This window comes from Rana temporaria, chromosome 2 (assembly GCF_905171775.1).
Source record: "Rana temporaria chromosome 2, aRanTem1.1, whole genome shotgun sequence".
Classification (NCBI taxonomy): Eukaryota; Metazoa; Chordata; class Amphibia; order Anura; family Ranidae; genus Rana; species Rana temporaria.
The window spans coordinates 538509349-538581437 of NC_053490.1; the positions used below are offsets into that span (position 1 = coordinate 538509349).

At 48.8% G+C, this 72089-nt stretch overlaps 1 protein-coding gene across 1 annotated transcript; it reads right to left on the reverse strand.

The window, feature by feature from the left end:
- Window positions 1-16229: 16229 nt before the first annotated feature.
- On the reverse strand, window positions 16230-38081 carry TENT5C (terminal nucleotidyltransferase 5C). Its single transcript, XM_040339227.1, has 2 exons — window positions 37996-38081; window positions 16230-18115 (listed from the first exon to the last, which is right to left on the reverse strand). Exon 2 carries the CDS (start codon window positions 18088-18090, stop codon window positions 16912-16914), a length of 1179 nt encoding a protein of 392 aa, XP_040195161.1. The 5' UTR covers window positions 18091-18115; window positions 37996-38081; the 3' UTR covers window positions 16230-16911.
- Between the last annotated feature and the right edge of the window lie 34008 nt (window positions 38082-72089).

Below are 72089 nucleotides of genomic sequence, written 5' to 3' on the forward strand. Positions count from 1 at the left end.
CAGCAGCAGCCCATTGTGTAGACTCGGCTTGGGATCCAAAGGAGCTGGGTCAGGAAGAACCATTGGGCACCCCTTACGAAGCCCTCATGGTACAATCTGTTATTACGGACAACAGGGAACACCATTGTCAGCTGGTCATGGGCGACAGCCCTGAGCCGGAGGGGCCCTGGAGGGAGCTGGGCAGAAAGAGGCACCGCCGGCCACCCTTCAAGAAGAAGAGGTCCTGGAAGCCGTATAACAAGCTGACCTGGGAGGAGAAGAAGCGACTGGAGGAGAGGGAGTCGCAGCGGGCGTCCCAGATGCGTGCCGAGATGTTCGCCAAGGGCCCACCGGTGGCCCCTTACACCACCACCCAGTTCCTGATGATGAAGGACCACGTGGAGAGCCTGCAGGACATGAGCAAGCAGGAGCTGATCCGTGAGTACATAGAGCTGGAGGAGTGCATAAGCCGCATGGAGGAGGAGAACAACCACCTGAGGGCACAGCAGCATGAACTGGAGATGGAGCTGGAGAAGCTCCAAGAGGAGAACCGGCGGCTGCGGAGGGAGCAGGGGGTGGCTGACCTTATGGGGCTCTGATTCCCCTCCCCCCCCCCCCGGACTCTGAGCACCAGTGCTACAGCATTTCAACAAATATAACTTTTTCTTTTTATGAATCTCCTGGGATTGTCACTTCAGAGCCATAACCTGCCCCCTCCCATAGCGGGACACCTAGACGGCGGCGCACAGACCCATTCGCTGTCTTCACACTGACTTCTGGTGACTTTGCAGATCGCACAAAGACTTGGGGACTGACCGGCGTGTGATCTGACGACCCGGTGACATACCTGAGTCTGAAGCAGTTGCCAAGGGAGGTCAGTCATGCCAAACGGAGTTAACCTCTGACTAATAGCTCTGAACCCGTCAACCCTACTGGACCAGGGAAGGTCCAACCGGGTTTGCCGGAGCAGGGAGCAAAAGGGGGGCCATTGTGATACATTTGCCTATATGTCTCAGTTTACTGCTCCCTGCTAGCCAGGTTATTGATGTGCTAATGTCCCCTCACTATTTCTAAAGGTTAATTGATCTATTGTGTTGTGTGAAGGAGAGCTGGGTTTAAGTGGCTTGTGTTAATTATTCTGATTGCTTCATTGTGGTAATTATCTCTCTATATGCGGGGTCGAGCGGTCTGGTTGATGTATTCAGTACAGCTAGTGCTCAGCGTCATTGATGTCATTGTCTAAAGAAAATGTGTTTCAGCATCGGCCCCGTCGTGTCTACCTAGTCATCTGTATGGAAGCCCCAGTGTGAGGGGGGCGGAGATTTGTCATTGTAACAGTTTTGGAAATGACATATAAGCTGTGTGTTATAACATTAAAGTCTGTGTTGTTCAAGCAGTAAGCTGGTCTCATGTGTGGCTTTCTGGGCGATTCCAGGGATATCCCTCCTCGTGGAATATTGGGGTGATTTTCGTTATGGGAAGAAGGGAACGTTGACGGGGATATCATACCGATACCGTCACAAGGTCCTAATACCAAAATTCTGGAAGACCAACAGAAGCCAGTGTTGGTTTCCTTGGTCAATGTTCAAAAAGAGGTCACAATAAAAAAAATCCTGGAAGAGCAACAGAAGCCAGTTTTGGTTTCCTTGGTCAATGTTCAATAAAAGGTCCCAATATCAAAATCCTGGAGGACAAACAGAAGCAGTGTTGGTTTCCTTGGTCAATGTTCAAAAAGAGGTCACAATAAAACAATTCCTGGAAGAGCAACAGAGGCCAGTTTTGGTTTCCTTGGTCAATGTTCAATAAAAGGTCCCAATATCAAAATCCTGGAAGAGCAACAGAAGCCAGTGTTGGTTTCCTTGGTCAATGTTCAAAAAGAGGTCCCAATACCAAAATCCTGGAAGACCAAAAGAAGCCAGTGCTGGTTTCTTTGGTCAATGTTCAATAAATGGTCTCAATACCAAAATCCTGGAAGACCAATAGAAGCCAGTCTCGGTTTCCTTGGTCAATGTTCAATAAGTGGTCTCAATACCAAAATCCTGAAAGACCAATAGAAGCCAGTGTTCGAAGCGAATGGAGCTGTTTTTTTTTCCTGTTTTTCAGGTCGGGGTGGCAGTGGGTGTTGTGTTTGATGCTGGATCTGCATCCGGGGACAACGGTTTTTGTTTTTTTTAATAAAGGAAATGTTCAGAAGAGGTCCCAATGTCATCATTCTGGAAAGATCAATCGAAGCTAATTTGGAAATATATGCCCCCTACCGAGGACTGAAGGGCTAGTATCAGAATTGCAGACAATGTTCACGAGCTAGCTCAGTGCCAAAACCCTAGAAAGGCCAATGGAAGCCAGTGTTGGAATATCTGCCCCCCCTCCCGCTCCCCAGGGCAGAAGGGCAATTATCAGGGCTTTGGTCAATGTTTAAAGAGCAGCTGTCCTATCACCATAATGCTGGGAAGACTAATGGAAGAAGATATAGACAAGTCAAGGTGTAGATGCAACATTTTGGGGAGGCAGATGTCCCCTTTTTTTAGGGCCTTACGTGTGTTGGCATTCGTTTTGAATGGCACCCCAATGCACCAAAGCGCACCACAATACATGATGTGTGTGTGATTGGAACTAGATAAACTGGCCTTTTTTAATATATATATATTTTTTTATTTCTGTCTGTGACCCCATTGGGGAGCTTTTTACCCATTTCCTCTCTCTGTGACTCGTATTTGTGAATAGAGGTTAAATTCATCATCTGAACGTTGCTCATTTCCTGTCCTAGGAGATCAAACAAGCAATGCAGAAGAACTGCAAGTCTCAGCGAAGAGCAGGGCATGCTGAAGGATGTAGTTCTGCTGCCGGAGAACTGAGAGGTTGGTAGAGTTCTAACCCACTTGAATAAACACAGTCATGTCTTGGCAGCTGTTGTGTGTTGCCAAACGAGCCCGATACAGCCTGACCTGCCCGGCACTGAGCCTGTGACCTGGTCAGAAAAAGACAGATACACAGCGCCACTGCCAGCTCTCAATTCACACTCAGCAACCCAATACAATTGTACACGTGAAGGCGGGCCACTGTCATGCCAAGGTTCACTTCAATTGTGGAAACCCATAGGGAAGTGCAATAGCATGCATGTATTACAGTGGGCATATCAGGTGCTCAGACCCAGAAGCTCAGCACAGGGATGGTGGGAACGCCTCATAATGGGCACAGCGGGTGTACAGACCTGGGAACTCAGCACAGGGATGGTGGGAACCCCTCATAATGGGTACAGCAGGTGTACAGACCCAGGAACTCAGCACAGGGATGGTGGGAACCCCTCATAATGGGCACAGCAGGTGTACAAACCTGGGAACTTAGCACAGGGATGGTGGGAACCCCTCATAATGGGCACAGCAGGTGTACAAACCTGGGAACTTAGCACAGGGATGGTGGGAACCCCTCATAATGGGCACAGCAGGTGTACAAACCTGGGAACTTAGCACAGGGATGGTGGGAACCCCTCATAATGGGCACAGCAGGTGTACAAACCTTGGAACTCAGCACAGGGCTGGTGGGAACCCCTCATAATGGGCACAGCAGGTGTACAGACCCAGGAACTCAGCACAGGGATGGTGGAACCCCTCATAATGGGCACAGGAGGTGTACAGACCCGGGAACTCAGCACAGGGATGGTGGGAACCCCTCATAATGGGCACAGCAGGTGTACATACCCAGGAACTCTGCACAGGGATGGTAAGAACTTCTCACAATGGGTACAGAAGGTGTGAACACCGGGGAACCCAGCACAGAGATGGTGGGAAGCCCCCATAATGGGCACAGCAGGTGTACATACCCGGGAACTCAGCACAGGGATGGTGGAACCCCTCATAATGGGCACAGGAGGTGTACATACCCAGGAACTCAGCACATGGATGGTGGGAACCCCTCATAATGGGAACAGCAGGTGTACATACCCAGGAACTCAGCACAGGGATGGTAGGAACTTCTCACAATGGGTACAGAAGGTGTAAACACCGGGGAACCCAGCACAGAGATGGTGGGAAGCCCTCATAATGGGCACAGCAAATATACAGACCAAGGAACACAGCACAGGGATGGCGGGAACCCCTCATAATGGACAAAGCAAGTTAGCAGACCCGGAAACCCCTCATAATGGGCACAGCAGGGGTACAGACTCGAGAACTCAGGGATGGTAGGAACTCCTCATAATGAGCACAGCAGATGAGAAAACCTGGGAACTCATTGCAGGGATGGTGGGAATCTTTTTCTAATGGGCACAGCAGGTGTAAAGACCAAGTAACCCGGCACAGGGATGATGGAAACCCCTCATAATGGGCACAGCAAGTATACAGACCCGGGAACCCAGCACAGGGATGGTGGAAACTCCTCATAATGGGCACAGCAGGTGTACAGACCCAGGAACCCAGCACAGGGATGGTGGAAACTCCTCATAATGGGCACAGCAGGTGTACAGACCTGGGAACCAAGCACAGGGATGGTGCAAACTCCTCATAATGGGCACAGTAGATGCACAGACCTGGGAACCGAGCACAGGGATGGTGGAAACTCCTCATAATGGGCACAGCAGGTGTACAGACCTGGGAACCGAGCACAGGAATGGGCACAGCAGGTGTGTTGGGGTGTTTAACGCTCCAGCGTCCACTGCTAAAAAAGCACTTCTGGACTGAACCTTGAAGGTTATCTTATTATTCATCCTGGATGAGAGGTCCAGCTGCCAGGATGAACAGAAGCCTCTGGGTGACCTTCGCCCTGTGCCGCAGAGATTAGGGCTGTTGTTTGTGGACTCTGCAGAAGTTTCCACACAGCCTGCCACCGCTCAGACCTTGGCACTGCAAGAGCTGAGCAATTAACCTATTTATTGTTTACAGGCCGCAGGACCGAGCCAGCGACGATCTTCCAGGCAATGCGGATCATGCAGGAATCCGTCACCTAGACCAACAGAAGACAATGTCAGCTTCATAGCGACTGCAGAGAAGACATTTGGTTATGTCATTCTGTTACTTAAAGCTGAACTCTGATCTTCTCTTCAGGGCTGGCAAGAGCTACAGAGGAAGAGGACTAATGGGTACTTATTTCAGATTATTGAAAAAATAAGCAAACAGCGTGCCCAAGCAATGGGGAAAGTAAATATATTTTTTTGGATATCTCTAGAGGGATCACCAGCAGGAGGAAGGAGGTCCTGATCCCTCTTTATAGATCTTTATATCACTAGAGGGGTCACCAGCAGGAGGAAGGAGGTCCTGATTCCTCTATATGGATCTTTATATCACTAGAGGGGTCACCAGCAGGAGAAGGAGGTCCTGATTCCTCTATATAGATCTTTATATCACTAGAGGGGTCACCAGCAGGAGGAAGGAGGTCCTGATTCCTCTATATAGATCTTTATATCACTAGAGGGATCACCAGAAGGAGGAAGGAGGTCCTGATCCCTCTATATAGATCTTTATATCACTAGAGGGGTCTTCATCAGGAGGAAGGAGGTCTTGATTCCTCTATATAGATCTTTATATCACTAGAGGGGTCACCAGCAGGAGGAAGGGGGTCCTCATTCCTTTTTATAGATCTTTATATCACTAGAGGGGTCACCAGCAGGGGGAAGGAGGCCCAAATCCCTCTATATAGATCTTTATATCACTAGAGGGGTCACCAGCAGGGGGAAGGAGGTCCCGATCCCTCTATATAGATCTTTATATCACTAGAGGGGTCACCAGGAGGAGGAAGGAGGTCCTGATTCCTCTATATAGATCTTTATATCACTAGAGGGGTCACCAGCAGGAGGAAGACGGTCCTGATTCCTCTATATAGATCTTTATATCACTAGAGGGGTCACCAGCAGGGGGAAGGAGGCCCTGATCCCTCTATATAGTTCTTTATATCACTAGAGGGGTCACCAGCAGGGGGAAGGAGGTCCCGATCCCTCTATATAGATCTTTATATCACTAGAGGGGTCACCAGCAGGGGGAAGGAGGTTCTGATTCCTCTATATAGATCTTTATATCAATGGAGATATCTCCAGCAGGAGGAAGGAGGTCCTGATTCCTCTATATAGATCTCATCACTAGAGGGATCACCAGCAGGAGGAAGGAGGTCCTGATTCCTCTATATAGATCTCATCACTAGAGGGGTCACCAGCAGGAGGAAGGAGGTCCTGATTCCTCTATATAGATCTTTATATCACTAGAGGGGTCTTCATCAGGAGGAAGGAGGCCCTGATCCCTCTATATAGATCTTTATATCACTAGAGGGGTCACCAGCAGGAGGAAGGGGGTCCTGATTCCTCTATATAGATCTTTATATCACTAGAGGGATCACCAGCAGGAGGAAGGAGGTCCTGATCCCTCTATATAGATCTTTATATCACTAGAGGGATCACCAGCAGGAGGAAGGAGGTCCTGATTCCTCTATATAGATCTTTATATCACTAGAGGGGTCACCAGCAGGAGGAAGGGGGTCCTGATTCCTCTATATAGATCTTTATATCACTAGAGGGATCACCAGCAGGAGGAAGGAGGTCCTGATCCCTCTATATAGATCTTTATATCACTAGAGGGGTCACCAGCAGGGGGAAGGAGGTCCCGATCCCTCTATATAGATCCTTATATCACTAGAGGGATCACCAGCAGGAGGAAGGAGGTCCTGATTCCTCTATATAGATCTTTATATCACTAGAAGGATCACCAGCAGGAGGAAGGGGGTCCTCATTCCTTTTTATAGATCTTTATACCACTTGAGGGGTCACCAGCAGAAGGAAGGAGGTCCTGATTCCTCTATATCAAGGGTGTCAAACTCAACTTGACCACATCGGCATTATGGTTGACCTCAAGGGTGAGGTTGTAGCTGTAAAACTAGATGTTCTTGTATTTGACATGTGCTCTATATAGATATTTATGTCACTAGAGGGAACACCGTTAGAAAGTCCCCATTCCTCTATAAAGGCCCCATCTCCGGCCTACGGAATTTGGAATCTTGCAGATCTGCAGCTCAATGTTTATTTTTCCACAAGTCTACAGATTAAGCAGCCAACTTAGAAAAACACCTCTCACTCCAATACAGGCCAGGAGTTATGAGGCCAGCAGAACCGCACTCCCATTATTCATTAAAGGGAACCCCTATTGAGATATATAGGGTGCTACCCCCCAAAAAGAGTAGTGCCATCGTTTGATAGCAACATTACAATGATGGAGGTATGCCAACAGCCAGGAATGAGATCCTACAGGATTTCCTTGGAGATGTTCATCCCTGGCTTTACCACCCTTACATGCATGTAACCATTGAGACGTCTAGACTTCTGCCAGATCAATGGGTGAGTGTGTGAAGGATATGAACGATACTCCCAGTGCAGGGACCTCCAGACAATTGCACCACCTAAACTCCCATCCTCATTACCTCTAATGATCTGTTAAAGGGTCTGGCCAGTAGAAGTGGCGCAAAATGTTACACACCCATTAGGTATAGAGGCCTGGATTCAAGAAGCAATTGCGCCTGTGTAACCATAAGTTACACAGCGCAATTGCTTACTTGCCCCGGCGTAACGAATGCTCCTGATTCAGGAACCTTGTTACGCCGACTGCAGCCTAAGATATGCGCGGCATAAGGCTCTTATGCCCGCATATCTTAGGCTGCATTCTTGCGATGGCCGCTAGGTGGCGTTCCCGTTGTGCTCAGCGTATAGTATGCAAATTGCATACTAACGCCGATTCACAACGTTGCGCGAGCCCTGCGTACGGAGTTTACGTTGTTTCCGTACGGCGGTTTTCGCGTAAGGCTGCCCCTGCTATTAGCAGGCGCAGCCAATGTTACGTATATCCGTCGTTCCCGCGTCGCGAAATTTGAAATTTACGTACTTTGCTTAGTGATTTGTGAATGGCGCTGGACGCCATTCACGTTCACTTTGAAGCAAATGACGTCCTTGCGACGTCATTTGCCGCAATGCACGTCGGGAAAGTTTCCCGACGGAGCATGCGCTCTACGATCGGCGCGGGAACGTGCCTAATTTAAATGATTCCCGCCCCCTACGGGATCATTTAAATTGCGCGCGCTTACGCCGGGCATTTTGCCGGCGCGCCCGCGCAATTTACGGAGCTACTGCTCTGTGAATCAAGGGCAGCGCAGTAAATTTGCGGGGGCGCAGGGCAAAAACGTTGCCCTGCGCCTCCGTAAAATATGCGCAATTCTACCTGAATCCAGCCCAGAGATTCTAGAAATGCCTTCTGTTTTTGCAAATTTTACACTCCATTGAAGCAGAAGAGTTCCACCCTAGGGGGTCAAGACCTCCAAAATGTTATATGGAGCTTCTGAGTCCCGTCCACACCTCTACCCCCCCCCCATGACTGGGCGTCCCATCAGTGAGGCAGATGAGTCAACCATGCTGTCAAGGGTATTTCCCCCAATGGGTTTTTTGGGCAGCTCAATTAATGGATTATAGACAAGGGGCTAGATTCAGAGAGAATTTACGCCGGCGTATCTATAGATATACGCCGCGTAAATTCAAATCTGCGCCGGCGTATCTTCTTTCTGTATTCCCCCCTCTATGACAAGGTTAAGGGGGAGCGTCCTGGCCAGGAAGAGGCACAATCAATCCCTGCTCCCTTGCTTGTGATTGGAGAAATCATAAATCCCACCTCTTGTACAGCCAGCGTTGGAACAAGGTAAAACGGCCCAGGGCTGGTGCAAGGATTTTTGACACCCTAGGCGAAACCTAATTTTGCCACCCTCATTGGCCCCACCCCTGACTCCACCTCCTTTACCCTACCCATGTGACAGGAGGCAGCGCTATACAGGAAGCATCGGCTTCCTCTAGCGCTGGTTTCAGTTCTGAGATGCGCCTCTAATTACACCACCGGTCGGACGGAGCAGCTGCCTGGGACTGAGTTTGTTACATGCTGCAGCCTGCCGAGAATGCGGAGGGAAACCAGTGTCTGGGCGCCCCTAGTGGTAGAACCGGCCCTGAACGGGCCTCGGCTGACCAACACTGTCAGTGACTAAAGTGGCGATGGGGCAGCCTTTTTTGGTGTGTGTGTGTGGGGGGGGGGGGGGGGGGGGGGGGGCTGATCAGCGCTTCTGGGTAAAGTGTGTACCCACCGCCCCAGCTGATTTTTTTAGGAACGGGGGTGTCCCTGAATGGCAGTTTGAAAATGTGGTCACCCTAAGGAGACGAGGCTAGAGAATGAAAAGTCCCAGAACATCCTGCAGGGCAAGTATCTCCATTTTGAATGGGGTAAAAAGTTAGACCCTCAGTCAAGTTGTTTTATGCTCATATATTAGAAGATCCATCTTTACATTTTAAAGCGGAGTTCCGGCCACAATTTCACTTTTTAAATATAAATACCCCTGTAATACACAAGCTTAATGTATTCTAGTAAAGTTAGTCTGTAAACTAAGGTCCGTTTTGTTAGGTTGTTACAGCATTTAGACACTTTATAAAATAGAAATTGACTGGGGCCATCTTAAGTGTGGGCATCATGAAGCCAGACTGTATGACTTCCTGGATTTCAGCCTTGCAGACCTCGCACATGCTCAGTTCTGCACAAGCAGTGTTAGATCAGGTTTCAGCACCTGTGCTGTCCAAGTCACATGATTCTTTGAGACTGGGGAGTGCACAGACTCCTGGAAAGTTACACCCACTACATTCCCAGGAGTCTGTGCGGTGTAGGTTAGGAAGCATTAAGCACCTAGGTGCAGGAAGTGGGAAGATTAACTATTCTGCCTAGCAACAACACTTTGAAGGCATCTAAAAAAAATAAAAAAAAATAAAAAATTCCGTAAAGGACTAATGACATTTTTTTTTAAAACTACTGATGTAATGTTATATTTATGGGTGGAACTCCACTTTAAGTAGTGTTAGAACATGGATACGACTTTTCCCAGCAGCCCCTGCATATTAAACATGTAGAAACCTTGCAAAAAGATCTGAACAAATTAATGGGGTTGGGCAACTACATGGCTAATGAGGTTCAATGTAGAGAAATGTAAAATAATGCCTTTGGGTGGCAAAAATACAAATGCAATTTATACACTGCGGGGGGGGGGGGCGGGCCTCTGGGGGAATCTAGAGAGGAAAAGGACCTGGGGGTCCTAGTAGATAGCAGAAGCTTGGCATTGCATGTCATTCCTGAGCCTAAGAAAGCAAACAGAATATTGGCTTTAAAAAAGGTGATTAACTCCAGAGATAAAATAATTCTCCCGCTCTACAAGACTCTGGTCCGGCCGCACCTGGAGTATGCCGTCCAGTTCTGGGCAGGAAGGATGTACTGAGTACAAAGAAGGGCAACAAAGCTAATAAAGGGTCTGGAGGATATCAGTTATGAGGAAAGGTTGCGAGCACTGAACTTATTCTCTCTGGAGAAGACAATTTCAACGTACAAATATCGTACTGGTGACCCCAATAGGGAGAAAACCTTTTTGCGGAAGGGAGTTTAACAAGACACGTGGCTATGCTTTAAAAGAAAGAGGTTAAACTACATAGAGGGTTCTTTACTGTAAGAACAGCAAGGATGTGGAATTCCCTTCCACAGGCGGTGGTCTCAGCAGGGGGGGGGGCATTGATTGTTTCAAGAAACTATTAGATACACACGTGACTGACCGCAACATAAAAGGGATATGCAACGCAATACTGACATATAATAACACATGGGTCGGACTTGTGTCTTTTTCAACCTCACCTACTATGTAACCCTGTGCTAAGGGATGCAAGATGAGCTCATTAGTCTTCTACTTCTCCTTTCACTGCTTGGGAGGGATAGGACCTGCAGTTATGGACATGTCAGGGCTCCTGGCTCTGTGGCAGAGCTAGGCAAGTCAAGAAGGGATGGCCAGCACAACAAAGTTTGTCTAGTTAAATGCCAGGTCCCATATATTCAAGTCATCTTTGTTTTCTGGAGGTCAGCCATTAAGAACTCTATACAACACCCGACCCCACACACCCCCTTCTTATCATGGGGCATTGCCGACTTACCAGGCAAATGCTACTTGACCAGTGATGGCTTCAATCAATCCAGATTAGTCTCTGGATCTGCAATAACCAACAAATACTCAGGCAGCTAGCATTTCCAGAAGTTCAGGAATGGCAACATGTTAAAAATGCCATTTGGTTACCCTTACTCCCTTTTGGAAAAGGCCAATTTCCTGGCCATCATGCCAATTCTTTAGCAGCATTCACCCAGAATTCATGACTTTCATTAGGTATGCCATTGGAGTCAGAAAACTGAGACGGGTTGCATTTCCAGGTGGTCAGAAATGGCAGCCCCTTAGGTCAGGGGTGTCCAAACTTTTTTTTTAAAGGGGGGCCAGATTTGATGAAGTGAACATGCGTGAGGGCCTGACATTTTTTGAACCATAAAAAAAAATTGTCTAAGCGTGTTCCTCCGAGCAACTAATACACTGCCCAACAAGAGTTTTCTTACCTTTGTGGCTGAGTGTGCGTAAAGCGATGAGCTCGGGAATGCACCCACCATTGCCAGGAATGCACCCACGAGCGCCAAAGATTATCTACAGGAGAATCTCCTGTTTCCACAGTGGCCTCTTTTATAGAAAGTCCCGCCTCCTTTGTCGTCCAATGGCAGCGCCGAAGACGGGACTTCCCATTACAGAGGCCGGCCGTAAACAGGAAATTCTCCTGTGTATACAGCGCTCTTCCCGCCTCCTTCCTGTCCCAAGGCATATACATCTTTGAGGCCCCTGGGAGATTGTCAGCAGCCACAAAAGATATGTCCAAACAACCAGGCGGGCCGTTCAAAACTAACTGCCCGCGGGCCGGACTTTGGACTTGCCTGCCTTAGGTTATACCAGGTGTGCTTTAAAAGTAGCAGAGACAGCATTCAGCCAAGGGACATTGGGGGAGATTTACTAAACATTAGAGCGTGCAAAATATGGTGCAGCTCTAGATAGAAACCCAATCAGCTTCCAGGTTGTGTCAAAGCTTAAACAAGCTGAAGTTAAGCCGATTGGCTACCATGCACCAGATTCTGCCCTCTCCCGTTTCAGTAGAGCAACCCCATCGATTGGTTGTTGTTGCAGTAGCGTTGGTTGTCAGCGCCCGGGGCAGGGCAAGAGATTTGCACCCCCTAACCCACGGATTTACAGTATTCTCCGAGTCCCTTCCACTAGTACTGACCAACCAGATTCCTAAACCGGCCTACCTGACCACTATACTAACCTACCCGATTCTTACACTGCACTACAGTGGCATAGTGTGGGGGGTGCAAGGGGGGCCACCGCCCCTGGCGCAAAATTTAGAGGGGAACCGTCACGTGTGTGGATAGGAGGGAGCACCAACAGATGGAACATATGCACAATGTCACCACTCCAGACTTTACCAGTAATTATCAAGCACGCTCTCCTCTTCCCTACAGCCACCTCTGTCTCACAGTGGATCATGTGACCAGACGGGAGCTAGCTGAAAATGGGCAAGTCAAGGAGGCGCAAATTACTTGCCTCGTCCCAGGCACCGACATCCCACGCTACGCCACTGATGGAGAGGATGCCTTTTGAGTCGCCTGCCCTCCTTCCCCCCCCCAGTCTTTGCACAGTCACAATCCCTGAGATCATGGATGTCTTCAGTGTTCATTTACTCACTGCCGTGTCACCACAACTTCCTCCTCATAGCGAAGTGGAAGAGTTCACAATCTCCTAGACTGCACAGCGCAGGCGAAGAGCTGCAGGTAACCTGCTGCGCCCCTCTAAATTTTTCTGCCAGGGCAACTTCCCCCTGGCCCCACCCCCACGCTACACCACTAGGTTGTTGGGCTTTACCCAATCCAGTCCTTGTGAAAGCATAACCAGCCATACACATATGAAAACCCTTAGATGCAACAGCGCTCCCTCTCCAGGCAGATATACTGAATGATCTTTCACAGCCCTGGAACCAGCATCAAACTTCACAAGTATGCAGGTTGGAATTTTAAACAATCAGTAAAGCAAACAAGTCAAGACACAAGGAGATTTTTTTTTTTTGTCAAGGTTTATTTTTCAAATGTGCAGCACTGTAAAAATCAGTTCCAGAATATTCCTGAGCAGTTCTAAAGAAAAGGCTTTGGCAATGATACAGTTTGTGTGCAAATGGTGGCAAAATAAATTGTGCAGGGCAGCCAGTGCCTGCAGGGTCCTTAGTAGTGGGGGGAAGGGCGGGGTGGTCGTCAACAAGCAGACCCTGCAGCGTCTATAGTGGGATGGACTCAGGTGGCCAGCCCCTGCAAGGGTTGGCCTCCTGGTACCGCCATTGGTAGAGTCTATAGTGGAGGTGGTACCAGGAGGCCAGAGTCTGCAATGGGAGGGTACACAGAATCTATAGAAGGTATGTCCTCCCCAGTTAGGAGTCACAGCATAGAAAATCCTGAGCTGAGCAAGGGTCAACCTTGGGGGCCTCTTGTGAACACAAAGCAGAAACGTCTGGCTTGCCACATTTACTACAAGTCATGAGATTTTGGGTTGTATTCACACATGCAGCCCCTGTGTGACCTTTATATAATTAGTAAATCAATGAAGACCCGTATAACACATTGCAGTATTCAATGCACCCTCATTTGTTAATGTAGCAGGGCTGCTGGGACACGTCAAGGCTGACCACATACAATTTTCCCTTTAGATTTGACCTCCATATTATATTTTTTGTACATCTAAAACACTTTTCAAATTGTATGCAATCAGGTCGGCCTCTGCACTAGATAGCTAAAGGTAAAAAAAAAAAAAAAAAAAAAAAAAGTGATAATGTATGGCCAGTTTAAAGCGGAGGTTCACCCTAAAACAATTATATACCATTACATCCAGCATACTTCCGACATCTACAGTATGCCGTTTTTTTTGCTGTACATACCGTTTTATTGTTATTTCCCCCCCCCCCCCCCCCGGCTTCCAAGTTCTGGCTTCTGCGGGAATTCCTATTCAGAAGTTAGATGATTGACATCTGGTGAAAAACTTCCCCTGGCGCATAAGGCGCGTCCCCAGTTTTCCCATAACTAGCCGACCTGTGAGTCGGCTCTATACGGCGCCTGCCGTGTAGAGCCGACTGCGCAGGCGCCATATAGAGCCGACTCGCAGGTCGGCTAGTTACGGAAAACTGGTGACGCGCCTTATGCGCCAGGGGAAGTTTTTTCACCAGACGTCAATCATCTAACCTCTGATTAGGAACGCCCACTCCCGCGGGAGCCAGAACCCGGAAGCCAGGGGGGAATAAAATGGTATGTACGGCAAAAAAAAAAAAAAACTGTAGATCAGGGATATGCAATTAGCGGACCTCCAGCTGTTGCAAAACTACAAGTCCCATCATGCTTCTGACTCTGGTGTCATGCTTGTGGCTGTCAAGTCTTGCTATGCCTCATGGGAATTTGTAGTTCTGCAACAGCTGGAGGTCCGCTAATTGCATATCCCCGCTGTAGATGTTGGAAGTAACGGTATATAGATGTTTAGGGTGAACCTCCGCTTTAAGGCACAATTAGTCCTCAGCTTCTGTGAAACGGAGTGTCCAGTTTACTGGCCTCCCAGGAAGCATGGGAGCCATCATTGCCAACAAGGTACAAGTTCAAGGGCCATTGTCCCAGTCCTTCGTTACTGACCACCAAGCATACAGGTTCAGGAGTTCATGCTTGCTTAGGGTCAGCGACTCCCTTGAAAGCCCCCAAGCCAATGATGGCTCCAATATTTCGATGGGTCTTTTGGGTGGAACGGGCCATCAACTTATCTTCCAAGGACTCAACTGATGAGATGTAGTTAGGATTTCAAGCAAATCGAGGTCTCGCTTCTGCAGTTTTTTTTTTAAAGGTTTAATGGTTTTCAGCAGCAAACAGAAAAAATGAGCAGAAGGTATCAAGACAGAGGTGCTAGAAAGGAGGCGGCCAACCACCTACATCCACTAGAGTTGAAAAATTTCGATGAAGATTTGAGGTCAAATGACAAGGTGGTTGAAGTGATCAGTGACCAAATCTGCCTCGCACCAAGTGGTTAACAAACATTAAATTTAAAGCAGGAATGTTCAAAAAAATAAAATTTATATTTTTTAAAGTTTAAAGCGGAGGTTCACCCATAGAGAACACTTTTTCCCCTTAGTTGGATGCTCGTTTTGTCTAGGGGAATCGGCTAGTTGTTTTAAAATATGAGCTGTACTTACCGTTTGCGTGATGCATCTTCTCCGCCGCTTCCGGGTATGGGCTGCGGGACTGGGCGTTCCTTCTTGATTGACAGTCTTCCGAGAGGCTTCCGACGGTCGCATCCATCGCGTCACGATTTTCGGAAAGAAACCGAACGTCGGTCCACAGGCGCAGTATAGAGCCGCACCGACGTTCGGCTACGAGTGACGCGATGGATGCGACCGTCGGAAGCCTCTCGGAAGACTGTCAATCAAGAAGGAATGCCCACTCCCGAAGACCCATACCCGGAAGCGACGGAGAAGATGCATCTCGTAAACGGGTAAGTACGGATCATATTTTAAAACTAGCCGATTCCCCTAGACAAAACGAGCAGGAAGCTAAGGGGAGAATAGAAAAAAAAAAACGAATTGGGTGAACTCCCGCTTTAACAAAATCTTAAGAGGCAATTATTGAACTACACAGAACTATAAATCCAGCCTTCAAAAATTCTGAAGATCTTGTAGTGAATTTTTTTTTATTCAACCTACCAGAATTTGTGTACCATGTCCCATTCCCACCACCTACAGCACAACAGAAAGGCCATTCAGGGCTTCACCCATCTCCCGAACCGGCCCATCAACTCCAAAATAAGAGCGCAACCACATCTGAATCCCCCAAAACTTACACACGTCAAAAAACATCCCTCGACATCTTTTACACATTTCCAATTCTCAAAAAAAAAATTGTAACACCACAGAGGGGAAAAAAAATAAATAAAAAAACCCCCTTGAAATCAAGCCAGTATTTGGCAGTTTCACCAAATCCAAAAAAAAAAAAAAAAAAAAAAAAAGATATATAGTCTTTGCACCTGCCCACTTATTGTCCTATAGACCCCCCCTGACTAGAGGGCAGCAATAAATCCAAGCTGCGCAGGTTAAGGCACAAGTATTCAACTTACAAACATAAATAGAACATCCACAAAAATATATATTATTGCATAGAGAGACTCCTGCATTAAAGAACCCTCAACCTACAAAAGACACAAAAATTAACACTTTTTTCTAATACTTTTTTTCCAATTATATATTTTTTTTTTTACCTAAATTTCTTTAATTTTAAATATTTTTTTTTATTTTTTTATATTTTATTTATTTTTTTTACTTTATTTTTTTTTTTATCCCCCCCCCCCTATCCCAATTCAAGGTCTTTTAAAGACCAAAGTTGCAAATGCCCAAACCTTTCCAACTGAAAAAAACAAAAAAAAAGTTAGAGCAAGCCATTGGTAGAGTTGTAGTTTCACCCTGCTGGAGTTTGGCTCATCTAAATAGTCAACACTGATTGGTTTTAAAAAAGTTAAGGCCTTAACTGGCATATAGCTTACAGGTTTGACCCCCTCTGGCCTGTAGACCCCAAAGACAGTTTGCTTGTTAGACAAGAGTTAAAGTGGAAGTAAACCCCTAAATTTAACAGTTAATTACATTTCTGGCATGTGCCGGAAATGTAACGTCACATTGGTTGGGTTCTCTACGAAACGGTCATGCCATCCAATGGCTGGTGTCATAACTGATCAACATGGGCAGGATCATGGCAGTTGATTAAACAGAGGCCAAGATGGCAGCTTCCTTGGCTGAAATGATAGGAGGGTTTACTTCCACTTTAAGACTCACAGAACTAATAGGCAACAGATAAATGTACAAAGTCAAATTCAAGTCAAGATCACGAGTCTTTGGGCAACAACCAAAAAAAGTATTTTTTTCCCCACAGAAGCCCAGGCCACCTTTCCGATAGAGGTCAACTAGTGTCCACAGTGTATAAATTCAAGGGTCCACAATCCCGGAGAGTCTAGGAGGAGTAAACCCCCGCTCTAGCTACAAGGAAGCCATGTTGGATAGGACTGACTGTAGGAGACGGCAGTGTTGGCAATGTAGTAATTGCTGAAGTTCGCATCACTGACATAAGGGGCAGGTTGGTAGTAGCAGGTGACGTTTGTGGCATTCGGGATAATGTTTTGTTCCGCCAGCACCCTGAGCGCAAGCAGAGAGATGAGATTGAGAGTCTGCCTACGTTCGTGTCCCATTAAACACACTGTGCTCTCATTGACCACCTTCCGTAGGATCATTAGGTAATCGTACTTGCTCCTCTCCTCACCAATAAAGTGGTTCTGGAGGTAGGACTCCAACTTGCGCTGCTGTTCAAAGATATCCGAGAAGTCGATGAAGAAACGAGAGCACATGTAACGTTCAAGAGACTTAATCTCCTCCTTGTCTACGGGCTTAAAGTCACGTACCAGCAGATTGCTGTACTTCATGAGGCCACCACCTCGGATCTCCTCCGGGTTCTTTGTCGCTATGAGTTTGTTGCGCAGGTGGTTTAGAGAAGCCTCGAAGTCTCCATACATGCTCTCACCAATGACGGTGGGATGGAAGTGCTCGGACATGGGATTCTCAGAACAGTCGTGGTAGAAGAGCAGGGAGTCCAGAACAATCTGGAAGGAGTCCACACTAAATTCAAACTGGCGGCGGATGGAGTTGACGAACTTTAGCTCGATGTTCCTCCCGTCTTTGTTGGAAAGGGATATTAAGCTCCAGCGGTCTGCATCTGTGAAGACCTTGACCAGCTTTTGGACGTAGGCCTCTTTCAGAGTCACCGGGCTGATTTTCTCCTTGTTCACTCCCTCGGGCAGGAAGTTCAGAAGTAAACCGATCACCACGTCTTTCACAAGCTGGAACTCCGCTTCTGAAGGCATGGTGACACCAAATATCAAATCCAAATCCTTATAGCCAAGACCATTATCTTTCACCAAGACGTGGCTGGCCGCTGAACCATTGAGCCTCACATCCTTGACTTTGATCCCAGCATCCTCTAGTTTGCTGCGTACCATCTGCACAATTTCCTTCAGTGTGATCTTCAAGGTGGGAAAGTTGCCACGTCCATGGATGGGAACCACTTCTGTCAGAAAGCTGTTCAAGCGGTCTACTTGCTCCCAGGTGAGGACGCTTCTGGCCTTCGATGAGCTGGTTGCGCCGTTACTTTGGTCTGTCATTGTGAGGACAGTTCTCCAAAAATCACTAGGAGAGAAAAAAAAAATAATGAGATCAGAACCAGATTGAAGACTTTTCTACAGTACATGGTTAATCTTTTGACAGACACACTAGGAGCAATGGTTTGTTGCGAGACCATTTTTGGCCATCAGCATAAAAGTGGTAGGCCCTCTGGCTTTAACATAGAGCAGTGGTCTCCAAACTGCAGCACAGGGGCCCAATGTGGCTCTCTGCCTTCATTTGGCCTTGGGGGGGGGGGGGGGGGGCGCCGGGGGAATATTACCTCCACCAATATCAGAGATAGGACATGGTTTACTCCCACTGGCCCCTCTAGAGCCTGAAGGGCAAGAAACTGGCCCCTTGTTTAGAAAGTTTGGAGAGACACCCCCCCCCCCCCATAGCGCATCACAAATAATCTGAATTGCCTTTTCTTCACCTGCCCACCCCCTCCCTGGTAAGGTACATAATGCACAAAACAAAAACCACCAATGAACTCACACAATTAATAAAAACCACAAGTGCCAGCGAGCAGATTACTGCACTTTGTTCCTCAAAGCTCCTGGAACTGCTGGATAACCAATATCGTTACGAAAGAAAGCACAAAATTAGACATTTGTAGAGTTGGCAAAGCGTTTTTTGTAGGCCTGAGACAAACCACCACACCACCTTTTAGACCCCTTTCACACTGGGGCGTTTCTGCGTTAAAGTGCCTGAAAGAAGCTGCATCTGCAATCCCAAATTGGTTGGGGGGGGGTCTGCGGGCAGGGGGCTTCTTGGAATCTAAAAGCCCCCCCTTTAACAAGGTGGCCTCCAGATCCTGCTCTTTAACTAAAGGGTGGGGGCCACCCGTTGATGTCACCTGGTGAACCTGCCCCCTTGTGATGTCATTGACTGAGGGCATGCTGGGCCATTGACCTCACAAGGGGTGGGGTCACCAATATTCACTTGTTATTAGGGATGCTGGCTCCTGAGTCAGAGCTCTTAACGCTGCCTGAGCACAGCAACGTTAAGACCCCCTGTCCCTCAAAACTGGGGTAATGCATTGGGTAAGTTAGGTGGCCGCGAGGCCCCTGTGAGTGCGAGGCCTTAATTAAAGAGCAGCCTCTGGGTACATACATGCATGCATTTAGAAAGGTCTTTTATGCACACACACCAATGTAAACGCCAGGCAAAATAGGTTTAAGCAGACCAGTGCTAAATTTCCAGGCTTCCTGTCCAGGGCACACTAGAAAAATCTGCCAGCTTGTGGGGAAAGCCCACCATGGACAGGATATATGACAAGTGCCCCCCCCCCCCCCCCACTAGGCATTGCTCTTGTGACCATTGAGAAGAAGGCAGGTGACATGATTAATGCCCCAACTCTTCAGGGCCACAGTCTGCATTTCTGAGGCTTCAACATTCACCCTTATCTGTATTCCAGCAATGCTTCAGATGAGCAAGACGCACAGCATCTGGAGTTCAGAGAGACATCCAAAGTCCATCGCTTCCCCAACAGCTGACGTCACATCTCGATTAGTGCAAGGTCTAGTCACATCTGGCTGCAAGGACATCATGCATTCCCTCAGCTGTATGCACGCATGCACAGGGCCGGTGCCACGAGCAACTCTCAGCATCAGCAGGCATAGTGTCAGACGTATCGGCTGCAGAGGACTGTGTCCCGACTCCAGAATGAATGGAAGCAAGCAAATATTCATTGATGGGCACTTGCGAAGGCCGCATGCAATGGGCACTTGCGAAGGCCGCATGCAATGGGCACTTGCGAAGGCCGCATGCAATGGGCACTTGCGAAGGCCGCATGCAATGGGCACTTGCGAAGGCCGCATGCAATGGGCACTTGCGAAGGCCGCATGCAATGGGCACTTGCGAAGGCCGCATGCAATGGGCACTTGCGAAGGCCGCATGCAATGGGCACTTGCGAAGGCCGCATGCAATGGGCACTTGCGAAGGCCGCATGCAATGGGCACTTGCGAAGGCCGCATGCAATGGGCACTTGCGAAGGCCGCATGCAATGGGCACTTGCGAAGGCCGCATGCAATGGGCACTTGCGAAGGCCGCATGCAATGGGCACTTGCGAAGGCCGCATGCAATGGGCACTTCATCAAAAAGTTGGTTTCCTTGGCAGGGCAAAGGGCGTGGAGCCAAAGGGGGGGGGGGGGGGGAATGAAGTTTTGCCTAGGGTGTAAAGTCCTTGCACCAGCCCTGTGTATGCATGCCCATGACAAAATAGGTTTTAAATCATGGCAACAACCCGAGTCTCAAAAAAATTAACAGCTATTCAAGGCTCTATTAGAGGGCCCCCGCCGTTACTAGGACAGGATATCCAAGATTTCAGGAGAAATTCTTAAGCAGAAACACTTGTTCTAGTGCCCAGGACAAAAACCTATTTAGATCAGGGGTGCCCAACCTTTTGAAGGCCGAGGGCCACTTAGGCGACTTGGTAACCAGTCACGGGCTACAGTGAGCAGATGACAGGTCTGTGTCCAGTCTGAATATGCAGAGCAGACACAGCCCAACCTACTCTATGGGCCCTCGGATCCAATCAGATAGAAGGGGGCAGATCCACGGACAAAAGTCTGCTAGATAGAGGTAAAGGGAGGGTCTGACCAATCACGTGAAAGGGGCCTAAGGCTGCTTTTACATTGATGGTCTGCGGTTTATTGCGGCGCAGCGTACCTGTGGTCCCCCCCCCCCCCACCGGTTAGCTGCACTTTGCCATAGACGTCAATTATATCCTGCAGGTGTGGTGCACTTTCTAAAAAAGCCGCTGGCTTCCTCTACCGCCGGCTTCCTTTACAACACCGATGCTCTTGGGTGGCAGGTTGGCAACCTGCAATCTGGGCTTGCCAACCAGCCATCCCAGAGCAGGAGGTCGCGGCCACAGGTTGGGCACCCCTGACTTGGATCAATATCAAGCCTCCAGCCTGGCACTTGCTACACTTCCAGGGATGTTCTGCCATCTGCACGTAAAATAAGGGTAGAGAACGGAGAAGTGTGCCAAGTACAGAGTCCTCTCCCCTAAGAAATGACAGCCATGTTTGCAGTACGTAGTGTACTCTGGCTCGTCACCAGCTCCTCACTTTTATAGCATTGGGTGGCACGGTGCCACAGCAGGAAGTGAGGTGAAGGCAGAGGGACAAGATGCCGAAGGATTAAAGGAAAACTTCTCCGAAGGCAAATACACCTCTGGCAGTGTGTGTTCTGCAGCTATGAATGCTTCCCGTTTCTCAATGCTTCCCGTTTCAGTACTTTTGGGTCTGTTGAAGTGAACCCAACGCCACAGGTTCACATAAATACAATTCTGGCCTGTCACCACAGCCACCCCCCTAAAAAGTCACCCGTGTAGTAATAGAACATTGTGCTCCAGCTTCGGTCTGGCATTTCCTAGTCCAGGAAGAAGTCCATTTGCTGCAGGCAAATGCAAGCATTTTCAAAGTCTCAGCCATGGAGATTTGTCCCAGGTTAGGGATTACATAAAAATCAAGAGACTACCTTTTAGCCGGGTAGACACATGGAAGCATAGAACAAGGGGGGCTGCATACATATCCTGGAGAACGTGCCTTCAGCAAGGACTTGGTTCAAGTAGCACCTTTAAAGTGTCCCCCTAGTGACTTCAGAAAACCTAGTTGGACATTCTGACCCAACATGTCCTCACTATGCAGTAGAGGTCGACCGATATATCGGCCGATTTTTATCCAAATTAGGCCGATATTTTACATGGCCGCTAGCGGTGCCACGGATCCGGAGCTAGGCCGAAGCCGCGGCCTTTCCTGATGCTGTGACCGCGGCAGCAATCCGCGGATTGCAGCCGCGGTCACAGCATCAGGAAAGACCGCGGCTTCGGCCTAGCTCCGGATCCACGGCCATCTTGGTACACCCAGGGCGGCGGCACTCCTCTGTTTATGTCCACGGAGGAGGGGCCCGTACGACACACCGCTCTCTGGTGTCTGTAGCAGGGTTGTCTATACTGGAGGGAGAGGGGGGGGTGACACCATTTTTTTGCACCAGTGCCACCTGCCAGTGCCAATTAGTGCCACTTGCCCATCTGCCAGTGGCAATACCAGTGCCACCATCCAGTGCCACCTTCCATCCAGTGCCATGTGCCAATATCAGTGCCACCATCCAGTGCCAACTAAAGCCATCAGTACCACCTGCCAATGCCAACCAGTGCTAACTATTGCCACCTGTTGGTACTAGCAGATGACATTGATTGGCAGGTGACAGACACTGGCAGGTGGCACTGATTGGCAGATGGCACTTAGTGCCATCTGCCAGTACCAAAAAGTGCCATCTGCCAATCAGCGTCATCTGCCAGTGTCTGTCACCTGCCAATCAGTGTCATCCGCTAGTACCATACAGTGCAACCTGCCTGTGCCAATAAGTGCCTTCTGCTAGTGCCATCTCCCAGTGCCAATTCGCACAAAAAAAAAAAAAAAAATCATATCAGCCACCCAGATTTCTAAATATCGGCATCAGCCAGAGAAACCCCCATATCGGTCAACCTCTACTATGCAGCATGGCAGTGATGGGTTCTGGAGTGGGGGTGGGATGTCCTACTCCATCTCACCCAAGCATCAGTGTTAGCGATGGGCAATGGGATGGAGGGGGGGGTGGATTATGCAAAGTGCAATGATCCTTTGCTGGATAAAACCCCTACCCCTGTAGAATGCAGAAATCTCATTCTTAGAGGATTAGTGAGTGGCTGTTACTGGAGATGAACTCCGGGATCCAGTTACCAGCTGACACCACAGAACTGGATCCCAGCAGGTCTGAGTTACAGCCAAACTTTGTCCTGATGGAGATTGACGTCATTGTGTGACTGGGGGGAGGGGAGGGAGGCTCACAATCTGCTGTACATCCCTCAGACAGACGGAAAGACTCAACCTTTCAACGCTGTACAAAAAAAAAAAAAAAAAGTACAAGTTGTGTTAAATGCGATAGAAGTGTTGAGTCTTCTATACAGAGTTGTGGGTTGTAAAGCCAATGGTTGCGGGTATATATTTCCTTCCCTGGGGATGGAGGGTCAGACAAGCCCAGAGATCAGGTCTTCAGCCCACTCCGTAAAGTAACCCCCTAGATCAAGCCAGTGGCCCCACACGATCTTCCCACCAGTACATAACTGTCATTCCTGGGAGTCCGATGACACAAGTGGTGCCACACATGGGTGTCGGTATGCTGCAGTCACATTGCTCAGAGAACCAGTGGACAGATACGCAAACCCCCCCCGGACACTGGAGGGATCCACAATAGCGGTACATTTTAAATGGCCAAAAAAATGTTGGTCCTGCTGCATTTAATGTATTGCATCACACTGACCACCAATGTCGGTTGGAGTTTGTGGAAGGGAGTGTGGTGGCAAGGGTACAACCACGCTGGGGTTATTGAACTTGCTGACCCCCCCAATGCTTTTTTTCTGGCTAGAGCTGGTCAGCAAGTTCAATAACCCCCAGCATGGTTCTCAGTACCATTACCACCACCCCCCTTCCCCAAACTCCAACCGCCATTGGTGCTCAGTGTGATGCACCACCAGGGCTGGTGCAAGTTTGACACCCTAGGCCAGTGATGGCAAACCTCGGCACCCCAGATGTTTTGGAACTACATTTCCCATGATGCTCAACTACACTGCAGAGTGCATGAGCATCATGGGAAATGTAGTTCCAAAACATCTGGGGTGCCGAGGTTTGCCATCACTGCCCTAGGCTAAACCTCATTTTGCTGCCCCCCCCCCCCCTTGCCCTATCCATGTATACCCCCCACCTTTTTAATGAAGTGCCTATCAAATGCAGTCTACCAGTAGAAAGTAGAGTAGAAACACCAGTGGCTAGACGCCCTAGTGGTAGCACCGGCCCTGCCACCACCCTCGACTCCTCCTTGGTCACCAACAGTGGAAGTTAAAGCAGGGGTTCACCCTAAAAAAAAAAAATATATTTTTAACATGCCATCCAGCATACTAGCACGGGCTACAGTATGCCTTTATTTTATTTTTTAGCGCCGTACTCACAGTTTAATCCCGTAGTTACGTTTCAGACTAGTAGGCGTTCCTATGCAGAGGGAAACATGACTGACGGCCGGCTATGGCGCGTCACGCTTCCCGGAAATAGGACTTGGCTCTTCACGGCACCTGCGCAGTCAGCTCCTAGTCTGTGCGCAGGCGCCGTGAAGAGTCAAGTCCTACTTGGGAAGCGTGACGCGCCATAGCTGGCCGTCAATCATTGTCCCCTCTACATAGGAACGCCCATTCCCCGAGGGGAGTCTGAAACAACTACAGGATTAAACAGTGAGTATGGCGCAAAAAAATAAAAAAAAGATAAAGGCATACTGTAGCTCATGCTAGTATGCTGGATTTCATGGTAGAAACTTGCTTTTTAGGGTGAACCACCGCTTTAAACCCCCCCCCCCCATTGGCGATCACTTACCCCATCACACTCCTGTGCTGCGCTCCCTCTCCCCAGGCCAGAGAAAACATTGCCCACAGCACACAATGTGTTACTGCACGCAAGAACCCAACTGGCACTGCTTTCAGTATGGTGCCCCCCAATAGCTTGCAGGCTGCACAAAGGGACAATGAGCCACATGCTGGGCACCAGAGACTCAGTGACAATGGCAGTCACTACACTTCCATTTGCCCGCAAACCCAAAATATAAGGCAAAGACCAATCGGCCAGTCACGCAATAGCCAAGGCACCGATCACATGTTCCATCAGTATCAAGTGATTGTTGTGGACCAACTGGAAATAGTGTTGTAGCACTGCCCCGAAGATGGTTACCAAACTAAAGAATTTTGCCAGCCTGGTCACCTGCAATAAAGCCATCTCTGCCCCCCCCCCCCCCCCATGACTGGTCATGTGTTCCTTAACAAGCAATCTTGGTGGCTCATTAGGAGCACCCCCTACAGATGAGTAGGAAAACCTGGCTGGGCCAGTCACAGAGTCATGAGTTTAAGTGGTTGTGGTGGTCCAAATGGAGTCATGGCATAGGTTTTGCTGGGCACCAGATGGATGCAAAAGTTGGGCAAAAATTTGTCCCTCCCAATCTTGACCCCTATGGAGATCACATTTTCTAATTTCCCCATAATAAACCGTCCCGCCACCCCCCCAAACATGGTTCTAGGTAGGAGGTTACCTACAGACTAGGAAGCCCTTGGTGGGGTCTGAAGGAACCCTACTGGGTGCCGTGTGGTTCCAAGCCTGGATCATCTTCTTGAGTGCCTTGAGTTTAGTTGGGAACACACAACAACCTGCACATCAAGGACACACCTTCACACTACACAGACTCAGTTTCCCGGCAATCAGCGCGTTTCAAGTCTCTCCAGCACAGATTAATGTCATAAAAACCTTCCGCCAGCATATTGCTATACAAACACATTGTGTCAGCTCATAAAGCAACCAATTAATCCTCCTCTTCAGTCTACAGCCAGAGTGTCATCCCGAGGAGGCCGGCTACTGTTCTTAAAGGAAGCCGCTACAGAAACATACAGCCATGCAAGCACTAGTAGCTGAGCTGTTCTGCCGATCCACCAGCTTCAATACCTTTGTAACCCAAGAACTCAAAGATTTAAAGTCAATTTTATATCTTATAAACCTGCAGCTTTCATTACATTAACCCCTGGTGATCCTGCCATGAAGGTCTTTAAGGCACTTTCTGTTATAGGTCGTCACCGTCTCCCATTGTGCTCATCCCACCTTCTGATGGAGACTACAAGTCTAGGGTCCCACTGGTGGCACCATCAGAAAACCAACACTGGTAAGCATGGCTACCTGAATTGGCTGCAAAGAAGCTGCAAGAGATCAGCTGCACCTACACCCAGCAAAAAAAAAGCTGAAACAGGATTTTAGCAACATAAATGTTTGTGATCCACAGGGAAGGAGACCAAATGTTAGGGCTTACATCGGGTCAAGTCACCATCCTGCACCAAAAGGGTAGATTCCTAACTGCTGCATGCCGGTTCCAGGTCAGCATTATACTGAAGCCAGGTAACATTTGGATGGTTGGGCGAGGCTGAAAGAAAAAAAAAAAAAAGTACCCAATAGGCAGGTTCCTCATCTCTTGAAGACTCCAATAGACATCTGCACACATTGCATTTGCATTAGGAGGCAAGAGCCGTGGGAGAAGGCCCCATGGCTGGAGCCCAACGAGGAAGAGATCCCAAACGGTGATGGAGCTCAGAGCTATGGGAGAAGACCACACGAGGAAGGGATCCCAAACCGCGATGGAGCTTAGAGCTATGGGAGAAGACCCCACGAGGAAGGGATCCCAAACAGTGATGGAGCCCAGAGCTATGGGAGAAGACCCCACAGCTGGAGCCCAATGAGGAAGAGATCCCAAACAGTGATGGAGCTCAGAGCTATGGGAGAAAATCCCACGGTTGGAGCCCCACGAGGAAGAGATCCCAAACATTGATGGAGCTCAGAGCTATGGGAGAAGACCCCCACAGCTGGAACCCAACGAGGAAGAGATCCCAAACAGTGATGGAGCTCAGCGCTATGGGAGAAGACCCCACGAGGAAGAGATCCCAAACAGTGATGGAGCTCAGAGCTATGGGATCTCTTCCTCGTTGGGTCTTCTCCCAAACAGTGATGGAGCTCAGAGCTATGGGAGAAAATCCCACGGTTGGAGCCCCACGAGGAAGAGATCCCAAACATTGATGGAGCTCAGAGCTATGGGAGAAGACCCCCACAGCTGGAACCCAACGAGGAAGAGATCCCAAACAGTGATGGAGCTCAGAGCTATGGGAGAAGACCCCACGGCAAAGACATCTCAAACAGTGATGGAGCTCAGCGCTATGGGAGAAGACCCCACGAGGAAGAGATCCCAAACCGTGATGGAGCTCAGAGCTATGGGAGAAGATCCCATGGTTGGATCCTCCGGGAGGTAGAGGCTCTAAAGTGAGGGATAGGACTCTATGCAAGAATATTCCACTGCTGGAACCTCTTGAGCTAGAAAATAGGTCTAAAAGAGGCACAGAGTTTAAAGACCCCACTGCTGGATCAGAGCAGTGGGGACAGTCCAGAGCTATGGGAGAAGATCTCATGGCTGAATCCTCCAAGACTGGCTCAATTGCCCATTGAAACCTATGTCACTCATCCATATCTGTGCACCTTGAGTGCCAAGTCTATACACCCAAGTTGCCATTAGGAGTCGAGAGTAAGGAGAAGATCCAACTTTTGGGAGGTAGAAGTCCAAAAATGGGGAAAAAAAAATAAAAAATTCTGTGCTATGGTAGAAAATCCCACTATTGGATCTACTTCAGGCAGAGAGCAACGTGAGCTATAGAACTCTGTATGGGAGGACCACTGCTGGAATCTCTTGAGGAAGAATACGAGTCCAAAAGAGGGACAGAGTTCAGAGCTATTGGAGAAGGTCTTGCTGCTGAAGCCTCCAAGACAAGTGGCAATGGACCTCTGAGCCAATGGCACTTTTCCAGGTCTGGACACCTCGAGGACCAGGCCTCTACACCAATGTTTCCATTATGAGGTCACAGCTCAGAGCTACAGGAGAATGTCTAACTAATGGATCCTCTAGGAATAGGAGTCAATGGACCTCCGAGTCAACGGCAAGCAGTTCCCCATCAGATCTGTAAGATAAAAAGGATTTCCTTGGGGGGGGGGGGGGGGCGCAATTGTGATCTTAGGCCAGGTTCACACCACTGAATTGGATGCGGAATCTCCGCATCCAATACGCAATAGCAGGAGAATGTGAATGGCCCTCTATGGAGCCGGGTCACATATCTCCGGTGCGAATTTCCACAGGAGCCCTGCACGTCTTTTGGTCCATTTTAGGTCAGAATTCAGCCAAAAATGTGGGCTGAAATCGGACCTGAAACAGTGAACAGCCGCACCGGCATTAGGTGTGAATGGCTCCTCGTGATCTAGGAACCGACTTCTCCTTTAAGTGCAATTATCTTTCAGACACATCTGCACAATCTGCTCCAGCAATACCATGTAGACCCGTTTATCCTGCACAATCTACAGAATGCAGACAGCATTGCAGGTGTCTAGACTTCCCTCAGTCTTATCTACAGGCAAATTGGATTACAGCACAAGGGCTTCTTCAGGAGGCTGGACAGAGAATATTATTCTGGTAATACTAGAATGAGCACCCTGTATAACCATGAACCCCCCAAACGATTAGGGCAAAAAAAAACAAAAACACCACATCCCAATTCATGAACAAAAAAGGGAGGAAAGGGGCAAAAAACCTGGGACTTTAACAGTGTTTAAAGTAAATATAGTATAGACACTTGTGGAACCCATGCGTTTGAGAATTTTTATTATATAAAGTACAACACATGAAGATCCACATCAAATTTTATATATTTCAACACAAGCATAGGTGCAGAAGATGCCTCTCAGGTTTCGCTCAATGAGCTTCTTCAGGAGTTTTTGGTACAGTGCATAGTATGCTAGGGATAACACGAGGGACATGGGTGAAATCTCATGTTAGATAAGCAGAAATCACAACAAATACATCAATGATCATGTATTGGCTAGAATGGGCAGTACACGGGTATATAATGCATATACATTTTTCGATCATATTTGATATGCATTATATACCCGTGTACTGCCCATTATAGCCAATACGTGATCATTGATGTATTTGTGGTGATTTCTGCTTCAAATATCTAACATGAGATTTCACCCATCAATGATCACGTATTGGCTATAATGGGCAGTACACGGGTGTATAATGCATATCAAATATGATCAAAAAATGTATATGCATTATACACCCGTGTACTGCCCATTATAGCCAATACATGATCATTGATGCATTTGTTGCGATTTCTACTTCAAATCTCCAATATGAGATTTCACCCATGTCCTTCGTGTTATCCCTACCATCCTATGCACTGTACCAAAAACTCCTGAAGAAGCTCAATGAGCGGAACATGTTGAGCTGTATCTTTTGCACTTATGCTTGTGTTGAAATATATAAAATTTGATGTGGATGTTTATCTTTTCATGTTTTTTGTACTTTTAGAATAAAAAATCTCAAACACATGGATGCCTATACTATATTTGCCTTGAACTCCGTTAAAGTCCCGGGGTTTGTTACCCCCTATCCTCCTTCCTTTTTGTTATAAACCCCCCCCCCAAATGTTTTCAGACCTCAAAAAGATATTAGACGTTAATGGAGGGGAGGGGGGCTTTGAATAAGACAGAAGTGGATCTGTAGAGGATTCATTTTCACGTGGAGAAGCTCAATACCCCCTCGCAGTGATGTCACTGCGGTCTCTGAAGCCGCACTCGGCTATTTTAACCAGGGTGGTATCAGCATTACCAGTGAGAAGATCCAGCTATATATAGAGCTCCGAGGACCAGCTCTGCTAATAAGGGAACACTGGAGGAAACTCAACACCCACACTGGGGGCCACAGGAGGAAAGTATGGCGGTGTGGGAATACAGGACACAGACTAGTGGACCCCCGGGGGAAAATGGTTAATGGGGGGAGCAGAGATGGAGGGAACCCAAGATGTGGGTTCAGATTAGGGCTCTCCAGGGAGAATAGTATGTGGGAGACCGATTGATACATATGGGTGCAGATGTTGTGGCATTCTGGTATATAAGGGGAGGGCAGATGGCATGATCAATGGGTGAAAATGTGGGGTCCTGGCACATGGACAGATGGTATAGCATGTGGGTAATGTGCCAGGATTCCACATTTGCATACATTGCTATGTACCGAGATCCAACATCTGCACCCACATACTATCCATTACAGTGATGGCGAACCTTGGCACCCCAGATGTTTTGGAACTACATCCCCCCCCCACAGACTCTGCAGTGTAATAGAGCATCAAGGGAAACGTAGTTCCAAAATCTGAGGTGCCAAGGTTTGTCATCACTGGTCTATCGCCATGTACCAAGATTCCCACATCTGCACCCATATGCCATCCTGCAAGTGCCCACTAAATCCTGCCCCGACAGATGGTAGGAGCAAAGATGCGAGATCCTAGTACATTGGTACAGATGTAGACGGATCTTTGTACATAGAGACAAATGCCAGGATGGCATGAAATATGAGATCCAGGTATATGGGGGACAAATGTCAGACCAGGTGAAAAAAGTGTGGTCCTGGCACATAAACAGCTGGCAGGATATATGGGTGCAGATGTGAACTACTATCAAAACAGATGGCATATGGGTACATAGTCCTAGTACATGGGGCTAGATGGCATAGGAGTTCAGATATGGGGTCCTGGTACACGGGGGGCAGATAGCAGGATGGAGTGGTATGTGGGACACTGGAACAAGGGGAACATATGGCAGGAAGGAGTAGTATGTGCAGTGCAGATGTGGGGTCCTGGTACATGGGGGGGCAGATGTGGGGTCCTGGTACAAGGGGGGACAGATGGCAGGATGGAGTAGCATGTGGGATCCTGGTACAAGGGGGACAGATGGCAGGATGGAGTAGTATGTGTTGTGCAGATGTGGGGTCCTAGTACATGGGGGGGGCAGATGGCAGGATGGATGGTGGTGCAGAGGTGGGATCCTGGTACATGGGGGGCAGATGCAGGATGGATGGTGGAATCCTGATACATGGAGGGCAGATGGCAGGATGGATGGTGGTGCAGAGGTGGCATCCTGGTACATGGGGGCAGATGGCAGGATGGATGGTGGAATCCTGATACATGGAGGGCAGATGGCAGGATGGATGGTGGTGCAGAGGTGGCATCCTGGTACATGGGGGCAGATGGCAGGATGGAGTAGCATGTGGGATCCTGGTACATGGGGGGGCAGATGGCAGGATGGAGTAGTATGTGGGTACAGATGTGGGGTCCTGGTACAGATGGCAGGATGGAGTAGTATGTGGGTACAGATGTGGGGTCCTGGTACAAGGGGGGACAGATGGCAGGATGGAATAGCATGTGGGCACAGACATGGAAACTGAAAATTGTATGAATTGGTAAATTTAGTGGGTCCTCCAGAAGTTCCAAGTGGTAAAAAGCAAATGCAAGACGCCTGGGAGACTGGTATGCAGATACAAACATGGTGGTCCTGGCAACAGCTGGCAGGATATATGGGTGCAGATGTGAATACTATCAAAACAGATGGCATATGGGTCCATAGTCCTAGTATATGGGGCTAGATGGCACAGGAGTTCAGATATGGGATCCTGGTACATGGGGGGATAGATGGCAGGATGGAGGTGTAGATGTGGGGTCCTGGTACATGGGGGGCAGATAGCAGGATGGAGTGGTATGTGGGACTCTGGTACAAGGGGAACATATGGCAGGATGGATGGTGGGGTCCTGGTACATGGGGGGACAGATGGCAGGATGGATGGTGGTGCAGATGTGGGGTCCTGGTACATGGGGGGGCAGATGGCAGGATGGATGGTGGTACAGATGTGGGGTCCTGGTACAAGAGGGACAGATGGCAGGATGGAGTAGCATGTGGGCACAGACATGGGATCCTGAAAATTGTATGAATTGGTAAATTTTGTGGGTCCTCCAGAAGTTCCAAGTGGTAAAAAGCAAATGCAAGACGCCTGGGAGACTGGTATGCAGATACAAACATGGTGGGCGGTACAAGACATCAGGAGCCCCTAGGGAGAAGAGTATGTGGGCGCAGACATGGTGGGCAATTTGCAAGGACCAGATAGCGAGGGGCAGAACAAAACATTGCTCAGAATTTGAACCCCAACAGATGAAATCAGCTCCTTGCACATGGATGGATTAGTTTGGCGATATGAGAAAAGCAGAAGCCATTACAACGGATTCTAGACACTCTCCGATAGATAAGAAGTTGGGAAGATAAGATAAAGGCGATGCGACGATTACGCAGTAACGACGCTCTGCGTTTAAGGTAGACTGACAAGTCCCCTCCACAAGTGTCACAGGGCTCAATCACCAAGCCCCATATCAGGCAACGGCAAAAATAAGGCAGCACGACAACTTCTAAAACCTTTAGCAATCTAGACAAACCTTAAATATCTTCTACTTGGACCTTTTTCTCATGGCAAAGGTCACATGGACCCGGGACAAGGGCAGTTGGCTTAATGTCAGGATAGAGGTCATGTGACCTCCAGGACAAAGGAGTTGGCTTGTTTGACTGACCCTAGATATGGTCTTCCCTTTATTAGAACTATTGAGATGGTCTATAAGACCACATATTGCCCAGGAAGCCATAGTACAGGGGAGAAAAGAATCCCCCCCCCCCCCACACACAGGGGGCCCCTCCAAGGTACACCAAGTTCGAGACGGCCGCCTGGTCTCATACAAGTTTCTATTTCTAAACCTTCTCATATTACATCTGGATTTGTGGCAGTCAACCCCCCCTCCCGATTTGTTACTCTTCCATCCGTGATCACTACACTTCCCATGTCACCGAGTTCACTTATCGAGACCCCTCCCCCACCAGAACTATTCTGTGAAACTGCCAAGAGTTTTACGTTAAACCCATGAAAAGAAGTGTAGACAGCCGTGGCACCAGAAATCTCCCATCTACTTGCCTTGCAATACTGCCATATGGGTGCAAATCACAATGTAGCCATATGGATCCACAAACACCACATTTCCACTAAAATACAAACTGAAACAAAATGAGCAAAAGTACCCCAAACACAAGTCATTTGGCCAATACCATCCTCACCACCAGAAATGTGGCACCACTTTATGCACAGCCACACAAGATACAAACCCGAAAGAAATAGGTTGGGTCAGATTTGTGCTACTCACCATGGCCCTCTACCACACAGCCGAGGGGGTCTCAACCACCCACCATGGGCCTCTACCACACAGCCGAGGGGGTCTCAACCACCCACCATGCCAACTAGGAGTTTTATTACCATCTAGCCAGGGGTCTCATCACCCAACTAGGTGTCACCACCCAACCAGGGTGTCATCACTATCCAACTGTGGCGTTTCACCCCCCACCATAGGTTATCACCACCCACCATGCAACTAAAAGTTCTAGATCTCACCACAACCCATCCAACCAGGGGTCTCATCACCCAACTAGGTGTTCCCACCCACCATCTCATTACTATCCAACTGTGTCTCACCCCCCCCCCCCCACCATTTCGTTACCATCCAGAGGTCTCATCACCCACCATTCAACTAAAAGTTATTGGTCTCACCACAGGCCATCCAACCAGGGGTCTCCACGCCCAATGTTCAACTAGAGATCCATTACCGTCCAACAAGGGATCTCCTTCTACCCAATTAGGCATTTCATTAGCATTCAGCAAGGGGTCTCCCACTCACCAATCAGGGTCTACCATCCAGCAAGGTGTCTCACCCCTCACCTTCCCAAACATCCAGGGTTCTCACCACCCACCATTTACATTGATCAAGGGGGTCTTACCATCCACTATCCAGGGGTCTCACTGCTCTCACCCCAAGGGGCTCATACTGATGCGCCTCCACCAGCCAACTGGGTGGTCCAACAACCTACCACCCAACCCAGGTCTCAATACCATCCAACTTGGGGTCTCCACAACCACTGTTCAACTAGGTTCATTACCACCCAACAAGGGATCTCCCTCTACACAATTAAGCATTTCATTGGCATTCCGCTAGGGGTCTTCCACTCAATCAGGGTCTACCATCCAGCAAGGCGCCTCACCCCTCATCCTCCAAACATCCAGGGTTCTCACCACCCACCTTTTACCTGCTGGTCTTATCGAACAAGGGGGTCTTACCGCCCACTATCCAGGGGTCTCACTGCCTTCAACCCAACCAGGGGGCTCATACTGATGCACGTCCATCATCCAACTGGGGGGGGGGGGTTGTCCAACAACCTACCACCCAACCCAGGTCTCAATACCATCCAACTTGGGGTCTCCACAGCCACTGTTCAACTAGAGGTTCATTACCACCCAACAGGGGATCTCCCTCTACACAATTAAGCATTTAGCTAGGGGGTCTCCCATTCACCGTCTCCCATTCAGCAAGGTGTCTCACCCTCCAAACATCCAGGGTTGTCACCACCCACCATTTACCTGCTGGTCGTTCTGAACAAGGGGTCTTACCACTACCCAGGTGTCTCACTGCCTTCAACCCAACCAGGGATCTCATACTGATTGACCACCCCAGTTGGATGGTGGAGGCACAACAACCTACCACCCAACCCAGGTCTCAATGCCATCCAACTTGGGGTCTCCACAGCCACTGTTCAACTAGAGGTTCATTACCACCCAACAGGGGATCTCCCTCTACACAATTAAGCATTTAGCTAGGGGGGTCTCCCATTCACCAATCAGGGTCTACCATCCAGCAAGGCGTCTCACCCTCCAAACATCCAGGGTTCTCATCACCCACCATTTACCTGCTGGTCTTTCTGAACAAGGGGTCTTACCACCCACTACCCAGGGGTCTCACTGCCTTCAACCCAACCAGGGATCTCATACTGATTAAACGGATGGTGGAGGCGCAACAACCTACCACCCAACCCAGGTCTCAATGCCATCCAACTTGCGGTCTCTGCCCACCCAGGAAGTCTCATTACCACAACATGTGGGGGTCTCCCTGCCCACCCAGGAAGTCTCATTACCATCCTCCACACTAAGATTTTATTCTGAGCTTTCAATGATCACATGTGAAATTGCCTTATTTAATATTTTTTGGAAATTTTTTGGAGATTGTATAAAACATCCGGCGTGAAACGTTCGCTCTCCATGGCCCGGTTGTGCAGCGGTTTGGCTCGTGACGGCAAAGCGTGTCAAAGGACAAGAGTACGAGGGCTGAATCACCCCCCCCCCCCCCCAAGCAATATGGTCCAGAAATACAATTGTGTTAATGGGGGTTCCTGAGAACTTTGAGCAATCTAACCCCCACCCCCCCCCCCACCACCGGCTGATTGCCAGAGTCGGGGAGCCCACACATGTTACAAATTAGAGGAGAGACCGGAAGTTACGCTGAGCCCCCCCCCCCAGGACTACACTGAGCCAATAGGAGGTTGGGCAGGAGTCTGCACTAGTTGGTTGGCCCGGTGGAGCGCTCCTGGTCAGGTCCCTCCCAGGATACAGAAAAATATTTTGGGGGGGGGGGGCCGTCTTTTCCAGACAGGTGCTCCCCCCCCCCCCCCCCGCGGCACGGGTCACCGCCACACAGGCATTCAGACTTTCCAAAAACACACCAAGGCTCTGCAGAACAGATGGTGATCTTGCCGATTTCCAGACAGACGATTCCTCGCGTGTCACCAGAAATTAAATCCACACCACATGGAGGGGGAAAATTCTCTACAAAAACCACCGTGACCGGGAGAATACCAGGCTAAAAATAAACATCCAACTGAAATATGGAACAGCAATAGAAAAGCATGCTGGGACTTGTTTTCCTGGGCGATTCTAGTGACAGAGGACTCATTGACCCCTCCCCCAGCTGGCAGAAGATAGACAGCTGGTATGACAATCACCTCCTAGGGCAAATTCATTTTTCACCATGCACCCCCTGGGAAAAGTTGACCCCACCAGTAAAGTCATTCACCCCCACCCTGATAATGCCAACCGCCCCCCCCCCCCAGACACCCCCTACCTCAATGCAAATTGCCCCCCTGACAATGCCAATCCCCCCCAGACACCCCCCAACTCAACAATGCCAATCCCCCCCCCCCCCCCCCCCCCAACAATGCCAATCCCCCCCCCCAGACACCCCCCAACTCAACAATGCCAATCCCCCCCCCAGACACCCCCCAACTCAATGCCAATCCCCCCCCCCAGACACCCCCAACTCAACAATGCCAATTCCCCCCCCCCCCAGACACCCCCCAACTCAACAATGCCAATCCCCCCCCACTCAACAATGCCAATCCCCCCCCCAGACACCCCCCCAACTCAACAATGCCAATCCCCCCCCAGACACCCCCCAACTCAACAATGCCAATACCTCCACCCTGACAATGCCAATCCCCCACCTCAACAATGCCAATTGCCCCCCTTAACATCCCTCGATCCTGACTGTGCCAATCCCCCCAGCCATAGCTCCAGGTGCTGCGACATGCCAGGCACTCAGGACCGCTCCGAGCAGCCAATAAGTGGGGAAAAGCGCCCGGGGTGACTGCTCAGGAGGAGATCAGACCCATCAGATCGCAGCTCATTAACCCTTCCCTGTCTGACCACATCCAGGTACATAGACAGGGGGGGGGGGGGGTACAGGGACCAGCCTGGCACTGACCTGCTGAATCTACAAGTCAGCCCGAGCCACCAACAGGAGTAACCAGCTTGTGGATCCTGGGTACTATAAACCCCAGCATGCCAGTACCAGCCGGAGGAGAACCAGTCATGCTGAGACTTGTAGTCGCACCATCCCACCACTTCTCTTATCTGAGAACTGCTGGGACATGTAGTCCACATGAACTAAAAGGAACCAGCCAGGCCGAGTCTTGGTGTCCCAACACCGGGACATGCTGGACCTCCCATTACTACAAGGACATGGGGGGGGGGGACAAGCATGCCAAGCCTTCTACTCACATGGCACAGACCCATAAAGGGAGGACCCAGGCTTGCTGGGACTTGTAGTGCCCCAATATAGGGAATAGAATCCAGGAAAGCTGGGACTTGTAGTGCTCCAATGGAAAGAGGACACAGGCATGCTGACTCATAGAACTCCAATATAGGGAATGCTGGGACTTGTAGTGCCCCAATATAGGGAATAGAATCCAGGAAAGCTGGGACTTGTAGTGCTCCAATGGAAAGAGGACACAGGCATGCTGAGACTCATAGTACTCCAATATAGGGAATGCTGGGACTTGTAGTGCCATAAGGGGAGGACACAGGCATGCTGGGACTTGTAGTCTCACTATCCCAGCACATGCAGCTCTACAACTTCTCTGAGCACTGCTGGAACATTTAGTGCTTCAATGGGAGGAGGAAGAACGACACGTGGTAGGACTTGTAGTTCCATAAAAAGGTAGGACCCTGACATGCTGGGACTTGTAGTGCCCCAATTGAGTGTGCAGGTCTGATGGGACTTGTAGTGCCAACAAGGGGAGGACGCAGGCACGCTGGGACTCGTAGTACTCCAATATAGGGAATGCTGGGACTTGTAGTGCCACAAGGGGGAGGACACAGGCATGCTGGGACTCGTAGTACTCCAGTATAGGGAATGCTGGGACTTGTAGCGCCACAAGGGGGAGGACACAGGCACGCTGGGACTTGTAGCGCCACAAGGGGGAGGACACAGGCACGCTGGGACTTGTAGCGCCACAAGGGGGAGGACACAGGCACGCTGGGACTTGTAGCGCCACAAGGGGGAGGACACAGGCACGCTGGGACTTGTAGCGCCACAAGGGGGAGGACACAGGCACGCTGGGACTTGTAGCGCCACAAGGGGGAGGACACAGGCACGCTGGGACTCGTAGCGCCACAAGGGGGAGGACACAGGCACGCTGGGACTTGTAGCGCCACAAGGGGGAGGACACAGGCACGCTGGGACTTGTAGCGCCACAAGGGGGAGGACACAGGCACGCTGGGACTTGTAGCGCCACAAGGGGGAGGACACAGGCACGCTGGGACTCGTAGCGCCACAAGGGGGAGGACACAGGCACGCTGGGACTTGTAGCGCCACAAGGGGGAGGACACAGGCACGCTGGGACTCGTAGCGCCACAAGGGGGAGGACACAGGCACGCTGGGACTCGTAGTGCCACAAGGGGAGGACACAGCCACGCTGGGACTTGTAGTGCCACAAGGGGAGGACACAGGCACGCTGGGACTTGTAGTGCCACAAGGGGAGGACACAGGCACGCTGGGACTTGTAGTGCCACAAGGGGAGGACACAGGCACGCTGGGACTTGTAGTGCCACAAGGGGAGGACACAGGCATGCGGAGACTTGTAGTTCCATAAGGGGAGGACACAGGCACGCTGGGACTTGTAGTACTCCAGCACCATGCAGGGTACAGTCGGGTCGGCTAGCTGTGGCCCCTGGGGGGGGAGAAGGGGCCCCTGGTTGGGGGTGTGACTCACCTATCAGGGGTGATGCGGGTGTCTCAGACTTCTCAGTACTCCGGGATGTCACTATCACTGCACTCTACCGCTCCGTCCTCCCTCCCGCCTCTCTTATATCCTCCTCACCGGACACCTCACACCCCCCACACATATCCCTCCGCCTCCTCCCCCTCCTCACCCCCACACACATCTCCCGCTTCCTTCATCACCCGGAGACAACACCCGGCCTCACATCTCCCCGTTCCTGTCACCCTCCCGCCCCGCCAAATCCCCGGGACCCCCCGGCGGACTATTTCCTCACCTATCACAGTGCGATGGATCCCTCCGCCGCCGCCGTCAATGGTTGCCGGGGAGACCCGTACACAGTGGGCGGGGCTACTCCGGCACGGCTGCGTGTCTGTGGGAGGGGCTGGGAGCGCGCGCTCCGCCAATGAGAGGAGAGCGCCGATTGATACAATGTAACCATCATCTGTTCCCGGGAGAGTTATGATTAGAGGAGGGGCTGTCACCGGAGGGCGGAGCCAGCCTTAAAGGGAACCTGTCACCGCTAGGAGCAGATAGGGGAAAGTCAGATGGACACTCCCCCCCCCCTTAAAGGGAACCTGTCACCGCTAGGAGCAGATAGGGGACAGTCAGATGGACACTCCCCCCCCTTAAAGGGAACCTGTCACCGCTAGGAGCAGATAGGGGACAGTCAGATAGACACGCCCCCCCTTAAAGGGAACCTGTCACCGCTAGGAGCAGATAGGGGACAGTCAGATGGACACCCCCCCCCCCCCATACTCCATCCATAAACAAAATAAAAAGATGTTCCTTTAATTCTACTTTAAGGGAGATTATACACTGTACAATCTCCACCATGAACTATGTAATACCGAGTCCTGCCTGATTGAATAGGATGGGGGGGGGGGGGATGTTGGGATTGTTCTCCTGTTACATAGTTGATGGTAGAAAGATTGTATATTATGTTCTTATCAACTCCCTCTGATGACAGGTTCTCTTTAAGGCTGACTCCTCCCTCTGATGGCAGGTTCTCTTTAAGGCTGACTCCTCCCACTGATGGCAGGTTCTATTTAAGGCTGACTCCGCCCTCTGATGACAGGTTCTATTTAAGGCTGACTCCACCCTCTGATGACAGTTTCTCATTAATGCTGACTCCACCCTCTGATGACAGGTTCTATTTAAGGCTGACTCCGCCCTCTGAAGACAGGTTCTCTTTAAGGCTAAACCCCTCCCACTGATGACAGGTTTTATTTAAGTCTGACTCCACCCTCTGATGAAAAGTTCTCTTTAAGTCTGACTCCGCCCTCTTATGACAGGTTCTCTTTAAGGCTGACTCCGCCCTCTGATGACAGGTTCTCTTTAAGGCTGACTCCGGCCTCTGATGACAGGTTCTCTTTAAGTCTGACTCCGCCCTCTGATGACAGGTTCTCTTTAAGGCTGACTCCGCCTTCTGATGACAGGATCTATTTAAGGCTGACTCCACCCTCTGATGACAGGTTCTATTTAAGGCTGACTCCGCCCTCTGAAGACAGGTTCTCTTTAAGGCTAAACCCCTCCCACTGATGACAGGTTTTATTTAAGTCTGACTCCACCCTCTGATGACAAGTTCTCTTTAAGTCTGACTCCGCCCTCTGATGACAGGTTCTCTTTAAGTCTGACTCCGCCCTCTGATGACAGGTTCTCTTTAAGGCTGACTCCTCCCTCTGATGACAGGTTCTCTTTAAGGCTGACTCCTCCCTCTGATGACAGGTTCTCTTTAAGGCTGACTCCGCCCTCTAATGACAGGTTCTCTTTAAGGCTGACTCCGCCCTCTGATGACAGGTTCTCTTTAAGGCTGACTCCACCCTCTGATGACAGGTTCTCTTTAAGGCTGACTCCTCCCTCTGATGACAGGTTCTCTTTAAGGCTGACTCCTCCCTCTGATGACAGGTTCTCTTTAAGTCTGACTCCACCCTCTGATGACAGGAGGAGGGAGGAGTCAGTCATTAGTGGGAGGGGTTAGCACTACAGAGAACCTGTCATCAGAGGGAGGATCATTCGTCTTGTGTTGACTTTTTATGTGTAAAGAGGGAAAGTGACTTGTTCTGGGTGTTGTTGGTGTTTCCTTATCATGTTAAAAAATTGCTGCTTTTTCTGTTAATAACATGTGGTGGTGGGGGGGGGGGTGTTGGGGGGGGTTCCCCAGGTTGGGGGGGGGGGTTCCCCCTCTCTCATTATGCTACATGACAGAATATTTAGACCTTTTTTTTATTTTTATTCTTTATTGTAGATCCATCACGTGCCTCCTGCTCCTGACGAGTGGTTTTTCACCACGAAACGCGTAGAGCCAATATATGCCTTGTATTGTACCATCATCTGGTCATTTGAACTTTTCAGAATCATGCTTATTTATATCAACTCTGGCTGTCACCACTGGGCGGAGTCAGGAATAATTATCCTGAAAGAGACCCTGTCATCACTGGGAGGAGTCAGGAATAATCATCCTTAAAGAGACCCTGTCACCACTGGGAGGAGTCAGGAATAGTCATCCTTAAAGAGACCCTGTCACCACTGGGAGGAGTCAGGAATAGTCACCCTTAAAGAGACCCTGTCATCACTGGGAGGAGTCAGGAATAATTATCCTGAAAGAGACCCTGTCACCACTGGGAGGAGTCAGGAATAGTCATCCTTAAAGAGACCCTGTCACCACTGGGAGGAGTCAGGAATAATTATCCTTAAAGAGACCCTGTCACCACTGGGAGGAGTCAGGAATAATTATCCTGAAAGAGACCCTGTCACCACTGGGAGGAGTCAGGTATAGTCAGCCTTAAAGAGACCCTGTCACCACTGGGAGGAGTCAGGTATAGTCATCCTTAAAGAGACCCTGTCACCACTGGGAGGAGTCAGGAATAGTCATCCTTAAAGAGACCCTGTCACCACTGGGAGGAGTCAGGAATAGTCATCCTTAAAGAGACCCTGTCACCACTGGGAGGAGTCAGGAATAGTCATCCTTAAAGAGACCCTGTCACCACTGGGAGGAGTCAGGAATAGTCAACATTAAAGAGAACCTGTCACCACTGGGAGGAGTCAGGAATAGTCAGCCTTAAAGAGACCCCGTCACCACTGGGAGGAGTCAGGAGTAGTCAGCCTTAAAGAGAACCTGTCACCACTGGGAGGAGTCAGGAATAGTCAGCCTTAAAGAGACCCTGTCACCACTGGGAGGAGTCAGGAATAGTCATCCTTAAAGAGACCCTGTCACCACTGGGAGGAGTCAGGTATTGTCAGCCTTAAAGAGACCCTGTCACCACTGGGAGGAGTCAGGAATAGTCATCCTTAAAGAAACCCTGTCACCACTGGGAGGAGTCAGGAATAATTATTCTGAAAGAGACCCTGTCACCACTGGGAGGAGTCAGGAATAATCATCCTTAAAGAGACCCTGTCACCACTGGGAGGAGTCAGGAATAGTCATCCTTAAAGAGACCCTGTCACCACTGGGAGGAGTCAGGAATAATTATCCTGAAAGAGACCCTGTCACCACTGGGAGGAGTCAGGAATAGTCAGCCTTAAAGAGACCCTGTCACCACTGGGAGGAGTCAGGAATAGTCAGCCTTAAAGAGACCCTGTCACCACTGGGAGGAGTCAGGTATAGTCATCCTTAAAGATAACCTGTCACCACTGGGAGGAGTCAGGAATAATCATCCTTAAAGAGACCCTGTCACCACTGGGAGGAGTCAGGAATAGTCATCCTTAAAGAGACCCTGTCACCACTGGGAGGAGTCAGGAATAATTATCCTTAAAGAGACCCTGTCACCAATGGGAGGAGTCAGGAATAATTATCCTTAAAGAGACCCTGTCACCACTGGGAGGAGCCAGGTATAGTCAGCCTTCTACTGCAGGAAACATCTATTTGGATGATATTAGGTGACTGATGGGGTCTCTTTAGGGACCATTATAATGAACGCACAATGGCGTGTCCCCACTTTCCTCCTGACGCCTGTGATTGATTGTCGCAGCTCTGGGGGCGGAGTTTCGCTTAGCTTGCACATTTTTCTCCACAGATCTGGATGTTCGGTATGTGTGAACATTGAGGTCTGCTGCACAGAGAGATGGCCTCCAGCGAGGCGTGACCTACAAAATACAGCGAGACTCATTGGAAACATCCGATTCAGCACGAGTCTAACCCTCTGCCGGGGGGTACGCCTGCTATTTGCAGCGCCAATGCGTCACCTCCAAAGTGGCTCTGTGTTTCTTCCAACAACAATGAGCTTCTACTTCTACTATTCAAAGCATGGGTGCTCACGAAGAGGACCTGTCATCATTCATGTAGATGAATCCACATCTGTGCTGAGTAACATGCCACTAATCCCTCTGGCAATGCCTTCAGCTGATTTTCTCTCCAGAAGGACGGCACCATCTTTGTTTAAGCATCATCCAAGGTCACCATCTACTTCCTCGACTTAAATGCTGGGCCAGTGCAAAGGAAGTTCTTGGCTGTGTTCACAAATGTCTGACACAGATCAGCCCCCTGCTGCACATCACACCTTGTCATTTGCTACAAAGTTACAATGTTACAATGTTACAATGGGTTCAGAGGAGGAAAAGAGAACCAGGGAAGAAGAGACATGGGTTCCAACGAAGGATGGGAGAAGAGTGTGTGGATTGAGGGGGAGGTGACATGGGTTCCAGAGGAGGATAGGAGAAGAGAGTTAGGACCATGAAAGAGGAGCCATGGGTTCCCAAGAAGGATTGGAGAAGAGAGTAAGGACTGGGGAAGAGGAGACATGGCTTTCAAAGAAGGATGGGTGAGGAGAATGTGGACTGGGGGAGAGAACACAGGGGTTCCAGAGGAGGATAGGAGAAGAGAATGAGAGGAGTCATGTGTTCCAGAGGAGGAGAAGAGAGTTAGGAGCATGAAAGAGGAGACATGGGTTCCACTCCAGAGGAGGATAGGAGAGAGTTGGGACTTGGGAAGAGGAGGCATGGGTTCCAAAGAAGGATGGGTGAAGAGAATGTGGACTGGAGGAGAGAACACAGGGGTTCCAGAGGATAGGAAAAGAGAGTTGGGGTTTGGGAGGAGGAAGCAATGGGCAGAGAACACATGGGTTCCAGAGGAGAATAGGAGATGGGAATGAGAGCAGTCATGGGTTCCAGAGGAGGATAGGAGAAGAGAGTTAGGACTGCGGAAGAGGAGATGTGTTTTTTTTAAAGAAGGATGGGTGAGGAGAATGTGGACTGAGGGAGAGAACACAGGGGTTCCAGAGGAGGATAGGAGAAGAGAGTTGGGGTTTGGGAGGAGAAAGCATGGGGCAGAGAACACAGAGGTTCCAGAGGAGGATAGGAGAAGAGAGTTAGGACCATGAATTAGGAGACATGGGTTCCCAAGAAGGATCGGAGAAGATAGTTAGGACTGAGGAAGAGGAGGCATGGGTTCCAAAGAAGGATGGATGAGGAGAATGTGGACTGGGGGAAATAACGCAGGGGTTCCAGAGGAGGATAGGAGAAGAGAGTTAGGACTGGGGAAGAGTAGACGTGGGTTTCAAAGGATGGGTGAAGAGAATGTGGACTGGAGGAGAGAACACAGGGGTTCCAGAGGATAGGAAAAGAGAGTTGGGGTTTGGGAGGAGGAAGCAATGGGCAGAGAACACATGGGTTCCAGAGGAGAATAGGAGAAGAGAGTTAGGACTGCGGAAGAGGAGATGTGTTTTTTAAAGAAGGATGGGTGAGGAGAATGTGGACTGGGGGAGAGTACACAGGGGTTCCAGAGGAGGATAGGAGAAGAGAGTTGGGGCTTGGGAGGAGGAGGCATGGGGCAGAGAACACATGGGTTCCAGAGGAGAATAGGAGAAGAGAGTTAGGACCATGAAAGAGACATGGGTTCCAGAGGAGGATAGGAGAAGAGAGTTAGGACCATGAAAGAGACATGGGTTCCAGAGGAGGATAGGAGAAGAGAGTTAGGACCATGAAAGAGGAGACATGGGTTCCAGAGGAGGATCGGAGAAGAGAGTTAGGACCATGAAAGAGGAGACATGGGTTCCCAAGAAGCATCGGAGAAGAGAGTTAGGACTGGGGAAGAGGAGATGTGGTTTTCAAAGAAGGATGGGTGAGGAGAATGTGGACTGGGGGAGAGAACACAGGGGTTCCAGAGGAGGATAGGAGAAGAGAGTTGGGGTTTGGGAGGAGGAAGCATGGGGCAGAGAACACAGGGGTTCCAGAGGAGGATAGGAGAAGAGAGTTGGGGTTTGGGAGGAGGAAGCATGGGGCAGAGAACACAGGGGTTCCAGAGGAGGATAGGAGAAGAGAGTTGGGGTTTGGGAGGAGGAAGCATGGGGCAGAGAACACAGGGGTTCCAGAGGAGGATAGGAGAAGAGAGTTAGGACCATGAAAGAGGACACATGGGTTACTAAGAAGGATCAGAGAAGAGAGTTAGGACTGGGGAAGAGGAGACGTAGGTTGCAGAGGAGGATAGGAGAAGAGAGTTGGGACTTGGAAAGATGAGGCATGGGTTCCAAAGAAGGATGGGTGAGGAGAATGTGGACTGGGGGAGAGAACACAGGGGTTCCAGAGGAGGATAGGAGAAGAGAGTTAGGACTGGGGAAGAGTAGATGTGGGTTTTAAAGGATGGGTGAAGAGAATGTGGACTGGAGGAGAGAACACAGGGGTTCCAGAGGATAGGAAAAGAGAGTTGGGGTTTGGGAGGAGGAAGCATGGGGCAGAGAATGCATGGGTTCCAGAGGAGAATAGGAGAAGAGAGTTAGGACTGGGGAAGAGGAGATGTGGTTTTTTAAAGAAGGATGGGTGAGGAGAATGTGGACTGAGGCAGAGAACACAGGGGTTCCAGAGGAGGATAGGAGATGGGAATGAGAGGAGTCATGGGTTCCAGAGGAGGATAGGAGAAGAGAGTTAGGACCATGAAAGAAGAGACATGGGTTCCCAAGAAGGATAGGAGAAGAGAGTTAGGACTGGGAAAGAGTAGGCATGGGTTCCAAAGAAGGATGGGTGAAGAGAATGTGGACTGGGGGAGAGAACACAGAGGTTCAAGAGGAGGATAGGAGAAGGGAATGAGAGGAGTCATGGGTTCCAGAGGAGGAGAAGAGAGTTAGGACCATGAAAGAAGAGACATGGGTTCCCAAGAAGGATAGGTTAGGACTGGGGAAGAGGAGACATGGCTTTCAAAGAAGGATGGGTGAAGAGAATGTGGACTGGGGAAGAGAACACAGGGGTTCCAGAGGAGGATAGGAGAAGGGAATGAGAGAACACATGGGTTCCAGAGGAGAATAGGAGAAGAGAGTTAGGACCATGAAAGAGGAGACATGGGTTCCAGAGGAGGATCGGAGAAGAGAGTTAGGACTGGGGAAGAGGAGACGTGGTTTTCAAAGAAGGATGGGTGAAGAGAATGTGGACTGGGGGAGAGAACACAGGGGTTCCAGAGGAGGATAGGAGAAGGGAATGAGAGGAGACATGGGTTCGAAAGAAGGATGGGAGAAGAGCGTGTGGACTAAGGGAGAGGAGACATGAGTTCCATAGAAGGATGGGAGAAGAGCATGTGGACTAAGGGAGAGGAGACATGGGTTCCAAAGAAGGATGGGAGAAGAGCATGTGGACTAAGGGAGAGGAGACATGGGTTCCATAGGATAGGAGAATAGATTTGGGACCATGAAAGAGGAGACGTGGGGTTCCCAAGAAAGATCGGAGAAGAGAGTGTGGACTTGGGGAGGGGGGGAGTGAGGACTGAGAACCGGAGGAGAATAGACACAGGTGCCATAGCAGGTTCAAGGGGAGAGAGCTAGCCCAGGGGAAAACAAAGGTATCAAAAAAGGACAAGGGTATAGAAGAGAATGAGGACTGGAGGAGAGGAGACATGGGTGCTGTAGAACATGAGGAGAGAGTTTGGACTGGAGGAGAGGAGACACAGACACAAGAAGAGAATGGCGGAAGAGAACTTGGAGGAGGAAAAAGGGAGAGGAGAGAATGAGAACACAGAGTCACCCACCCTTTCGCTTCATTTTTGTGCATACATTTCAGCTTGTGCTATTGAGCTCTGTAAAGAATGGGGCTGCAGGTATCGAAGAATATGGAAAACATGTGAAAGTCTTCATCCCTACAGTGAGGCCTTATAGGGCACAGGGCTACAGATTGGCGGCCTTGGCTGTGCGAGTGTCTCTCCTATTCTGCACAGTGTCATGGAACAGAGGGAGGGGGGAGAAATCCCCTGCAGGAGCTGTCAGGACGCTCTGCCTCTCAAGAGAGCTTGTGTCCAATGCGGGGCACCCCTACACATAGAAACAAAAATGTGTTTTAATTGGGGGGGACATGGTGGGTCACAGCATAATGTTGAGGGGGGGGGGGTCAGGGCCCACTTTGGCCCCCCCTTAGTGACGCCATTGGTCCTTGGTCTGACCCTACAGGACTGGGATGGGACCTCAGTTCATGGTGTGTTAGATCACCACAACCTACGGTGGCCTGGTCTTCACTGTTACCCTTCGGATCTGTTTCCCGATCCAGACCAAACGTTGAACTTCCAGCTTTGCCGTGGAATCCTGCGCCCTTCCAGTGTCGGCCGTCCAATGGGAGCTTCACGACCATTCCAACGTTCGAGACAGATCTCCCCACCCTTCCTGCATGCACCTCGGTCCCCTCCACGCCTCGGGATTATTTTGTCTTTTTATGGTCAGTGTGTAAAGATTATAAAATGTTTGAATAAATACCAGCGAGGTGATTCAGAATGCCTGGAGCTCAGTAATAGGACAATGGGCCGCGTTCTACCAACACCAAAGGTTACATACCGTTCCTTATATCACAATATTTGTCACTGCGCTTCCTAGACAACGTGAAACGGCTCCGCGGCTGAGGAGGTTCTCGGAACTACGGCCCAAAACTACCAGAAGTTATCTCAACTAAAAGGGAGTGGCTTAGAATGAAATAAGAGCTACACCAATGGGCTTAAAGGGAAAGTCCAATATGGTGGAAAAAAATTGCAATAAATGCATATAATCAGGTGACAGTTGACGTAAGGGGGACTCTGATGGGGACAGTTGACGTAAGGGGGACTCTGATGGGGACAGTTGATGTAAGGAAGCTCTGATGGGGACAGTTGATGTAAGGAAGCTCTGATGGGGACAGTTGACGTAAGGGGGACTCTGATGGGGACAGTTGATGTAAGCGGGTCTCTGATTGGGACAGTTGACGTAAGGGGGACTCTGATGGGGGCAGTTGATGTAAGGGAGGCTCTGATGGGGACAGTTGATGTAAGCGGGTCTCCGATTGGGACAGTTGACGTAAGGGGGACTCTGATGGGGACAGTTGACGAAAGGGGGACTCTGATGGGGGCAGTTGATGGAAGGGGGACTCTGATGGGGGCAGTTGATGTAAGGAAGCTCTGATGGGGACAGTTCATGTAAGGGGGGCTCTGATGGGGACAGTTGAAATAAGGGGGGCTCTGATGGGGACAGTTGATGCAAGGGGGCACTCTGATGGGGACAGTTGATGTAAGGGAGCTCTGATGGGGACAGTTGATGTAAGGGGGGCTCTGATGGGGACAGTTGATGTAAAGGGAGCTCTGATGGGGACAGTTGATGTAAGGGGGCCTCTGACGGGGACAGTTCATGTAAGGGGGGCTCCGATAAGGACAGTTGATGTAAGGGGGTCTCTGATGGGGACAGTTGATGTAAAGGGGTCTCTGATGGGGACAGTTGATGTAAGGGGGCCTCTGATGGGGACAGTTGATGTAAGGGGGACTCTGATGGCGACAGTTGATGTAAGGGGGCCTCTGATGGGGACAGTTGATGTAAGGGGGGGCTCTGATGGGGACAGTTGATATAAGGGGGGCTCTGATGGGGACAGTTGATGTAAGGGGGCCTCTGATGGGGACAGTTGATGTAAGGGGGCTCCGATAAGGACAGTTGATGTAAGAGGGTCTCTGATGGGGATAGTTGATGTAAGGGGGTCTCTGATAAGGACAGTTGATGTAAGAGGGCTCTGATGGGGACAGTTGATGTAAGGGGGCTCTGATGGGGACAGTTGATGTAAGGGGAGCTCTGATGGGGACAGTTGATGTAAGGGGGCTCAGATGGGGACAGTTGATGTAAGGGGGCTCAGATGGGGAAAGTTGATGTAAGGGGGACTCTGATGGGGACAGTTGATGTAAGGGGGACTCTGATGGGGACAGTTAATATAAGGGGGTCTCTGATAAGGACAGTTGATGTAAGGGGGCCTCTGATGGGGACAGTTGACGTAAGGGGGAATCTCATGGGGACAGTTGATGGAAGGGGGGCTCTGATGGGGACAGTTGATGTAAGGGGGACTCTGATGGCGACAGTTGATGTAAGGGGGCTCTGATGGGGACAGTTGATATAAGGGGGGCTCTGATGGGGACAGTTGATGTAAGGGGGCCTCTGATGGGGACAGTTGATGTAAGGGGGGCTCCGATAAGGACAGTTGATGTAAGAGGGTCTCTGATGGGGATAGTTGATGTAAGGGGGGCTCTGATAAGAACAGTTGATGTAAGGGGGTCTCTGATGGGGACAGTTGATGTAAGCGGGTCTCTGATGGGGACAGTTGATGTAAGGGGGGCTCTGATGGGGACAGCTGATGTAAGGGGGCTCTGATGGGGACAGTTGATGTAAGGGGGGCTCTGATGGGGACAGCTGATGTAAGGGGGGCTCTAAAGGGGACAGTTGATGTAAGGGGGTCTCTGATAAGGACAGTTGATGTAAGGGGGCTCTGATGGGGACAGTTAATATAAGGGGGTCTCTGATGGGGACAGTTGATGTAAGGGGAGCTCTGATGGGGACAGTTGATGTAAGGGGGCCTCTGATGGGGACATTTGATGTAAGGGGGCCTCTGATGGGGACAGCTGATGTAAGGGAGCTCTGATGGGGACAGTTGATGTAAGGGGAGCTCTGATGGGGACAGTTGATGTAAGGGGGCTCTGATGGGGACAGTTGATGTAAGGGGAGCTCTGATGGGGACAGTTGATGTAAGGGGAGCTCTGATGGGGACAGTTGATGTAAGGGGCCTCTGATGGGGACAGTTGATGTAAGGGGGCTCCGATAAGGACAGTTGATGTAAGGGGGGCTCTGATGGGGACAGTTGATATAAGGGGAGCTCTGATGGGGACAGTTGATGTAAGGGGGGCCTCTGATGAGGACAGTTGATGTAAGGGGAGCTCTGATGGGGACAGTTGATGTAAGGGGAACTCTGATGGGGACAGTTGATGTAAGGGGGGCTCTGATGGGGACAGTTGATGTAAGGGGACTCTGATGGGGACAGTTGATGTAAGGGGGCTCCGATAAGGACAGTTGATGTAAGGGGGGCTCTGATGGTGACAGTTGATATAAGGGGAGCTCTGATGGGGACAGTTGATGTAAGGGGGCTCTGATGGGGACAGTTGATGTAAGGGGAGCTCTGATGGGGACAGTTGATGTAAGGGGAGCTCTGATGGGGACAGTTGATGTAAGGGGGCTCTGATGGGGACAGTTGATGTAAGGGGAGCTCTGATGGGGACAGTTGATGTAAGGGGAGCTCTGATGGGGACAGTTGATGTAAGGGGAGCTCTGATGGGGACAGTTGATGTAAGGGGCCTCTGATGGGGACAGTTGATGTAAGGGGGGCTCCGATAAGGACAGTTGATGTAAGGGGGGCTCTGATGGGGACAGTTGATATAAGGGGAGCTCTGATGGGGACAGTTGATGTAAGGGGGCCTCTGATGAGGACAGTTGATGTAAGGGGAGCTCTGATGGGGACAGTTGATGTAAGGGGAACTCTGATGGGGACAGTTGATGTAAGGGGGGCTCTGATGGGGACAGTTGATGTAAGGGGACTCTGATGGGGACAGTTGATGTAAGGGGGCCTCTGATGGGGACATTTGATGTAAGGGGGGCTCTGATGGGGACATTTGATGTAAGGGGGCTCTGATGGGGACAGTTGATGTAAGGGGGGCTCTGATGGGGACAGTTGATGTAAGGGGACTCTGATGGGGACAGTTGATGTAAGGGGGCCTCTGATGGGGACATTTGATGTAAGGGGGCTCTGATGGGGACATTTGATGTAAGGGGGACTCTGATGTGGACACTTGATGTAAGGGGGACTCTGATGGGGACAGTTGATGTAAGGGGGCCTCTGATGGGGATGATTTCAGTCTTCACAGCTAGCTTGAGAAAGTTGCTGCACCAGTGACGAAACGCGCTGCTCGGTGCCATTTTGTCATACTTTATCGCCTATTGGCGCCCCTAAATGCTCAGCCATTTACAAAATGATATTGCCCCAATCTAATTAATTATAATAATATTAATAACAATATTTAAAATACAGATTGATATTATTAACACTTAAATTAATTTGAAAATCAAAATAATAATCAATTAAAAATAGTTTACAATTAACATAGTTATTCTGGTTGAAAAAAATACCATCCCCACTCTATTTATGTCCAATCATGGATTGGGGCAATATAATTTTGTAAATGTGATAATAAAATTATTATTATTATTATTATTATTATTAATAATAATAATAATAATAATAATAATAACAATAATAAGATTAAAAATAATAAACATTTATAATAATATTAACATTTACATTAATTTGAAAATAAAAATAATATTAAATAAAAAATAGTTTACAAATAACATAGTTAGTCTGGTTGAAAAAAAATACCATCCCCACCTTATTTATGTCCAATCATGAATTGCAGCAATATAATTTTATAAATTTGATAATAAAATTATTATTATTATTATTATTAATAATAATAATAATAATAATAATAATAATAATAATAATAATAATACGATTAAAAATAATAAACATTTATAATAATAATAATAATAATAATAATATTAAAAATAATAAACATTTATAATAATATTAACATTTTTATTAATTTGAAAATAAAAATAATATTAAATTAAAAATAGTTTACAATTAACATAGTTGGTCTGGTTGAAAAAAATACCATCCCCACATTATTTATGTCCAATCATGAATTGCAGCAATATAATTTTGTAAATTTGATAATAAAAGTATTATTATTATTATTATTATTATTATTAATAATAATAATAATAATAATAATAATAATAATAAAAATAATAATAATATTAATCATAATAAGATGATTAAAAATAATAAACATTTATAATAATATTAACATTTCAATTAATTTGAAAATAAAAATAATATTAAATTAAAGATAGTTTACAATTAACATTGTTAGTCTGGTTGAAAAAAAGACCATCTAGTTCAACCAATAAAAGGAAACATTTGAATTAAAGTAATATTTTATTTTACATATATACAAACTGTACATATCTCATAAAAAAATATATCGAATTAATAGAATTTTAAAAATAATTTGATCGTATTAATTATAACATTGCAATTAATTACTTGAATAAAGTTGTTCTGCCATTTGTCGGTTGCGCTGAGCGTTGGAAGCGTTCCCGTCCTTCTATGATATATTTACTGACTTTCTGACACAGCGATTGGCAATGATTCAGTTTCTTTGGAAGTTCTGAGGAGCCGAGTCTCACAATACTTCATCCTTTTATTTACTCCGGGGACTTCCTTATAAGAAATGTATGTCGGCTGCAACTTTCCGCGTCGAATACTTTCAGAGAATGTATACCAGAGGCTCTCTTTTGCTTTTTTTTTGCTTTTTTTTTTTTACAAGGGTTTTTTAATTCAAAGTGGTAGATTTTGGTTTTTGGAAAAATCATCTTTTTCATATAAGTTTCATTACATTTTTTTTGTACTTTTATCTCCTATAAATAATAGTATAATAGGTTTATTTAGGGGTTTATTGTTAAAAATTAGCCGACCGCTTGAATGATGCTGACCCGTTGCTGGAGGGCGCCCTTCAGGCTTTGAATTCCTTTTGCCCCATTGATCCAGCAGCCAGGGCCGCCATCAGGAATTATGGGGCCCCTTACACAGCCCATGCCTCCTGAAGCAGAGAACCGGGGGTGGGGGGTGATGCCGCCTGAAATTGAGAAGGGGGGGCTGTGCTGCGAATTGAGAAGCGGGGGGGGGGGGGCCTTTACAAAAAAATAAGAAATAAAATAAATATGTATAAAGAAGGGGGGTAGCCATCCGGGAGCCCTGGGGACCTCTGGGCCCTTTAATAAAAAATAAATAAATATATCTAAATATATATATGTGTATATATATATATATATATATATGTATATATATATATATATATATATACAATTTTTTTTTTATAAAAAAAATTACAAAAAAGGGGGGTTGCCATCCGGGACCTCTGGGCCGCGAGTTGAGAAGCAGGGGGGGCCCTTTACAAAAAAAGTAAAGACAAATCTATATAAAAAAAGGGGGGTAGCCATCTGGGGCCCTGGGGACCTCTGGGCCCTTTAAAAAATAAAAATAAAAAATATATATATTTGTTTTTTTTAAAAAGGGGGGTTGCCATCTGGGGCCCTTTAATAAATAATTAAAAAAAAGAAACCTCTGGGCCCTTTAATAAAAAAGAAATAAAAAAAATATATAAAAAAATAAATAAACATTTGTAAAAAAATATATATATAGAAATAAAAAAAATATATAAAAAAAAGATTTGTTTTTATAAAAAAAGGGGGGGTTGTCATCTGGGGCCCTGGGGATCTCCGGACTGACCCCTAAAAAAAAAAAAAATTGTCCCTTTAGTAAAAAATAAAATAAAAATATATTAAAAAAAATATATATATTTTTTATAAAAAATAAATAAAAAAAGGGGGTTGCCATCCGGGCCCCTGGGGACCTCCGGGCCCCTTACAGGTGTACTGCCTGTACCCCCCTGATGGCGGCCCTGCTGGCAGCTCATATTACAGCTCTTCCAGATCTCCCCTTACAATGGGTAGAACACTTCAGATATAGGCCACAGACTACATGGCTCTAATGCCGCGTACACACGAACATTTTTCGTCATAAAAAAAAACATTGTTTTTAAAAAACGTCATTTAAAACGATGATGGTTCTGAAAAAAACTACAATTTTTTCGAACATGCTGCATTTTTTTAACGTCGTTTTAAACAATGTCGTTTTTTGGGTTGTAAAAAATGATCGTGTGTGGGCTAAAACGACGTAAAAAACCCGCGCATGGTCAGAAGCAAGTTATGAGACGGGAGCGCTCGTTCTGGTAAAACCAGCGTTCGTAATGGAGTAAGCACATTCATCACGCTGTAACAGACAGAAAAGCGCAAATCGTCTTTTACTAACATGAAATCAGCTAAAGCAGCCCCAAGGGCGGCGCCATCCGCATGGAACTTCCCCTTTATAGTGCCGTCGTACGTGTTGTACGTCACCGTGATTTGCTAGAGCATTTTTAAAAAACGATGGTGTGTGGGCAACGCCGTTTTAATGATGCAGTTGGAAAAAGTTTTTTTCACGCTGAAAAATGATCGTGTGTAGGCGGCATGACTCCGATACTCCAGGAGGTTTTGCTAAAGCTAAAGGCATGGGAGTGGGGCACAAACAACCATCAATTGCAGCCACTGTGCCCATCAAACACAGCCACTGTGCCCATCAAACACAGCCACTGTGCCCAAACACAGCTACTGTGCCCATCAAACGCAGCCACTGTGCCCTCAAACGCAGCCACTGTGCCATCAAACACAGCCACTGTGCCATCAAACGCAGCTACTGTGCCATCAAACATTGCAACTGTGCCCAAACACAGCTACTGTGCCCATCAAACGCAGCCACTGTGCCCATAAAACGCAGCCACTGTGCCATCAAACGCAGCGAATGTACCCATCAAACGGAGCCACTGTGCCCATAAAACACAGCCACTGTGCTCATCGAACGCAGCCACTGTGCCCATCAAACGCAGCCACTGTGCCCATCAAACACAGCCACTGTGCCCATCAAATGCAGCCACTGTGCCCATCAACCCCAGCCACTGTGCCCATCAAATGCAGCCACTGTGTCTATCAAACGCAGCCACTATGCCCATCAAATGTAGCTACTGTGCCCATCAAACACAGCCACTGTGCCCATCAAACGCAGCCTCTGTGCCCATCAACCCCAGCCACTGTGCCCATCAAACGCAGCCACTGTGCCCATCAAATGCAGCCACTGTGCCCATCAAGCCCAGCCACTGTGCCCATCAAACGCAGCCACTGTGCCCATCAAACACAGCCACTGTGCCCATCAAACACAGCCACTGTGCCAACCAAACGCAGCTACTGTGCCCATCAAACACAGCCCAAATGCTGCCAGTGTGCATTGCCCAGCACTTATCTGACTCAGAGCGGGTCAGCAGCGGTGTCCTGCACGTCCTCGATGTCTTCTTCTGTCCTCTCTTTCAGGCGTCCAATCACAGCGCCTGATGTTTCAGCCAATCAGGTGACAGGAAACAGACCCGAGCACCTGATTGGCTGAGAGGCGGTTCAGTTAGGAATTCCTTTGCTTTCCTAACACAACGCTGAGTGAACAGCCGAAAGCACAGCATGGTGCCCGCCGTTCACCTTTTTGGGCACACGCGCGTGAACGCTGCATCCCGGGGGAGCGCACGCGCGTGTGTCCGGCGGACTCTGTGTACTTTCCTAGCCACTCAATCGATAACCTCTAGACATGTGCACCATCCAGAAATGTGTTTGTTTTAGTTTCATACGTTTTTTTGGGGGGGTCATTCATTGTGAGCGAAACTCGGAAATTCGAAAAACCAAAAATTCGGAAATTCGAAAAACCGAAAATCTGATAATTGGAAAGAAAATGCAAAAAATCGAAAGAATGAAAATTCGAAATAATAACTTGGGCCCCTTTCACACTGGGGCAGGGACGGCGGCGGCGGCGGTAAAGGGGCACTTTATTTAGCGCTGCTTTACCGCCAGTTTTGCGGTGCTATTCTGCCGCTAGCGTTGCGGTTTTACCCCCAGCTTGCGGTCAGTATAGCCACGCCGTCCCATTTATTTCAATTGGCACCTGGTGGCCGGGGGGAGGAAGAGGAGGAGGAGGGAACCCCCACGCGCCGACGTCACCGGCTGCGGCCAGGACTCCCGGAAGTGGGAAAGGATACCTCATAGGTATCCTGCACCCCCCCCCCCCCAAAAGGTGCCAATTATGGCACTGAAAGGGGGGGGGGGGAGAAATCCGTTGAGCGTAAGTTCCACTTTTGGGTGCAACTCTGCTTTAATGTCTAAAACTGCTGGCAACAAAAAGGAGAGAGGAGAGGGGCCTCGCGCATGCGCAGTAGGGTCCCTGGAGTGAAGCCGAAAGGCTACACGGCTGGGTTCCCCTACCCGCCAATGGTGGCGGCATGCACCCGACAGCTGATGGAAACATCAGCCGTGGGTGCCGACATCGCTGGACTCCGGGACAGGTAAGTGTCGGCACGACACGGTAAGTATTTGTAGCTGCTGTTTTTTGTTTTTTTTTGGCTGAAACGCCACTTTAACCACTTCAACACCGGGCATTTTCACCCCCTTCCTGCCCAAACCAATTTTTCGTCTTCAGCACTGTCGCACTTTGAATGACAATTGCGCGGTCGCGCGACGTGGCTCCCAAACAAAATTGGCGTCCTTTTTTCAACACAAATAGAGCTTTCTTTTGGTGGTATTTGATCACCTCTGCGTTTTTTTATTATTTTGCGCTATCAACAAAAGAAGAGCAACAATTTCGGAAAAAAAAGCAATATTGTTTAATTTTTGCTATAAAAAATATCCCTTTTTTTTCACTCATGTTTAGGCCGATATATAGTCTTGAACATATTTTTGGTAAAACAATCGCAATAAGCAATAAAATTAATTGGTTTGCGCAAAAGTTATGTAGCCAGATTCAGGTAGAGATACGACGGCGTATTAGTAGATACGCCGTCGTAACTCTGAATCTGCGCCGTCGTATATTTAAGTGTATTCTCAAATTGAGATACGCTTAAATATTGCTAAGATACGACCGCCGGCGCCGTTGTATCTTAGCTGTCTATATACGCCAGCCTGCTAGGGGCGTGTACGCTGATTTACGCCTAGAATACGTAAATCAGCGAGATACGCCTATTCAGGAACGTACACTTGCCCGTCGCAGTAAAGATACGCCGTTTACGTAAGGCGTTTTCAGGCGTAAAGATAAACCACCAAAAAGATGGCGCAGCCAATGTTAAGTATGGACGTCGGATCCGCGTCAAATGTTTCGCGTTTTACGTCGTTTGCGTAAGTCGTCCGTGAATGGGGCTGGGCGTAATTAATGTTCACGTCTAAACCAATGAGTCTTTGCGGCGTAATTTGGAGCATCCACACTGGGATACGTCACGCCCACATCTTACACATTTGAATTAGGCGGGCTTACGCCAGCCCAGTTACACTACGCCGCCATAAATTAGAGCGCAACTTCTTTGTGAATACAGGGGGCATTCGTAAATGTGCAGTTAAGATACGACGGCGTAGGAGACTTACGCCGGTCGTATCTTAGCAATATTTAAGCGTATCTCAGCTTGAGCATACGCTTAAATATCTACTGATACGCCCGTCGTAAGTCTACCTGAATCTGGCCTATAGTGTCTATAAAATAGGGGATACTTTTATTGCATTTTTATTATTTTATTTTTTTTCACTAGTAATGGCGGCGATCTGCGAATTTTATAGTGACTGCGACATTACGGCGGACACATTGGACACTTTTGACACATTTTTGGGACCATTCACGTTTATACAGCGATCAGTGCTATAAAAATGCACCGGTTACTGTATAAATGTGACTGGCAGGGAAGGGGTTAACACTAGGGGGCGATCAAGGGGTTAATGTGTTTCCTAGGGATTGATTCTAACTGTAGGGGGAGGGGACTGACTGGGGGAGGTGACCGATCTGTGTCCCTATGTATAAGGGACACACCATTGGTCTCCTCTCTCCCTGACAGGACGTGGATCTCTGTGTTTACACCCACAGATCCACGGTCCTGCTCAGTTACTGGGCAATCGCGGGGGGTGCCCGGCGGACATCGTGGCCCGCCGGGGGAACGCACATCGGGTCCCCAGTGACGAGGCACTAGTTCATTATGAATTACTTACCTGAGATCAAAGCCCCCGCAGTGGCCCTCGTTCACCACCTCTGACGCCGCCATTTCTCTCCCGGGGTGACTTCCGGATATCGCGTCTCCGTAGACATCAGTGTCGCCATTTCTGCAAATATCTCCTAAACCTTTTAGGTTTGGGAGATATTTCTCACACCTACAGATAAGCCTTAATCTAGGCTTACCTGTAGACAGGGGCCGCCATCAGGGGGGTACAGGCAGTACACCTGTAAGGGCCCAGAGGTCCCCAGGGGCCCAGAGGTCGCCAGGGCCCCGGATGACAACCCTCCTTTTTTTTAATAATTATTTTTATATATTTTGGCCCAGATTCTTGTACACTGGGCGTATCTCTGCGGCGGCGTAACGTGTGTCATTTACGTTACGCCGCCACAATTTTTTCAGGCAAGTGCTTTATACACAAAGCACTTGCCTGTAAAGATGCGGCGGCGTAGCGTAAATCACCCGGCGGAATTCAAATTCGGCGGGTAGGGGGCGTGTATCATTTAAATGAAGCGCGTCCCCGCGCCGAACGAACTGCGCATGCGCCGTCCGTAAAATATCCCAGTGTGCATTGCTCTAAATGACGTCGCAAGGACGTCATTGGTTTCGACGTGAACGTAAATGACGTCCAGCCCCATTCACGGACGAATTACGCAAACAACGTAACTTTTTAAAATTTTGACGCGGGAACGACGGCCATACTTAACATTGGTTGCGCCTCATAAAGCAGGGGCAACTTTACGCCGGGAAAAGCCTAACGTAAACGTCGTAACTTTACTGCGTCAGCCGCTCGTACGTTCGGGAATTCGCTTATCTAGCTAATTTGCATACTCAACGCGGATTTCGACGGAAGAAGCGCCACCTAGCGGGCAAAAAAAAAAATGCACTTAAGATCCGACGGCGTAAGAGACTTACGCCTGTTGGATCGAATGGATATCTATGCGTAACTGGTTCTAAGAATCAGACACATAGATACGACGGGTCAGATTAGGACTTACGACGGCGTACATGGCGCTGCGCCGTCGTAAGTCCTTTAAGAATCTGGGCCTATATATATATTTTTTTTTTGTAAGGGGCCCAGTGGTCCCAAGGGCAACCTTTTGACCTTTTGTTCAGCAGCACCCAAAGCCCCCACGACCTTAATTCGCGGCGGCAGCACCCCCTGCTTCTCAATTAGCAGTGGCACCCCCTCGCTTCTCAATTTGAGGCGGCAGCACCAATCCCCCCCCCCCCCCGGTTCTCAGCTCCAGGGGGCCCACTGTGTAAGGGGCCCTGATGGCGGCCCTGCCTGTAGGTCTAAGTGGTTGTAATGGGTTAACAACCACTTTAACTCCACAAAAGTCTCATAGAAACTAGTGAAGAAGATTTGGGGACTCCCCCCCCCCCCTATGACATAATAACTGTCCTAACTGACAAGTCCCTTATCTCCTGTAGGCCCCCTTGTGTCACCGTCCCCCCCCCCCCCCCCGCTTGTGCAATTTATTGAATGTCTCTCCTCGCCCTCGCACCGCACGCGGTTCTTCCTTCGGGCTTTCCACACATTCGTCAGCCAAGAAGCTGATAATTGAACCTGCCGAGCGGAAGATGATATCGGGAGGAAGTGACTGTTACAGATTCGTATCGGAGACGTTTCCTCCAACGAGAACTTTCACTTATATTCAGAAGAAGCCAGAGAAAGACACAAAGGCCCAGATTCAGATACAATTGTGTATCTTTATGCGGGCGTAGCGTATCTCCTATACGCTACGCCGCCGTAACTTTGTGAGCCGTGTATGGTATCCAGAAAGATTCTGCGCCCGAAGTTACGGCGGCGTAGCGTATAAGACCCGGCGTAAGCCCCACCTAATTCAAATGTTGAAGATGTGGGCGTGTTTTATTTAAATTATGTGTGACCCCACGCAATTGACGTTTCTAACGAGCGGCCGTGAACGTATCCCAGTGCGCATGCTCCAAATTACGCCGCAATAGTCAATGCTTTCGACGTGAACGTAAATTACGCACACAGCCCTATTCGCGAACGACTTACGCAAACGACGTAATCGACAGAAAATTCGACGCTGGCCCGACGTCCATACTTAACATTGCGTACGCCTCATATAGCAGGGGTAACTTTACGCCGGAAAAAGGCTTACGTAAACGACGTAAAAAAATGCGCCGGGCGCACGTACGTTACTGAATCGGCGTATCTAGGTCATTTGCATATTCTACGCGGAAATCTACGGAAGCGCCCCTAGCGGCCAGCCTAAAATTGCACACAATTATACGCCGGCGTATGCAAGTTACGTCGGAGGAGGAAAGCCTATTTTTTAAGCGTATCTGTCTTTGAGAATCGGCGTAAGGATACAACGGCACAGTTTTTAAATTACAGCAGCGTATCTGGAGATACGCCGCCGTAAATTGTATCTGAATCCGGGCCAAAGTGTATACAGGGGCATACATGACAATGTATTGTAAAGATTCTCATTATATCCGTAGACCTGGCTGCACAGGATTGGTAGAAATTTACTTTTTATGCAGAATAACCCCGCCGCTTGCCGACCACGTCACCCACTTATACGTGGGCAGAATGGCAGGGCTGCGCAAAGCAACGTATATATACGTCGCTTTGAAGTTCGCTGCTGCGAGCTCTGTGACTGTGCCCGCGGGACCGGTGGACTTGATGTCGGAGACTTCACCAGCATGTGACGTTCACTCAGAGGCTTCACCAGCATGTGACGTTTAAGCGGAGACTTCACCAGCATGTGACGTTCACACAGAGACTTCACCAGCATGTGACGTTCACACAGAGACTTCACCAGCATGTGACGTTCACACGGAGGCTTCACCAGCATGTGACGTTCACACAGAGACTTCACCAGCATGTGACGTTCACACAGAGACTTCACCAGCATGTGACGTTCACACGGAGGCTCCACCAGCATGTGACGTTCACACGGAGGCTTCACCAGCACGTGACGTTTACACGGAGGCTTCACCAGCATGTGACGTTCACACAGAGACTTCACCAGCATGTGACGTTCACACAGAGACTTCACCAGCATGTGACGTTCACACGGAGGCTTCACCAGCATGTGATGTTCACACGGAGGCTTCACCAGCATGTGACATTCACACGGAGACTTCACCAGCATGTGACGTTCACAAGGAGACTTCACCAGCCTGTGACGTTCACACGGAGGCTTCAGCAGCATGTGACGTTCACACGGAGGCTTCAGCAGCATGTGGCGTTCACACGGAGACTTCACCAGCATGTGACGTTGACACGGAGACTTCACCAGCATGTGACGTTCACACGGAGACTTCACCAGCATGCCACCACATCACCGCTTTACTCACTGACAGTACTTGTCCTGGCCGGGAATGCCTGGAGGAGCACAATCCCCGCCCCCTGCTTGTGATTGGAGAAATAAATTCCGCCCTCTTGTGTCCAATCACTGTGCTGTGATTCGTTACAGGACAAGCTGATTTTTGGCAAGGGAGGGTCTCCCTGAATGGTAGTTTGGAAATGTGGTCACCCTGGTCCTGCGATCGTGACACGGAGCGGCAGAACGGTGGGATGCCTGTGTAAACAAAGCATCTCCCTGTTCTGCCTAGTGACAAGACACTGATCGTCTGTTCCCTGTCATCGGGAGCAGCGATCAATGCCATGTCACTTGTAGTCCAGCCCCCCCATAGTTAGAATCACTCCCTAGGAAACACTTAACCCCTTCCTCGCCCCCTACTGGTTAACCCCTTCTCTGCCAGTGTCATTTACACAGTAATCAATGAAGTTTTATAGCACCGATCGCTGTATAAATGACAATGGTCGCAAAATAGCGTCAAAAGTGTCCGATGTGTCCACCATAATGTCGCAGTCACGATAAAAATCACTGATTGCCGCCATTACTAATAATAAAAAAAAAGCCATAAATGTATCCCCTATTTTGAAGACGCTATAACTTTTGCGGAAACCAATCCATAAACGCTTATTGCGATTTTTTTTACCAAAAATATGTAGAAGAATACGTATCGGCCGAAACTGAGGAAAAATTCGTTTTTTTATACATTTTTTGGGGATATTTATTATATTAAAAAATATTGTTTTTTTTTTCCAAAATTGTCGCTCTATTTTTGTTTATAGCGCAAAAAATAAAAACCGCAGAGGTGATCAAATACCACCAAAAGAAAGCTCTATTTGTGGGAGAAAAAAGGACGCCAATTTTTGTTTTGCGAGCCACGTCACACGACCGCGCAAATTGTCAGTTAAAGCGACGCAGTGCCGAATCGCAAATACTGGCCTTTTCCTATACCTGCATAATGGTCCGGGTCTTAAGTGGTTAAAAAAAATTATCTTTGTTCCTCCTCTATAAATTGCTCTCACGCCCACAAGATCTACTCGTCATACACAATTTATACATCAAAACGTTTTGTGATACGCCTTTTACTTTTGGTTGGTTGAGCTTCCAAATGACAAGAGTTCCACACTTTCTTCCATTGACTGTCCTGTATACAATTCTTCCGATTTAGACATTAATGGTTTCGTGTTGAGTTATTTTGAGTCAGTTAAAGCGAAGCAGTGCCGAATCGCAAAAAGGGGCCTGGTCATTGGGCAGCCAAATCCTCCGGGGGTGAAGTGGAGGAGTGACAATTAATTAAAATAGTGATCCAAAGTCGTGGTGACCAACATGTGGCGCTGTCTGTGCGTTTCAATGCTCCTTACGTCTAGGGGGTCCATGAAGGGGCCCATTAGAACACTTTGGTCATCTCTGGCCCTGTTCTCTTCTTCCTGAAGCTCCGGTCTGTGGGCGGTCCCTCAGCATCACCACATAAAATGCAGGACTATTAACCCTTTATTGTACATGGTGGGGGCAAGCATGCAACTACAGCCTGGAGAACCTTAGAGAGGAGGCTGCAGGGAACCAATAGCAGGAGAAGTAAAAAGGTAACTAATAATAACATCTTCCGCAAACTCCCCCTGGACTTAAATGGCTCTATATTTAGGATGTATCCGGTCTATAAACCAGAGGCTCTGGATGGACAGTTGGATAAATGGCTCTATATTTAGGATGTATCCGGTCTATAAACCAGAGGCTCTGGATTAAGGATGAGCCGAACACCCCCGTGTTCGGTTCGCATCAGAAAGACCGGTCTTTCCCAGTGAAATACGAGGGTGCATCAGAGGGGGCGGGGTCACGTGATGGGTGGCCGCTTCCCCTATATAAGAAATGTCAAAGCTCCAGCGCGTCATTCCGCTGGGCTGTGTCCAGCGGAGAGAGGAGCTGCCTGCTGCGCTCTGGACGGATGGATCTTCTGCATCGCTGGACCGGACCGCTGATCACCCGTCGCTGGAGAGATCATCCGTCGCTGGATAGAAGACAACGTTGGAGCGGGGAGCCGCATCGAGAGTGAATTATCACCGCTGGATTTTTTTTTTTATTACTAAAGGATTTTTTTTCTACGGTGTGTGTGTTTTTTTTTAAACTATTTACACTTCCTTTGTGAAATGGTAGAGGTACAGTGTACCCCATTACCAATTCACATAGGGGGGGGCAGGATCTGGGGGTCCCCTTTGTTAAAGTGGTCTTCCAGATTCTGATAAGTCCCCCGCCCGCAGACCCCCACAACCACCGGGCAAGGGTTGTGGGGATGAGGCCCTTGTCCCCATCAACATGGGGACATCCTCCCCATGTTGAGGGCATGTGGCCTGGTGCGGTTCAGGAGAGGGGGGGGCGCACTCTGTCCCCCCCTCTTTTCTGCGGCCGGCCAGGGTAACGTGCTCGGATAAGGGTCTGGTGTGGATTTTTTGGGGAACTCCACACCATTTTTTTTTTAAATTTGGGGTGGAGTTCCCCTTAAAATCCACACCAGACCTGAAGGGTCTGGTATGGATATTTGGGGGGAACCCCATGTCATTTTTTTTTAAATTGACGGTGGGGGTTCCCCTTAATATCCATATCAGACCTGAAGGGCCTGTTAATGGAATTTGGGGGGACCCCCACACTCTTTTTTTTATTTTTTATGAATGAATCCTCTCTGAATTGCCAGAGCCGACAATTCATTAGAGCCGCAAGTCCGGTTTTAAATGCCTTTTTTTCTTTCAGAAATGACACTTTGTGCAGGGACAGTTCTATGTACGGGAAACATGCGCTTTTACACATGCTGACTTTACACCCCCCCCCTAGGTACGAAATTTAAAGTAATATTACACTTTTATTGTTTCACTTTTAGCATTATTAAATTCACTGCTCCCGAAAAAAACGGACATTTTTAAAACTTTTTTTTGCATTGATACATGTCCCCTGGGACAGGACCCGGGTCCTCAAACACTTTTTAGGACAATAACTTGCATATTCGCCTTTAAAATTAACACTTTAGATTTCTCCAATAGACTTTAATAGGGTGTTCCGCGGCTTTTCGAATTTGCCGCTAACACCCCTAATTGTTCGTTGTTCGCCGAACAGGCAATGTTCGAGTCGAACTCGAAGCTCATCCCTACTCTGGATGGACAGTTGGATAAATGATTCTATATTTAGGATGTATCCGGTCTATAAACCAGAGGCTCTGGATGGGCAGCTGCTTGTGTTTGTCCTCCTCCTTTCTTTGCATTAGTGAAGTGTTGATAATCAGATATCAGTCATTATAGAATGTTCCGCACATATTGTAGTTCTCAGATTCTCGGTGGAGTTATTTGGCTCTTTGGTTGAACCCGATGAACCCAGCAGATCTCGGCTCTGAGATTGGAAATTGCTGCCCTCTGCTGTTCCCAGAACAGAATGCACCACATCCCTCTATCTAGGGGACATGGCATTTTCATGCTTGTTCTACAGGCGAGGAAGAGAAGGAAACTTTTATAGGGAGGGGATGAAGGTGAATTAATGTCTAAACCGCTGGCAACAAAAGTGAGTACACCCCTAAGTGAAAATGTCCAAATTGGGCCCAATTAGCCATTTTCCCACCCTGGGGGTCATGTGACTCATTAGTGTTACAAGGTCTCAGGTGTGAATGGGAAGCAGGTGTGTTAAATTTGGTGTTATCGCTCTCACTCTCTCATACTGGTCACTGGAAGGTCAACATGGCAACTCATGGCAAAGAACTCTCTGAGGATCTGATATAAAGAATTGTGTCTCTACATGAAGATGTCCGAGGATAAAAGAAGATTGCCAAGACCCTGAAACTGAGCTGCAGCCCGGGGGCCAAGACCATCCAGCGGTATAACAGGACGGGTTCCCCTCCCCCCGCCTTGCCATGGTCCACCAAAGAAGTTGAGGTCACGTGATCAGCGTCATATCCAGAGGTTGTCTTTGGGAAATAGACGTATGAGTGCCGCCAGCATTGCTTCAGAGGTTGAAGGGGTGGGGGAGGGGTCAGACCGTCAGTGCTCAGACCATACGCCGCACACTGCATCAAATTGGCCTGCATGGCTCTCGTCCCAGAAGGAAGCCTCTTCTAAAGATGATGCACAAGAAAGACCACAAACAGTTTGCTGAAGACAAGCAGACTAAGGACATGGATTACTGTGCCATCAATTTGCACCACTGTGCCATGCCATCAAACGCAGCCACTGTGCCATGCCATCAAACGCAGCCACTGTGCCATGCCATCAAACAGAGCCACTGTGCCAATCAATTGTCGCCACTGTGCCCTTTAATTGTCGCCACTGTGCCCTTTGTCGCCACTGTGCCCTTTAATTGTCGCCACTGTGCCCTTTGTCACCTCACCACTGTGCCAATTATCACCACTGTGCCCCAGTAATTATCACCCCTGTGCCCCAGTAATTATCGCCACTGTGCCCCAGTAATTATCGCCACTGTGCCCCAGTTATTATCGCCACTGTGCCCCAGTAATTATCGCCACTGTGCCCTGTAAAATGCTCCCCCCCCCTCTGCCCGGCACGGCACTTACCTTTCTGGGGTCAGCCATCCTCCTTCCACGGTCCCTCGATGTCTTCTCCCGCCCTCGATGATGCTTCAGCCAATCAGGTTACCGGTAACCAGAACCGGTGAACCTGATTGGCTGAGACGCCTGTCAGTCTTATCCAAGGAACGCACCCCCCGTGCGTCCCTTGGATAAGTATTTGGAAGCCGATTACAGCCTCTGGCTCTGATAGGCACTTCCACAGCCAACCAGCTGCCGTTAATCAGATGGCCGGCGCTCACCAGGGGGCCGGCCATCAGAATAGTCGGTGGCAGCGGCAATACACAGATCTATGCAATGTACGTATCTATGTATTGTATTCAGTGGCGGTGCGGAAACGAGAGGGGGCGGCGCTCCGGCGCCCTCTATGGACGCACCGCCACGGCTATGCCCCAGGGCGTACGGTGGATTTTGGAGCATTGGAGCCATCGCTGGCGCCTTCCTGTGTTACCAGCTTTCCCTTAATCCCTGCCCTCCGGCTCTGGCACCCGTTGTGCTAATAATCTCCTCTGTTCTCCGCTTTGAGCTTTACTGGATGAAGATCCAAAACACACAGCACCCCGCCCCCGATAAACGCGATCCCTGCGTGTCTTGTCCGTGACCTTCATTAATCGTTCAGTCCGATCTCTGTACATCGGGTTCTGTTCCTAAATATAAAAGCCGAGTATCCTTCACCGCTTCCAGGAAAACTCTGAGAATGTTTACTGTCAGTGGGGAGGTGTATTGTTACAATGTAATCACTTTATAGTATAACTTTGTTACGCCTTCCTAACAATCGCTACAAATCAACATGAATTCAGACAAAACAATCATTACATGAAGTGCCAGGCCAAGGTCACCCGGTGTCCATCTAGATATTGCTAAACCACAACCCCCCGCCAACCCCCCTCCCCACCCCGAATACCAAGTTTTGTACGCTTGAGGGTTTTTTTTAAGACAAGAAAATATTTTTAAATCGTAAATTAAAACGGGTATAAACAAAATGTTATTAATTAAGGCTTGCACCTTGTACAGTATAGGATTTCATGTCATCTGTGCACAATCTTGCCACGAAGAGTTAATCCAGCTCTGAGCAATCCTCTTATCTTTTTTTTCAGTGAGATAAAAACTGCCACACAGAGAAATGTCTGTTTCTTCCCCCTTGCTGTGAGTGGCAGGTGATTTCCTTTGTGAGAGAGGTATTCTGTGTACTTCACATCCCCTCCTCCTTTCTTCTCCAGCTCTCCCAGGATTGGCTTCTCCGCACCTCAGCATGATTGGACATGCTGATGTCATGTGGTGACTTTCCTGGGTTTTGGATGGATGTTAGCGATCATGGGGCATAATCCGCAAGAGCAGCAGAAGTTCAGTGTAAGAAATATGTTTGGCCATAGGGCAGGGCCAGATTAAGAACATCATGGGCCTGGTGCTGAGGATTTTGGTGGGGCCTTTTATAAATAATAAATAAATGCGTGGGAATGACATGAACGCAGCCCGGCCAAGGCAAGTGACCAAAGGCACAGAACCCAGAAGGAAGACCGGGTGAAGATGGAAGTGTCCAGGCCCCGCCTGATTCATCACAGCGCAGCACTGGAGGGCTCAGTCTGAAAATGTAAGTGTACACTAATGTGCTAATATGCTGTGCATACTTGTACGTTGTGGCATAACCTACCCCAGGGCCTCTAAAAAGTAGTAATGTCAGGAAAGTTTACTACCGCTTTATTATCACAGGATCCCAGGAGCCTCTCATTGGGCCCCCTACTGACCCGGTGGACGGTGGCCCTTGGGCAGTGCCTAAGTGCACAGTTGCCAACATTTAAAAAATATTTTCAGGGCCACTTTTTTATATAAGTGCTATATTTAGAGTAGCTGAGATCCCCGATGTTCCTCTATACATCATAGTAGTAATCACAAAATTAAATGAGTACTAATAATGGGGCAGAACAAATATGAGAACTGAGATTTCCTTTAGTTGAACTAACAAAAGTGTCTCCATTCTAGAGCTGGTAACATTGAGGATATTCAGTATAATTTTAAAGAACTGTTTTTGTGGGTAAGCGACATAGGGGAGGAGTATGGACGGTATATAAGTGGGAAGTATGTGCAGGTGAGGGAGAGGAATGTGGAGGGTCTAACAGTGGGCACTATGTACAGGAGAGGAGTACAAAGGGTACGGAAAAAAGCACTATGTATAGGAGAGGAGTGTGGAGGGTATGACAGTGGGCACTATGTATAGGAGAGGAGTGCGGAGGGGATGCCGGTGAGCAGTATGTACAGGAGAGAAGTGTGGAGGGTATGACAGTGGGCGCTCTGTATAGGAGAGAAGTGTGGAGGGTATGAAAGTGGGCGCTCTGTATTGGAGGGGAGTGTGGAGGGTATGACAGTGGGCACTATGTACAGGAGAGAAGTGTGGAGGGTATGACAGTGGGCACTATGTATAGGAGAGAAGTGTGGAGGGTATGACAGTGGGCACTATGTACAGGAGAGAAGTGTGGAGGGTATGACAGTGGGCACTATGTATAGGAGGGGAGTGTGGAGGGTATGACAGTGGGCACTATGTATAGGAGAGAAGTGTGGAGAATATGACAGTGGGCACTATGTACAGGAGAGGAGTGTGGAGAGTATGACAGTGAGCACTAAGTACAGGAGTGGAAGGATGTTTAGGGACTGCGTAGTGGTTAAGCGGTACATACATGGATTTAAATTCATCAGCACCTATGTTAATCTGGCCCTGGCCAGGGGGAGTGTAGAGGTGGGCAGGGAGTCTACTGGCATCACGACTCCACCCACCGAGCTCCAGCCAACAGACCCACCCACAGAATCTGCAGTTATTTCAAGGCTCATAACAGACAGAGGGGAGACATTCGACAGGTAAGGATACATGCAGGAGGCCTGTACAGTGGAACCTCGGACTACGAGGATAATCCGTTCCAGGAGAATTCTTGTAATCCAAAGCGCTCGCATATCAAAGCAAGTTTCCCCATAGAAGTCAATGGAAACAAAAATAATTTGTTCCACATTGACTTCAATGGCATGCAATACCGCATGTGGCCAGAGGTAGGGGGCACGGAGAGCTTTGGGAAGACTCGGAAAGGCTTGAGGACACCCGGAAAGGCCCAGAAACACCCGGGAACGGAGTATTTCCGAACAGCTCCGCTTGGGCGTCCTCCCACCTCAGGCCAAATGCGGAACTGCACAACCCATTAGCTTTAATTCTGCTCGTTTTGCGAGACAACGCTCTCAAACCAAGTCAGAATTTTTCAAAATGCTCGTTAACCGAGTTTCCGCTGTATATCCTTATAGATAAACCACTATGGCAGCAGTTTAGAAAGGATCAGAGTTGGTTTACATCAACTTCAAGTGGTCGGAGGAAGGAAAAGGTGCCCCCGATGTTGGTGTCAGTGGAAGGAAACCTATTGAGGGGTTTGATGTGCACACTGGGGGCTCTGGATGGAAGGGGGAGGGGGGGGGTAGAAGATGAAAGGCTTTGGATGTGGCTGGGTGTCACTGTGGTACCCCGTATCCAATCACGGTCCCAATCTTGCCACCCTCGCCTCCATAACATTTCCAAAATGTTCCCCTTTTTAACCAATGACACCATTAAAGTGGAGATTCACCCGAAAAGTTCATTTTTAACATTAGATGAATGCTCATTTTGTGAAGGGGAATCGGGTGTTTTTTTTTAAAACGAAGCAGTACTTACCGTTTTAGAGAGCGATCTTCTCCGCCGCTTCCGGGTATGGTCTTCGGGACTGGGCGTTCCTATTTGATTGACAGTCTTCCGACGGTCGCATCCATCGCGTCACGATTTTCCGAAAGTAGCCGAACGTCGGCGCGCAGGCGCAGTATAGAGCCGCACCGATGTTCGGCTTCTTTCGGCGACTCGTGACGCGATGCATGCGACTGTCGGAAGACTGTCAATCAAATAGGAATGCCCAGTCCCGAAGGCCATACCCGGAAGCGGCGGAGAAGATCGCTCTCTAAAACGGTAAGTACAGCTTCGATTTAAAAAAAAACCACCCGATTCCCCTTCACAAAATGAGCCTCAATCTAATGTTAACATTTTTTTTTCCGGGTGAACTCCCGCTTTAAGCTACTTATTCAATCCCTTGTTATCTCTCACCTTGGCTATTGCAACTCCCTCCTTGTTGGCCAGCCTCTAACAAGGCTACCCCTCCCCCTTCCTTTGGTCTATCAAGAATGATGATGCCAGACGCATTCACTTTACCAACTGCTCAGTGTCTGCCACCACGTCTCTGCAAATCCCCTCAAACCCACCCAAGCTCTATTACCAACCGCTCGGTGTCCACTACCCTTCTCTGCCAAACCCTCCACTGGCATCCCTTTACCTCTAACCCAAGCTACATTACCATCTGCCACTGGCATCCCTTCACCTCTAACCCAAGCTACATTACCATCTGCTCAGTGTCCACAATCCTTCTCTGCCAATCACTCCACTCGCATCCCCTCACATTTGCCCCACGTTACATCACCAACCAGTGTCTTCCACCCTTCTCTGCCAATCCTTCCACTGGCATTCCTTTACCTCTAACCCAAGCTACATTACCATCTGCTCAGTGTCCACAATCCTTCTCTGCCAATCACTCCACTGGCACCCCTTCACCTTTGCCCCACGTTACATCACCAAACAGTGTCTTCCACCCTTCTCTGCCAATCCTTCCACTGGTATTCCTTTAGCTCTAACTCAACTGCTCAGTGTCCAAAAACCGTCTCTGCCAATCCCTCCGCTGGCTTCCCTTCACCTTTGCCCCACGTTACATCACCAGTGTCTTCCACGCTTCTCTGCCAATCCTTCCACTGGCATTCCTTTACCTCTAATCCAAGCTACATCACCAACCGTTGTGTCCACACCCTTCTCTGCCAATCCCTCCACTGGTATCTCTTTACCTCTAACCCAAGCTACATCACCATCTGCTCAGTGTCCACAATCCTTCTCTGCCAATCCCTCCACTGGTTTCCCTTCACCTTTGCCCCGAGCTACATCACCATTGTCTTCCACCCTTCTCTGCCAATCCTTCCACTGGCATTCCTTTACCTCTAATCCAAGCTACCTCACCAACTGCTCAGTGTCCACAAACCTTCCCTGCCAATCCCTCGAATGGCTTTCCTTCACCTCTGCTCCAAGCTATATAACCAACCTCTTAGTGTCCACAACCCCTTCACTGGCTTACCTTCACCTCTGCCCCAAGCCATATCACCAACGCTCAGGGTCGGCTGCCCCTTCATATCTGTACCAGCTATATCACCAACCCTTGGTGTCTGCCACCCTTCTCTGCCAAACCCTTCACCTCTAACCCAAGCTACATCACCATCTGCTCAGTGTCCACAATCCTTCTCTGCCAATCCCTCCACTGGTTTCCCTTCACCTTTGCCCCACGTTACATCACCAACCAGTGTCTTCCACCCTTTCACTGGTATTCCTTTAGCTCTAACTCAACTGCTCAGTGTCCAAAAACCATCTCTGCCAATCCCTCCGCTGGCTCCCCTTCGCCTTTGCCCCACGTTACATCACCAGTGTCTTCCACCCTTCTCTGCCAATTCTTCCACTGGCATTCCTTTACCTCTAATCCAAGCGACATCACCAACCGTTGTGTCCACACCCTTCTCTGCCAATCACTCCACTGGTTTCCCTTCGCCTTTGCCCCACGTTACATCACCATTGTCTTCCACCCTTCTCTGCCAATCCTTCCACTGGCATTCCTTTACCTCTAATCCAAGCTACATCACCAACTGCTCAGTGTCCACAAACCTTCCCTGCCAATCCCTCGAATGGCTTCCCCTCACCTCTGCTCCAAGCTATATAACCAACCTCTTAGTGTCCACAACCCCTTCACTGGGTTACCTTCACCTCTGCCCCAAGCCATATCACCAACTGCTCAGTGTCTGCCAACCTTCTTTGCCAATCGCTCCAATGGCTTCCCTTCACCTCTGCCCCAAGTTATATCAGCAACGCTCAGGGTTTGCTGCCCCTTCATATCTGTTCCAGCTACATCACCAACCCTTGGTGTCTGCCACCCTTCTCTGTCAATACCTCCACTGACTTTCCTTCTCCTCTGCCCTGAACTACATCACCAACCACTCAGTACCCACCACCTTCCTCTGCCAATCATTCCACTGGCTTCCCTTCACCTCTGCCCCAAACTACATAGCTAAATTGCTCAGTGTCCTCCACCAGCTTCCCTCCAACTCTGCTCCGTGCTATGTCACCAACCACTCAGCGTCCACCACCCCTCTCTGCCAATCCCTCCACTGCCTCTCCCATCTTCTGGAACTCCCTATCCCAACCTGTCTGGCTATCTGCTACTCAGTTTGCCTTTAGGTGATCCCTGAAAACTCATCTCTCCAGGAAAACCTATCCCACCTCCACCGTAACAACTAAACCCTTGTCTTCTCCATCAACTCATCCCTCCGATATTACCTTCTGTATCACTTGCCCCTCCCTTTTAGATTGTAAGCTCCCAAGAGCAGGACCCACTGGACCTGAATTGTATTGCAAGCTGCTGTTGCCACATCAATCATGTACAATAATATGGAAGGTCCAATATAATTGAATAGCGTGTTTATAGATACAATGCCTTGAAAAAGTAATCATACCCCTTGAAATTCCCCACATGTTGTCATGTTACAGTCAAAAATGTAAATATGTGATGGACCAACACAAAGTGTCACATAATTGTGAAGTGGAAGGAAAATGATAAATGATACAAATAAATATGTGAAAAGTATGAAGGGGGAGGGGCATTTGTATGGCGCCCCCCAGAGTCAATACTTTGTAGAACCCCCTTTCTCTACAAGTCTTTTCGGGGGTGTCTCTACCAGCTTTGCACATCTAGAGAGGGACATTTCTGCCCATTCTTTTTTGTAAAATATCTCAAGCTCTGTCAGATTGCATGGAGAGCGTCTGTGATCAGCAATTTTCAAGTCTTGCCACAGATTCTCAATGGGATTTAGGTCTGGACTGTGACTGGTCCATTCTAACACATGCATATGCTTTGATCTAAACCAGGGATATGCAATTAGCGGACCTCCAACTGTTGCAAAACTACAAATCCCATCATGCCTCTGCATGTCATGCTTGTGGCTGTCAGAGTCTTTCTATGCCTCATGAGAATTGTAGTTCTGCAACAGCTGGAGGTCTGCTAATTGCATATCCTTGATCTAAAGCATTCCATTGTAGATCTGGCTGTACTTTAGGGTCGTTGTCCTGCTGGAAGGTGAACCTCCCCCCCACGGT

Coding starts and splice junctions, on each gene's coding strand:
- TENT5C (XM_040339227.1), bottom strand. CDS start 18,090: ATGACAGACCAAAGTAACGGCGCAACCAGCTCATCGAAGGCCAGAAGC.